Here is a 72089-nt window from a genome sequence, read left to right on the forward strand (position 1 = left end):
AACATGTATTTTAAAACCCCAACCCACCAATCAGATCCCCACTGAAAGTGGCCATCTGAAGTCACCACCAGGATTCAAAAGCCCATCTAACAAAATTACTTTCACCATCCTACAGAAAGCCAATAGTAAGCGGGGGGGGGGGGTAGGCTCCCTTCTGGGGGAAAAGCATTAGCATTTTTAAACTTTGTAGGAAAATAGTACAACATGTGGATATGTGGTTTATTCTGAGTGATGTAATTGCAGCGATCCATTGTCTCTCCATGCAGGCACCAGTGGGAAAAGCACTGTGAAGACCAAGAGCTGAGCAAGTGGGTAAAGGGGTGTAAGGTTTGAAAAGGTAGCTGGCTGCAGTCTGTTTGATCTCTCGTGTATCAAAGGTAACATTAAAAAAAAAAATTTCTTTGTTCTTTCATTGGTTCATTCAGTTTCCACTTCCTGAAGGAAAATGCTGATAACACATTCCTTTGCTTTGTCCTCATGCCGACTGCACCACCGACTCGGGCAGCAGATTCAACAGCGAAGCTCCTTTTGTGTAGTGGAAAGAGGCCTCACAAAGAGCCATATGCAACGTCCTTGGTACTAAGAATATTTGGGGGGTTCAAGATTTTAATTGAATTTTTTAAATGATTGAATGTGTTAAAGAAGGGATGAGTGTGAAGCTTACACCTTGTAACTGAAGGAGATGTAGGAGGCAGAAGAAAGCCACATTTTGGGCTACCCATTGCACTATAATTGGAGGCCACGGTTGCTACCATGTTGGTTTGCTTTAGTCCAGTCAGTCTGGCGACATGAGCAGATTTGAAATGTTCGTTCTTGGGATTTTGAGTTGATTTAAATCAGTGTTCCTCAAACTCAGCAACTTGAAGCTGTGTGGACTTCAACTCCCAGAATTCCCCAGCCAGCATGCTGGTTAGGGTATTCTGGGAGTTGAAGTCCACACATGTTAAAGTTGCTGAGGTTGAGAAACACTGATCTAGGGCAATGTCTAGTTGCTAATGTTAATTATATCATCTGTTAATTTTGTTAAGATGGAAAAACACTGGTTTAAAAGAAAAAAAATCCTTTTCTGATCACAAATTCCTTCAAGGAAGCTATTGCTCACTATTTCTATGACCCCTTTGCTTTTGCTCATCCTTTAGGCCATATCGGATCTTATCAGGCAGCCCAGTGGAGCAGAATCTTAACAGGAAGCCCTCCAGCTTTTTTTTTTTCCGACTTTTATAAATGGTATCCGTTTTTCCCTAGAAGCATTGCACAAGGGAATCCGATAATATGCAGCTCTGAATTACTTTGAAGAACCTGATAGTACGCAGCTTTGAATTACGGCATACAGAAGCTGTAATTTTTTGTGAGAGAAAACAGGAGGGTGGATTGAAGCAGGCAACAGGTATTCTGTGAGTCAGGCATTTTTCACTTTCACGGGCTGAAACAACCCAAGAGAAAAGTAATGGGATGTTACACACAACATGGGTGTGAGCTTATATCCAGGTCCCCCATCCCCAGTTGCCTAGCCTGCTAATAGTTTATGAAGATGTTTACATCAGGTGGAAACAGTGCAGTCCAGAAACCAATTTTTCGCCTCCGTGAGCCCTAATTCTTTAACAGTTGCTTATCTGGGCACTTAGAAGATGGGCACCTCAGTAAAGATGTTTACTTAGTTTACTAAGTAAGTTATTTACTGCTTGAGATGAAAGACCCAACAGCACCCCTCTGCTTATTTCAGAAGCTTAACCCAATTGTTAACTGAATTTTCCCTCAGTCCTGGCAATAGGACCACATTGCCCAACTAGGACTATCCCATCTGGGTGGAATAATCCAGATGGCCATTAGGTGGCAACAAAATCCCAACCTGGTAGCCCTAAGTGGCACACTGGAAGACAGTGAGCTAGCTTTCAGTTGGGAGGAGGGCAGGCACTATGGTACATGGAGCTCTGCCCTCAGTTGCCTCGCTGCCATTGCCTCCTTCCCAGCACCTCCTGCCTAAGGAAACCTCTGTGCTCTGCTAATATAAGGGTCAGTCCTTTATTGCTTTAATAATTCAGCCAGAGTATACTCCTGGAGAATATTTTGTGGGTCCAAGATTTTAACTGCATTTTTTAAATGACTGAATGTGTTAAAGAGGGGATGAAACTCAACGTAGGCTTCCTTTCCTTGCTGCTTATTGGCAAGCACGGCGCAGCTGATGTCCACATGCTTTTACACCAAAGGAGGCTGGTTCAGGGGAAAACAAAGCAACCTGTTCCAGTGTTTTGACATTAACTATACCAGGCCAGTTCCAAGAATGTGATGTCAGGTACCAAGAAATATTCCTCATAAGGTAGAGCAATGTGGCAGGCAAAACTGTCATTTGAGTGGGTTGAGAGCAACATTTGGGAAGGGGGTGACAAGGGAAAAACACGGATAAGCAAAAAGCCCATGGAAAGGATGAAGTCTCCTCCTGTCATCAAACCTAACAAAATGATAGACAATGCTGCTGAAATATACAGAGAATGCAACATGGGTGTGTTTGTGCAGCAGGCTTGATTAAGTTGTTCAGATACCGAATAGTTTCATTTCCATTTCATTTCCATGAGCAGGAGGGAGGAGGGAAAAGGGCAATGAAAAAATGTGCATTGCGACATTACTATGCAAATCATGAGGCTTATGTACTTGCATTCAACACGAAGGTGCAAGTCCGTAAGTTCGAAGATGGGATGCGCAGTTAGTAGCAACCTTGGCTCATGGGGGTGGAGTGGTGCACGTTCAGCTCATTTGATTAATTTCTGATCCAATGGATTGTGCCAACTCATGAAACTGGGTAAGCACAACAGGTTCATCAGGGATCCGTCTTTCAACGTGGAAGCTGCACCGGTTCAAGGCAGCATTCCTTTATAGGAAGCAGCTACTAATAAAGCCCCATTCAGATAACAAGAAACTGCCCAACTTCCTTCCATGCCCATGTTCATCCAATAATAATAATAATAATAATAATAATAATAATCAGACAACAGTAAGGAGTGAACGTAGCTTTACTGAGGGTGAAACAAAAGCAGGGAGCAGGTCATACGCTGCAGAGAGCTTTGAGGGGGAAGAGAAGTGGAAGAAGGAAGGTGTTGAGCTGAAAGCATTTCCTTCTACATGCACTCTTCCAGGGTCCGTTCAGTCTTGGCCCCAGAAGAGGGGTGACTCACAGAGCACTGAATAGGGATGCCAGAGCGGGAGGTATTCAGGACGCTGGTGGTGGTGTAGGTGCCATCATCATTCAGGGTCACTTGTCCAGGGATCACTCCCTCAGTTATATCTTTCCCAGATGCACTCCACTTGATCTCTACTATGCCTGGGTAGAATTTCTCAACTATACATAAGGCGTGGATATCAGGAGATTCTGATATCTGGGAAAGATCAGACAATAGGGTGACTGATGATGGTGCTTTCGCTGATTTTCCTGGGGAAAACAAGAATGATTGAGTCTTGCCAAACAGCCATTATATTGTTGATTAAGAAGCATACTCTCACAATTTAGTGTTCAGACCTGGTTTTGAAGGACCAGCCAAAAAGTTTGCCGGACTGGCTGATTAGTTGCAACAGCAGTCATAATGTAAATGTGATCTGTAAAGGTGTGAGTTGAGTAATGTGAAGTCTGGTATTTAGAGATAGCAATTGATCTTTAGATCCTGCCCAAGTGAACCTGGGCCTTTTCTTTCCATTTCTTCTATAGCTGTTCCTTGCTATTTATTAGCCCTCTTCTCACAACTTGCTTCTGGATCAAGGAGAGGTTAATGTATTGTGAGAACACAAAAAAAAGGATGTTTAACCCCAGACAGATCCAGTCAGTTGTATGGTGGAAACATCACAACTCTGTCAATTGACCTATTTGCTTACCTGATCTTCCGTTAAAAAGAGAGTCTGAAAAAGTACTGTAAGCCTTTCTACTACAGAGCTCACTGCTAAAGCTTAGCGACACCGAATATGCATCTTAGACACCAGTTAGCTGCAATGGTCAAGCTAAGCCTATTGCTCTCTTCCTGGCCACTTGAAACGGGACTGGTGATGCCATGTAGCCTTGCCAGTACCCTTTTGGTGCAAGGGCTTGTGGGATATCAGTTTCTGGAAAACCTGGAAGGACATTCTATTCTAGGTCTATCAGATCTGGCTGCAAAAATCCAGGTCTCATAGCTCTACTATGTTTTCCATTTTTTTTTTTTTCACTCAGTTAATAGGACAGGACTGAGTGCTATCAAACTCATTGGTAAGGAGATTTAACTAGGTTAATAGCTGACTGGGATTTATGTGTTGTGGCAACAGAATCATTGTGCACGTACAGCCTAATCCAATACTGTACAGCCCAGTGACTACTACCTGGCAACAAGCAGTATCAAAATGGACTTTGCTGCTATCTAAGGGTCCCCTGTAAATAAAGCTTTCCCCAGGCTGGCAGCCTCCAGTCACTTGGTTCCCAGGAGGCTTAGCCAAAGGCGGTTGTTCTCTCTAGACACCCTTTTTTCTATTCCCTAAAGCCGCAGGATAGCCCGGGTTTCCAAAACATTCTAGATGCAGCTATGCAGACTGTCCTCACCCACTACAGATGCAAAATACTCAATTCTTTTGCTTCGGCATTGAGACGGCTTCAGGGTATTCAGCTCAGAGGTTGGTGGGGAGGGTGGTTTCTCACCACTTTTTTTCCTGTTCCTAGCAGGGTTTATTCCCTCCCTCCCTCCCTCCCTCTTTCCTTGTAAAGACAGAAAGAAAGAAAGTGCCTTTGGTAATCTAATTTATTTTACTGTTATGCAATATTCCTGCTCACCTCCTTTGATGCTGAGCTGTGTTCCACTCCCTGAGACAGCTGTCTGGAAATAATTTGCCTCTGCTAAACAGAAATAGGTGGCACTTTCATCTGTTTGCACCTTCTGGATCTGCAAGATGTAGGCATTGGCCTGGGTATCCTGGATGGGCACAAAACGTGCATCAAATGAAGAGGATCGTTCTATCTGCCCATTGTTGTTATGCTTCAGGATGAAGGCTGGGCTTTTGCTGGGCTTTTGTTGGAACCAGAAGGCGTGGTAGTCCTGGATCCTGCCACTTTGCAGAGGGCACTGCAGGACAGCAGTAGACCCCTCAGCATATAAGGCCTGAGGAGGCTGGACAGGCACGGGTTGCAAGGCTCCACCTGAAGAAGGAAGGAGAGTATCAGAGATTTACCCTGCTGTTAGAGCTGAAGGTTGGAAAGACCAAGATTCGTTCTTCTTTTGCAAGATTCTGCTCAGCCCTGCTTGACGAGATCAGTAGGGAGGATCCTGTTCCACGTTCCAGAGAAGGAAAATTGGTTGTGCCCATAAGCAAAGCATTTTCATTCGGTTTGGGCAACACACTTAACCAAATTAGTTCAAGAAGGAGCAGTTCCATTTTGAAGAACATCTTAAGCTTGGTTTGTTTTAACTTTGGCTACTTAGTTGTCCAAATCCTGATCATTGGATTAGCTCAATGTTTAATATACTCTGCAACACCATTGACACTCCCTCCTCCCCCCCCGCAACAGGTGAATTCATAACCATATTAAGTATACGCTGCAACTGCAGCTTTTCCATCATGGCCCAAAAACTCTGGAAGAACATTTTTAAAGGCCTGTCAGTCTACAAAATCGAGTGAAGCTCATATTTTTGAAAGGGACTTTCAAGATTCACAGGTATGATGCCTTATTCTATGGCTGTTCTAAATGTATTACATGCCCTTTTGATTGGTAGTAATGTGAGGCTGTGCCTTTGGGAAAAAAACAATCTGTTTTTCTCCTTCGCAAACTGTGTTAGGATGGCCAAAAGAAAGAGAAATGCATTGCAATAAAATGATTAAGACAATCTTCCATTGTAAACCTGCAGGAAATGTTGTTGTTTAGAATGTAAACAATGATAGTCATGCTCTAAAAGACTTCACAGAAGCATAGGATAGTTGGCTGGATTGCATACTAAACTTATGTGTGCCTATTTAAACAGAGGTTTCAGTGAGAATCTGCCCAAGCATAGTTATGTTTGGATGTTCCAGAGAGGTAACAAAACAGTAATTTTGTGGGTGTACCACAAAAAGTAACATCATATCACTGTCAGCTTTTATCCAGTCACCGATAATACATTTAAACAGGTCATAACTTTAACAAGCCACAGTCCCACTTCAGTATTTGTGTATCCAAACTACTCTATGATAATGGAACTAAGAATATATCTGCTAAGAAAATTTCCATGCAGCTAGTTCATTATTGGCTAAAGAATGACAGATCCTAGCTTGGCGGCAGTATCTAGCCAACCTTAGTTGAATCAAAATACTCTATAAGAATAGGAATAAATTAGCAGTTAGATGAGAGACAACGAGAAAACCCAGAGCTGTAAGCTAGAATGAGAAATTAGACAGCCTCCTAGAAATAGTAACCCACTGCCATTTTGTGAAAAAAAAAAAAAGCTTGTATAGGTTTGTTCATAAGTCACTAGAAGTCAAGTGCAACTTGAAGGAGACTTTACTTAATGAATGAAAAGGTGGAAGTAAGGAAGAACAATGTTTTTTGTTCTAGTTTGGTTTATTTAAAAAAAAAACACAACTCAGTGAGAAGGATAACAATTTACAGCACATCTCAAAGCTGACATTTGGATCTGTAACAAAGGAGTAGAGGGCTTGGGATCCTTAGCCTTATCTACCATATGCACCACTGCACTAGCTTTGTGAATATTTCAAAGTGGAGATGTCTTGATTTTAGAAAGAGCCATGGTATCTTGGAGGCCACCAGAAAGGAGAGAGAAGGAATCCATTGTTGACTTTCCTTCTTTTCAGTTTGAAGAGGAAAGTTGGAGATCTTCCTCTAACTTCAGAGAAGAGAATCTGCCATATTCTGTGACTCCTGAGGTGCTGTCCCACAGACCATCAGATGGCACTGAGCATTATTTATTTATGGGACCAGTATGAAATAATTGTTTCTATCTAGTTGTCATTGACACTCCTGCCTATTCCATGCTCATGAAAAAAATGGAAATACTGTGTCTGTCCATAAATAGAAAGATATATTTGTTTTATCCTTCAGTTTCCTGGATGGGCATCAACATTTACATTCCCTCATATTTCTGCTGTGTTCATTAACTGTATTCCCATGAAAGACTAGAGATGTCTAGATTTTGCTAGCCCATCATGCTTGTTCTCTGTCCTAGCCCAAGTCCAAAATTTGCCCTTTCTCATTGCAAGTCATGTATACTCACCCTGGATGGAGAGAGCCAGTGAGAGGCAAAGCAAGATCTTAGAGGTCATCCTTCTTTGCTTAGGAAGGGGCTCTGGAGCAAAGCTGATTTTCACCATAGAGAACCCACATCACACACACGATGTTTTATGGGTCTCAAACTCATTTGCAAGTATTTGCTTACAAGCCAGCTTCTTTCCTGACTTTCAGGCAATATGGCCTGAAGTGATGAGCTTGAGGCAACAGAGCATAAAGTTGATTATAACGCTACTGGGGGACTTCCGTGGGGGATTTCTTCAACATTTTTTATGAATGTATGCATGTTCTGTTTCTTCCCAAACAGTGTGGCTCCACTGAATTGGGATAACCTGACACGATCCTAACAATTTGTTTTATTCTATTAAAAAAATTCTGCAATTCTTTGCATCCAAAGCAGAAAAAGCACAACCATACGTAAATGAGTCCTTAATCTAAAGCAGATTTACAAACTACAAAAGTAAAAAATTGTTGCTGCTCCTAATTGTCAGATTCTCCATGATTAAAAAAAAAGTCTCAAAAATTTTGTTAGTGTATTATTCTACCTAGTCAATTAAACCCCATGCATTCTTATGATCTTCTGAGAGTGATCTAGCTGGTCTCTACTGAAAATGTTGAATTAGCCTTCCCAATCTGGTGTCCTCCAGTACTTATCTTGTTATGTAGAAATCTGGATAACTACATATAACTATTTTTCCCCGTATGGCTTATATTCTAAATACTGAATGTTCTGATGGTTTTTTTTAAAGTCCCATCTGATTTAAAAGTACTCCAAGTTTGATTTCTAGCCCACATTAAAATTTGGGAGGTTCTATAACTCTAATCAGCAAGTAATTTTAAAAGAGGATACATTTTATTGTTGAGACTTCTATCTCAGATCAGTCTAACAACGCTGAGCAGAGTCTAACCAATAAATAAAAATATTCTACAAATACATAAAAAATCAGTAAGTAATAAAATATGCCTAAATATTTGTTAAATTCCTTTTCTACACAGCACCCTTCTCACTGTTCAAAATGTTTCGGGGAACAGAGCCAACCTCACTTCCAGGGACAAGCTTTCCAAAGGAAGGGAGCCCTAACAGAGGCTTCCTACTTCCAGGGCCCTTCCTCCTATGCAGGAGCATTCATAGTGGGGTAACATACATTTTTCGGGCTTGCAAAATCGTTGTTGTTTTCATTATGACCACCAACTAGATTCAAGTCCTAAAATGTATACTTTAGTGCCTTGTTGCTGCTAGAATTTTAAGAATTGCATCATTTGTTGGTAACGGTTGAACATTACAACTGTCTTAAGTTTTTAATCTAATGAACATTTGATTTCAATAAAGTTTGTAAAGATCTATTCTTTATAATAGAATATATGTGGAAGATCTAAATAATTTTGTAAATGGATAGCTATTAAGGACATGCTATATTTGTGCTTTAGTACACTTTGAAACTACTAAGAAGATGACTATGCATTACTGAAAAAGATCTTCCATTGAAACCATTTATTATTCTGATCAATGAGCTCGAGAAGTTTTCACAGTGTCTATTAAATTACATACCATCGAGCAAGGCAATGTTTATCTTCTTTTATTTTTCCCTGCAGACTGCGAGATTGCCTTCCCCCCCGGTTCCTTTGTTTCAGTGGCCTATAATTTCGGATAGCGGGGAAACCATTTTGTTGTGGCTGTTGTAGAAGCTGGAGTCAGAAATCCTTGTATATTATTCAGAGACCTTTCAGTAAATCTTCAATATATTTTCTGTCTATCCACCTTCTGAACCATTTGTCTCCATTTTAGCTTTTATGCAGGAGTGGTAACAGAGGAGCATAAGAATGAGACTTTGGAAGTGCTTGCAATGAACAACTGAGATGCTGAGCAGAAAGAACCTGGTGGCTTTTCCTGTGTGGTCACCCTGCATTATTCACAGCTACCTTACTTTTCCTAATGGTTGGCCAATCCATGCCTATATTGTGGATTAGGGGTTACTCCTCTTCCTGACTCTAGTCCCAAAACCATCAGAGAGTTGTGGAGACAAGCAAATTGTCTCCTTCATCCTCTGAGCCTAAGGTAAGCCCTTGTGGTGGGCACAGATCACTTGAGAGGGAGAATAAACTCATTCTACAGTCATAAACCCATCCTGGGAGCTTGGAAACAAGAGGTTTGCTTTCACGGTCTCAGAGCAAAGGAATATGATACTGGTCTCCTTAAGTTATCTTTGCTATTGTGCTTCACGTGTGGTTGGAAAAGTCCTGAATATGTGAATTACCACCTTTGGTCTGATCTAAAGGCAGACATTTCTAGTCTTGTTTGTTGGAGAATCATTATGTGTTATAACCAAAATTTGTTTTAAGTTGAAATATCTTAGGTTAAAGCATATTATCCTCTGGTTTCCAGGAGCATTATTATCCTGGCTAGAGGTGTTGATTTTAAATTGATGAATGAGAAATCACCGTGTCTTTGGAAATACCAGATGAACTTAAACGTTTTTATTGATAAGATTACTTTAGACTGTTAAGATGCTGCTCAACTCTTGAATTATATTTGATCCATGTGAATTGATCAAAGACTGCTTTGTCAGCAGAGGATTTATTGTGCAAGATGTGTATGTTTATCAGTTCTCTTGAACTGATAATTTTCTACAAGGTTATATGTGTATCATTTGTATCTTGAAAGTTGATTTTTGTGATTTTCATGGGACAAGAAAGAAGTGGGCAGCTATCATTCTCATAATTGAGAGGACCAGCCAGTCAAATAATGTTTCATCAAAAGGGGATTTTCACTAGATACTTTTATAGATAGGAAAATAATTCATGCATAATGAGGCTAAAAAAATGGCAGAGACTTTTGGTGAGACAAAGCTTTAAAAAGTACTGTATCTATTGATGAGCTGATTGAAAAAGTCTCATCTAACATACTGTATAATTATATTTATTTGAAATCGTACTGCCAATATCATAGAGAAGATAGCATTTAGCAAAATTCTATACAGCATATGTCTGCCATGTTTGGCAACAGATGACTGTGATTTTTCTAAAGGTAAAACTGCATAGGAAGCATAAAGGAAGTAACATATGGAATGTGGGATCCATATATAAAACAGAAGGTAATACTTTATCCATCATATTGCAGAGTGGATTCTTATGTTTGAGTTGACTCTGAAACATTTTGGTTTCATGGTCCTGGCTTTAAAAATAGTAAAAGAAAATGCTACGATATGAACATGGGTCCTTTCAGAACGCCATGATGAATATGCCAACTCCAAAACTAGAGATGATGACAGGAATGTGAGCAATAGTTTATGAAATGGGGACCCAGAATCATTCATAGCAGGCATAGCAGAACTATGGTGGGATCTCTGAGGACCTAGGTGTCAATAGATACATGAGCATCTAACAACTGACACGTCAGCACCTGACTGGTGAAGCAATGAACAACCTGTACGGACAAAGAGGCCTAGTCTTGCAAGTTCAGCTGCCTTTCGGTTCCATTAGTCAAATGACTTGAAATCAATCTGGAATACATCTGAGTTAATTATAGGCCAGAGATGGATGATTCTTGCACACCTGGTCACTGTTTTTCTCAACTTGTTTTCTTAAAAATCTTAAAAATACTTAACCGCAAACCACTAGTGCGCTCCAGAGCGTGTCCGCAAGGCTTCCAAAAACAGTGTGGGAGTCAACAGAAATGTATGAAATAGTTTCCGATCATTAAATACAGGGCTGGGTCTCCAGCTACTCTAGCATCTATTCCATTGGAGTGTATATGATAGGAACCCCAACTAGGGTTTCAGATCCGATTATGTCCCAAAGACTTCCCATATCTTGAAATCTGCCTCTGACTTCATGGATATGTCTCTCTAATCTGCTTCCCTGCATTACGTGTGCTCTTCACCTACCCCCCAACCCTCCATTCATCACTGCTTGCGAGGGAGGTGAATGGAAGAATATGAAACTAGAAGGACATAGAGAATATGAAAGAGAACCCAGAGCTACATTCACTTCAATTCAGCAGCATCTTTATAAATAAATCCATCAAAACTCTGTACATCGCAATCCTTTTCACTACTAAATCAGCTGCATTCCACTACGGATAGACTCCAATGCTTCATAAGATAACGTATAACGCTGATTTTTACATCATGCATCACCAGAGCTTAATTACCAGTAAGAGTAAGAGTAAAATAGGATCAGAATACTTGTTCACTTACTTTTTGATGGGAAGATTGTATCACTACCGATAACAATAGCTTTAACGCAATCATCTATTTAACCTGGTGCAATGAATTTCAAAACTTTTCATAGACAGCTCCAATGGTTTATTTAAACATTTTTAAAAAAAAGTGAAGTGACCAATGACCTAATGAATAAAACTGGGGAACACGGGGTTCAAATCTCACCTGAGTTTTATTTGGTATGGAAATTTTACACTAAAAAGATAATGCAAACTTACTGTTTCCCTTATGGAAGAAAAGTTCTCTAACAGAAATATACCGAATAACATTTATCCTGTGAAATAGAAGCTGTGTTTAAAAATGTAATGCCTAGTGCCATTTTTAGATTTAATGTATGAGGTGTATATTAATATACACACTAGTAAATTATGTGTTCACTTTTGCCTTATCAGGCCTGGATTAAAATATTAGCACTTTTTTAGTTGTTCTCCATCTTATTAGGCCATTTATTTAACCCGCTTATTTTGCTATCCCACTCTCACGTCTAAATAAGGCAAATCAAACATTTTTCACTTGTAATCCCAGCTCTCAGTGAGGGATTGTCATTTAACTCTACCCGTGGGTCTTACAGAAAGTTGCAGAACGGATTATTTTTTCACTGTAAGTTTACTTGCTGCCCATTGAAAAAAGGAAACAACAATCCAAATCATTTTTTTTTTTTAATTCATAGTGCTCATGGCCAGTAGCTACTGGGTGACTTGTTAGCTAGGTATTCACTATGAGATTCAGTTTAGAAATGACTGAAAAAAAGGATGCCTTTGTGGGAAGTTGCTGCTTCCTAAGAAACAAGGTAAGACAAACCTAAGTACAGTAATGTGAGAATAATACTGTGCTGCTTTATTGCTAATTCCCTAGTGTAATTTTAAGTCAAGAAGACCGGATGAAAACTCCTTAATCTCACAACATACCTTCAACCACCATTTCAGTTGGGAAACTGTAGACATCTTAGATCGGGCCAGATCCAAAAATGCAAGGGATTTCCTAGTTGCCCACCACTCTGATGAATCAGCCATTAAAAGACACATTCAGATAAGCTCAATCTACAAACCATTCAAGAAAAGAAGCAACCAAAGATCAAGAAAAGCGGCAAACAGACCTAGACACAGCCTCCTTTATCATACACCTATTAACCAATATCCAGATAAGCAGGGACCAGCAGGATAAGCAAGAACAATCAAAGAACAAAGACCTCCCCCCCCAAAAAAAAATCAAGGAAGAAACAAAACCCCAATCAAAGCTGGTAAGACAAGCTACCACAAATAAACAGCTAGTAAACTCCACTCTCCCATGCCCTGATAACGTTACCTAGCCTGGTAATGAAAGGTCTGCGGGAAAAGACACAAGCTCAAAGAACACCAACAACTCAACAATTAAAGCCTGAGTCACATAGGCTCTCCACTACTATATGGCAATTTTGGGTCACTAGAATTAAATGTTAGGGATATTTTAAAGAGCTTTTTGCACTCCAGCAAATAACGTTTAAGCTATTATTTTGTTGCCATTCCATCTGAATATTAGTTGTTGCCAGCTACATATATATCAACAATATACATTTTAGAGAAAATGCATTTAAAATATGTGTTCAAACTGGTACTGAGATTTTTGTGGATTAAACAAAAATGCTGACTATTTGCACTTCTGTTGCCTCCACAAAAGAAAACTGTGAAAATGGGTTGGGATGGACTTAAAACTGTACCCAGATGTAAAGTGAGATGAGCCAGAAAGTGGTGGATGTCCTCAACCCTCCAGTCAAAGCCAAACTTCTCCTTCTTGCCACCATCATGACGTTAGATACCGAATTGCTGGCAATGTAATGGAAATGGGAGGGAACCCTGAACAACTCAAGACACAGGCACCTCATGACAACATTTTCAAGAATTGTTCCAATAGTTTCCATACCAGAAAAAATAAGACCCAATAACAAGCAGCAGCTCACCAAGAAGAACAACTAGAAAAGGAGACTGCTGTTGAATCTGCTGGCATGAGTAAAGCAAGAATATGTTTCCCAGATTGTTGGCCCAACTCTTCTGGAGAAATAAAGCAAGAGTTAACACATTAGTCATGTGCTTTTCACATCACAGCAATCACCTCAGCTTCAAATTTAAATGTCAACTGACGGCACCACGGTTCACTAGACATGATTTACATCAGTTAGTGGAGAGTGGAGATAAACAAACTGATAATAATCACCCTTCTTTACTAATCCAGGTTGGCCCAACTAAATGTGATGTTAAAGTACTTTGGGTTATTGAAAGAGCAAATTATTATAGCTTCTTTATATAGACCATAATGCTCTGATGCTCACCAGGCCTTGAAAGGGACATTTTCTTGAGGTTTTTGGACTGATTGGTTGATTATTCAATACTTTTCCTCAGTTCCCCCTTTGCTCTTCATTATAAATGGGTGGGTTGATGGACTTTTTGTATTGTGGGTTTTAATTCTGTAAGTCGCCCAGAATCACCGTGTGTACGTTGGGCAGCCATATAAGTTTGTTTAATAAATAAATAAATAAATTGCCAACATTTTAAACCAAAATGTCAAGATTTTAAATGTAAAAAAAGAGAAACCTAAGAATTTAGGGATACTGTACTGATTAAATTAAAAGATTCCCTTTGTGTCCAAACAAATCTGTGAGTGGGTTCACATATTCTTTTCTGCCAAGCTAGGAGGATTTCTTCTCCATATTAGACTCCCTGCCAACAGACAGCTTGGACTTTCTTTCGACATGTAATCAGCATGCTTCTCTCATTATATGAGATCCAGCATCCCATATAATTAAAACTTCAGGACTACATTCATGAAATAAATGTGAATATCAGCTGAAAACATTGTGACTGATGACTGGTCAGGTCTGATAATTTCTGGAATGAGATTTCAGCTATTACTTGTGTCCTTATGTCCATCCATGATATTAGGGTTTAAGATTAGATTTCTATATTTCTGTCATCCACTTCAGCCTCTCTTCTCTGCTACCTCTCCTGCATGCGCTCCCAGCTGCTGTAGTAATTGTGAGCAGTGCTAGCCAGAGAACAGACTTTTTTTCTAACAATTTTAATTCAACTTGATATAATAGAATTTACTTTAGATTTTTGCAAGGGAAAATAGAATTTTGGAGAAATTCATATGGGTGCAGTATGGTGTTCTTTTGCTTATTTAGTTATAAGGTAGCCAAGGGACATGTGCCTTTTATCATACAACCAGTTCTCTTCCCTAGTAGGCAGCCTTCTGGTTGGACTTCTGGGGAAGCAATGGTGGACTGAAGTTGGACTTCTGGGGAAGCAATGGCGGACTGAAAGTGGAGCCAATGACTGAGGCAGAATGACGAGTTGGCGAACAGATTGGTGCCCCAAAATTCCTGGATAAAGGGGAGGACCTGGGATCACCCATAAGTGCTCCACACAGAGGCTCCTCACTAGGAGACCATAAAACAGTGGCCTCCAGCAGGTTTTAGAGCTCTGGGAGCCGAGGGAAAGCCCAAGCTGTGGTTTGGAGCCTGCAAATGGACACTGGATTTGCTCACTTCCTTTCTTAACCACTTCTGGAAATGGATTGTTAACTGCTTTTTGGATATTAAGAACCTTCAGAATGACAAGTTTCATCACACTGGGTGATTCTCCTTCAATTCTCAGTGAAAGAAATTTTATGCAAGCTTAAGAACTTAAAAAAATATTCTGAAATAAACAGCAAAAGGGTGATTAGAACGTTGATTCTGGAAAGTTATAAATGGACTAAGGGGCCAGATGGATTGGAAATAAGATTTTGAAATTAATTATAAGAATCCTTCCTGTGGGTTGTTTAAGATCCTATTAAAAATATATAAAATTTTTGAATCAAGTGTAAGAAATATCCCCATTGGAAAATGTCGTGGATTAGAGAACAACATGATAACAGGAGACTCTGAAGGCCAGACACTAGAGGCAATTAGAAAGAACTAAGATTATAATTAAAGGAGAAGAGACCCACGAATACAGGTTGGAGAAAAGTACTTTAAATTTGGAAGAATTTGAGGATATTTGGGAACAATGCACTCAGAAATTTCTCTCAAGTTTGTCTACTACTATAAGAATGCGTTTAAAAGAGGAGATAGAAGATACAACTGAGAATCAGGCTGTTTTGGATATGGATTTAAAAATGACAAGATACAAGAATGATATGGGAAAAGATGTTACACTGGATTTATAAATGAAACCGGTTGATGTCTTAATAACTAAAAGGGACACACAAATAATAAATCAGAAGAGTGACTGACAACTTTCTTATTCTGGACTTACAAAAGAGATGTGTTATACTCATGAAGAAGCTTCTGAGAAAAGACAGAGAGGAAATGAAAAGAAATCAGCTTTTGGGATACTATTTAAAGGGAATAAACATTAAGATTTTTAAAAGCAAAAAGAAGGAATATAAAGTTTGTTTATCTGATCAAGGTTAAAATATATATGATGTTCTTTCTAGTAGCTCTTAATGGGTTTTCCTCAACCAGGATTGAATGATGAGTCTTTAAAGATTTGTTTATAGATAAGATATGGGAAGAAGAGATTTTTTGTTGTATTTTCAGAGAAACTGATAAACTATGGTGTTAAAAGTAAAGGAAAGGATTACAAAGTTGGCTTATTTGATTAAAGTTAAAATATAGATGTAGTTATTTCTGGTACGTGTTAAACTTGTGAAAGAGTTTCTGAGAGGAGAAACAGAAAATGATAAGAAATTAATTTGAAGGGATTAAAGACCAAGCTTTTTAATATGTTGTTGTTTTTTGTAGCTCTTAATGGATTTTTAAAAATAGGTTCGAAGGATGAGGCTTTAAAGATTATAGGTAAGAGATAAGATATAAGAAGTAGAGTTTTTTTTGTTGTATTTTTAGAGAAAATGATAAGTTACTCTGTTAAAAGTAAAGGAATGTGAAACTGAATTATTTAAGATTAAAATATAGATGTCATTTCTGGTAACTCTTATTGGACTGTGCTGATTAAGACTGAATAACTAGACTTTATAATTTGTTTATAGATAACACATGAGATATGAGAAGAAGAGATCTTTGGTTGAAATGTTAGAGAAGGTGATAAGTTACTGAAATCGTTTGTACTTGTCTTGATGAAGGGGGAAGTCATTTCTTTATGTCTCTGTTTTCTTTTTTCTTTTTCTTTTTCCTCTTCCTCTTTTTTCTCTCTGCACTTTTCATTTTTTTCTTTTTATATTTTTCTTAGTGTGTATTAGTTTTTATCTTTGCATTTTTAAACTTTAATTAAAAATATTATTTTAACAAAACTAGTCTGTAGCCTTCCCAGGCTTCAGTTAAAGTCAAAGGGAAGACATGATGAGGAAAATCTATCCACTGGGTTTTTTCAGAAGCAGCACTAATAACTGATAAAAGGGAATCCTGCTGTTGCAAAATTGTTGGAGAATTTCTCATTTGGAGAAATGTGGAGAATCATCCACCATTTTTTTCTGACCAGAGGTCTGATAGAGAATTTCTTCTTCCTCTGGAGAAATTGAAGAAATTGTTCATCCAATTTTTTTGGACTGAGATTTGGTGGAGAATTTCAAAAGCTGTGAGCAGGATCCTACAATTCCTTTGTATCTCAACAAAAAAACCCAATCAGTTTGGTCATCCATGCTGTAAGTCATCCAGAGGTATTCTCACTTCTACTGCAAAATAAGTGTTGAGGAAATGACTCTGTAAAATAGAGTACTACTGTATCTTCTGGATTTCTTTCTGAGTTTGAATGGAAGTTTTTCTTTCCAGATAATCACTGAAAAGAAGCCCCGTTTCTAGAACCTCCAGGTGTTTCCCTAGAAGAATTTTCTTCTAACAATTCATGTCCTGAGCATGGCAATCATCCTGGCAAAAAAGAGCATCTTCCTTGTTCCTTTAGATACATCATTCATTTCACACTTGGCTTGTTCTATTTACGTGAAACAGTGTGATCTAAAGTCATTTTCTTAAAAATCATGTGTTAATCTCATTTAACAGATTATAAACGCTCTTGCAGAATAAAACAGCACATGGCTTCACAGAGATGGCATGAAGGATAAACAGATATTATTTGTCATGTGTTAGTAACATTTTCAGCTAATTCTGTGATGTGACATCAAGCCACTATGGATTTTCTGCTCATGAGTCCTTGCCTCGGCTCAGAGTAATAATGCTGTTTTTCCCTCGTACAACACCTTCCCCATTTGACTGCTTTTTAGATGTGTTGACTGGGGATTCTAGATGGGTTAAAGTAGATGGTAAGACTGTTAAATAAGGTAATGAAAACTAAATTAGACACAATTTATTATATATAAGTAGCTATTATGTGTTTAAAAATAGAGCTGGATCAGGACCTGGAGTGTGGGATATATAGCTGTGGTCTAAATCCAGATTGCCTTTTACCCCAACTATTGGTACTGGGGAGGAAAGCTCTCATTGGAACATAATCCAGCAAAATGTACACACTTATACCAACTTCATACCTAGCCTTCAGCAGCTTTTTTCTCATAATGGTAAATGTAGATATGGTTGGTTTTTGATTCACAGTTAGGCTTGCTTTATGTGTTGCCATTGCAACACGACACATCAGAGCTATCTTCCACTGCAATCTAGAATTTCTCCAGGTTGAAGAAGTGGAACATGGCTAGGAAAAGCACACTGAGATCAACCATCTGGCAAGATCTATCCAGCAGAGTTCACTTTCAGTTAAGAAATCAGCAGGCAGAGAAAGATCATTTTAAAAAATTCTCCATTAATTCTGCAAAGCGAGTTTGATTAGAAATATTCTCAGTATCAATCACAGGCTATTTTAAAAAATGTGATTATTCAAAACAATGTGACTAGCATACATGATCATCTCCTAAGCTCTCATTTGATCCTCTAGGTTAGAGACTTTTTCTTGAATCTGTTTAAAGGTGTTACTAGTTTCTGTAGTTACTATTTTTAAAGAAAAGAGATAGGCTCTTAGATTGGCTCCAAAATCTTTACTTGGCAAAGAATTTATTTTAATAAATATTTAGACACCTTTCTCTTCTGCCTTTTGATATACAGGGAGGTGACACAGCTCTTGCTGGAGCTGCAGCAGAAGCTTTCTTGGTTTTAGTTGACATATTTAGAGCAAAAGAATTATCTACAGTGAGATATTACAATGTGTTTGATGAAATATTGTCCATGCAGTGCAGGACTTCATGTGATTTAAGGAGAAAATAAACAAGACAACTGAGTGAGACATCAGCTCTCACCACCATCTCCAACTGGTAGCTTCCATTATGTTAAGATTGGGGCTGGGACAAGTTCAAACATTACTGTTGTTGAATTTCTGCATGTTACTACAAGATATGGGATATTGTATAGATTTAGACAAGAATCAGTACAAACTCAGTTGGAGTGGGATCTTAAGAAGAATAAAATATCTATCTACCCAAATGTTCAAAGGAGGTTGCAGACAAGAGAAGAAACTTTTCCAAGTCACAGAATCTTGCTAAATCTGCACAGCTGCAATATTTTATATATTTCTCTACTACATTTTGTATCAACTATCAGGGAGAAGTTTCAAACACCACCCTCAACTGAACCCTTTTAATGGGACTTGAAGCTAATACAGTAGATACTTCTGCTCTTTCAGTTGCTTATTTCTATCCTCAAATATTGAAACAATGATGAGTGACATTGCCTTTATTGTTATCAATATTACTATCAGTTTAAAAAATCCTCTTTTTGAATCACTTCAAGAGAAGACTTCCTAATGGGATTTAAAGCTGATACCTTCAGATTTCCCCCCTGAACACTTGAATTCATCTGAATAGTAAGGTATTAACTAGCTTATTTCCATTTCTTGTCTAGTGGTATATTGACAAGTTATGTCATGTCTGAATTTTTTCTTTCTTTCCTCTCTTTTCCACTCTTTTCCCGACCCTTACAGCTTTTTCTGTTTACTTTTTATTCCTTTTTTGTTTAAGGATGATGTTAAAAGACCTTGTTTTAACTGAAAGGGAGAAGCTGCAGAGCCACGTCAGCCAGAAGTGAAATATTCTCCACTCCTCCCTTGCTTATAGTTTTTTTTCTCAGTGTTTGATCCCATCCTATTTTTCTTTTATGTTTTATGGGTTTTTTAAATCACTCGCTACGCTTGTATTCTTTATCTAATTTGTATTTAGATAGCTACGAACTGTTAATGTGCAACTCTGGAAACAAGATTAACTTTTTTATTTTAAGAATTCTTTATATTAGGGGACCCCAAACTCTTCAGCTCATTGACCCCTTCATGAAGTTTCAGATTGCTCAGTGACCCCCAAACATGTATTATATGAAAATAATTTAATACTACTTTAATAGTACTACGAATAATAACAACAATATAAATAATAATTATTATAATAATAGAGATAACTGGGTTACCTGGGTAACACTGTCTCACCACTAGCCACCTCATCTTCAGGACTAGGGACTGGTGTGGAGCTCTACAGAGACCCCAAAAGACTGACTGATCCCAATTGACCTTCCATCATTTATCAACCATCTATTGACCCCCAGACACTTACTGACCCCCTTTTGATCTCCAGCCATTGATTGACCCCTTGGATAGTCTCATTGACCCTTGGGGATTGATATTGGCCACTTTGGGAAACCCTGCTTTGTATGATATACTTTATATTATATTTCAGGTCTTATAAAAGATTGGCCATTGAGCAATATATATTTATGGGCTAATAGAGTACTCTTAACTGAATTTAGTTAATCTTAATGTAAAAGGGTTGAGAGAATCTAGGAAACAAATTACAGGTTTCATCCATCTCAATTCTTTAAAGGCTGATGTTGCTTTTAAAAAAGAAAACAGGAGACACATCTAATAGAAGAAGCTAAAAACTCTTTGATTAAAGACTGGATTAGACAAGTATTTTTGACTAATGCTTCAGTCAGAACAAAGGGGGTGGCCATGCTAATTCATAAAAATTTCTCTCTACTGGTTCAACAAGTTATAACTGATACAAATGGAATTTTTAAACATTTTGTTGGTAACCTTTTTGATATAAGTATGTCTATGACCAATATTTATGGTCCTAACTTAGACTCTCTTGCCATGTTCCATGAATGTTTTCATTATTTAAATTATATTTGTTATGACTATATTATCATAGTGGGAGATTTTAACAAGACTTTAGACCCTGACTTAGATAGGAATACACCCACCATAAAAGACAATCATTAGTGGGATGATGCAATTAGATGATACATAGATGAATTAAAATTGATTGATGCCTGGTACTTGTTATATCCTAAACAACATGAATACAGTTTTTGCTCAGGTGTATCTGATTTCTTTTAGATTTGTTGTTTTTTCATTTCTTCAATATTACTTGAGCAAATTTAAATCTGTATGATCGACATCTCTTATATATGTTAGATCACAGCCCAATTAGCTTAAATTACAAGAATTTACTTAACCATCTAGAAACTAGTATTTCAATGTCTCTCTGCTGAATGACAATGAATGTATAAAGCAGATGAGTTCTGAGACATTAGAATATTTTGAATAATGCGGGATGGCTAGTTCCTTAATTTTGGAATAGGAGACTTTATAAGGCTTATATGCATCATCATATTATTGCATATGCCCTTTAGAAGATCTTTCCTTGGACATATGGTTGACCCCAACCCTACAGGATATAGGAAGGCATTTAAGACCTGGTTCTTCCCCCAGGCTTTGCAGTCAGGTTGAGGAGACTCCCCAGTGGATTAGTTGTATAAGTTTTTGGTTTTGTTTGCCATTTTATTACTTAGTATAATTTTATGCGTTATACTATTTTGTATCATTTATTTATTTATTTAGTCTTGAAAACTCTCTGGACGTAGACGGCCAGATGTCCCACTAACAGGCTATACAGGGAAATACAACAAAGTGTGAGTTGAATAATATCTCATCACAGTAAACTGAATTTGTGTTAACATGTTTACGTCAAAAATATCAGGAAAATGGTGAAAGACCTGGCAGGATCTTGGTGAACATCTGAAGTTAAAAAAAAAAGATGGAAGAATTGTTACAGTCAGTAATGATGAGAATGATAAGGTGTAGCCATTCAATTTTCAATTTTAAAATTTTATTCAGATTTATATAGTAAACCTGAAATCTGATGAAGATTTAGAGGCATTTATAGCTAAAATTGACCTTTCACAGTTGGATTCCTCAAAACAACAATTCCTTGTCCCTTTGGTTGTCGATGAGATCAAAAACATTTTGAATATATGTAATGCTAAAGCATCAGGACTGGATAGCTTTCCTGTGGAATGGTATGAAACATTTATTGATATTCTTGCTCCTAAATTCTATCAATTATATAATCAGATCTTTAAGAATGGAATTTTATCTTCATTTAATAAAGCATGTATACCAAAACCTGGTAAAGATTATTTGTTATGTGTGTTAATTGCCGACCTATGTCATCGATCTTAGTCATATGTGGATTTCCGAAAGAATTTATAAAATAGGTCCAGATTCTCTATGTGGCTCCAAATCCAAGAGAAGATGGTATTTTTTCACCTACTTTTTCAGATAAGATTGCCCACTTTCCCCCTTCATCTTTGGTATTTGTTTAGAATCCTTAGCTTGTACTATTAGACAAGATTATCATATCTATGGGTATTTGTATAATTCCTTAGAATATACACTAGTATTATATGCTGATGATATTTTATTATCTCTGAACTCCATATTTTGATTTTGGGATCTAGTAAACGCTTTTGCCCAAATTGCAAGGTACTCTGTTAACTGGTTGTAAATTGGAACCAATGTTTATAGGTAAAGACTTCTTTATTCATATATTAAGTGATTAATATTTTCTCACAGGTACTGATTTTATCAATTATTTAGGTATTCTTATCCCTTATCTCTCCAATAATTACACTGAATAAAAAGGTTTATTTGGACATTGATAGAGGGGATGGATAAATGCTCTTATTCCAGGGATACTTTATATTTTGAATGGAATTCCTATACGCATACCTGGAAAACATTTGTAAATTGTATGAGTTACTTTAATTCTGAGGATAACTTTGAAAAAATACAATTGTCAATTCAATAGGAGTTTCTGTTTCTGAATTTTGAATTATACTTTCAAGTACAATTCAAGTATCACCACGCATACTTTTTGACTCGTGCCAAATTCTGGATGTCTTCCCTTAGTGCAAATTCTTCTTCTTGAGCCCTTATAGGTATATGCTCAGCATGGTTAATACCTCAGACAAAAGACTGGGGGCGGGGGTATACAGTTCCAAAAAGGGCAATTACTATTTGACCACTATAAGTCAGAAGTGATATGGAATATGGTGTGCCCAGACCAATGGTAGCAGTGTAATCCCCTTGGACCCATTTGCCTATGGATACGTCCCTTGGCATTCAGGATTATTGGACCCATGGTTCCTGTCCCGTTTCATTCGAATTATTTGAAAATTCTTTTACTTACTGGAATTAGATTTACTTTCTTTTCTTTTTTTCTTTTATGAAGGTTTTAATAAGTTTACCAATTTATCACCTTTACAAAGGATATTAAAATTTCCACATACCCTGTGAGCTGACTGACAAAGACCTTTTATAAAACAATTATAATTAGATCCTGTAGAATGAAGATTTGCCTTTGTCACCCAGTTTCTTCATCTTGATCTGATGCTTTTTTGAGTAGAACTACTGACCAAATGTTAGTATGCCAGTGTAACTGATAAATTATCTAACTATTTCCAACGTTGAACAGTTAACAATTTAACTGCCCCTAGTACAAATTAATATGCTTCTTACTATTTAACTCTCTGTTCCTCCATCAAACATTAAAGAAATTAGATGACAACCTGGCATGCTGCTAAGAGAAGTGCCTTTGCTAGCATCAGCTTTAATTAAAAGAACAGCTCTGGGTTGGTCACGGGCCCTTTAGACATTCTTATAAAAACTGTGGGTTTTTAGCATTCTGTTTTTTTTTTTTAAGTATACCCACCTGTCCTCACCCAAGAGATCAAAGTATGTTGGGTTAGTGGAGAGCATTCTGAGGTGCTAGATTGATGGAAAACAGCTGTCTACCTCCCTGCCCCCGGTGTTTCCTCTAGTAAAAAGGTACATTTTTGTGGCTGGACATGCCAACCATGGCAGCCATTTTGCAAACAGACCTCACAGCAGCCATTTTGTGAGGGTCTCTGTGAAGTGGTGTCAAAGTTCCAGCCCTGATACCAGCTAAGAGATACATGCAACTTAATGAATGCTTGCTGGAAACTTCCAGTAAATTCTAATAATCCCTTGCTTTAGATTCCGATATGCTGAATTCAGTTATGTTAGATATGTCAAAGGAAGATCAGAGAGGAAGGAACATTTTAATTAATTAGAGAAAAGCAAAAGATCCACCAAATGCAGAAAACTAGGGCTAGACATGCTTTGATGGAGAGGTGGATTCTTTGTTATTTATTCATACCATACTCAAACCACAAGATATTTTTTCAAATGTAAGATATGGAAGCAAATCTCTTTTTTTAGAGAACGCTTGCCTCTACTGCACATAGAGAGGGAGCTCAGAAGTGCAGACCTGGGACCATACAACGTTCAGCAATACAGGGCTACGGGGTCACCCAATGACTTTGCAATCCTTATTGTATCCCCTGTCTCAGTGACACTGGCCTTGCCTCATCCTCAGGCCAAAGTTTAGGCAGACGCATCCTGTTCTTTTCGCACTGCAAAACACAAAGGACAGCGCAAAATGAGGGGTCATGATATCAATGGTTGTGTCTAATGCCCTAGCTGAGCATCACTAGTGAGGAAAGGCTGTCAGAGGGCGTGAATCGCAGCAGGAGGCCAGGGCAGAAGTAAGGGAACGTTCTAGAAGTCAACACGGTGCGATGTCACAGAAGCCTGGTTGGGTTCTAAAAGCACCTGTAACCTAGAATCCTCTGCCTCCAATCCCAGAGGGAATTGGAGTGCTCTTCTAACTCATTCAGTGATTGTTCAGTAAGTGGGTCTCCAGGAGGGTGGTACAAGTCCCAGGTTGGGTGTGAATTCTTGAGACAAACCCTTATCTGCTGCTCTGGGATGGCCATGTGGTTTCCTGAGATAGACAGAGGGGAAGAGGTGCATGAAGCTAGATGCCTAAATTGTAGTTTTTCTGCAAGAGAAGTAGAGCCTAGGCCTTTTGCATGTGTTTAAGGTGCTGGAATGGTAGGGGTGTGTCCCCAACTCTCTAAGAAAATTTCACTGTAGTATACTGTTTCCCAAACTTCTGAAAGGTGAGGAACATTTGGGGGAGGAATTTGTTTTCCTTTTGGGGTGAGAAATTGGAGGCAAGTTTCATCTGGCAGCACTCTGGAGTGATGGTGGCTGGGGCAGAATCGAAAGAGTGGGAGATTTTAGGCAGTTGTCTTTTTATTTGCCTTTTAATGAATTGGAGATGGTGTCACAGCTGCCAATTGGGGGGATTAATTGAGCAATACATGGCTAAGATGGGCCTGACATAGGTGCCTCTTCATTTTGTGGTCTTTAGCCTGAGTTACAGCCTGAGGGACCCCCAATAATCAGTCAGAGAGTGGCAGGGAATGAAAATAGCAGCTATCACGGAATGCTAGTGTTCACTGATAAAGTACATTGTGATATGTCTTTTCCTTATTTTTAAAACATTTTATATTTAGGGGTTTTTTTACTTGTTCAAACGCATACATGTTTGTAATTGTTCATTTTAGTATGTTTATGTTAAAGGCTACAACAGAAAAGTAATCATTGCTGTAAATGCATCAGGGCAGCAGAAACAAATGCCTATTATTCAGTAGTCAGGAAACAATATGATATAATGAACTGAAGTCGTTTTAAATAAGAAACTGCATTTGATCTCAGCCTCCCTCCCTCCCAACATAGACCTTTTTGCTCTAGGGCAGTGTTTCTCAACCTCAGCAACTTTAGGGTGTGGACTTCAGCTCCCAGAATTCCCCAGCATGCTGGCTGGGGAATTCTGGGAGCTGAGGTCCACCTAGCTTAAAGTTGCTAAGCTTGAGAAACACTGCTCTAAGTTAACAGGAACATAGAAGCAATTGTATAGAGGAACTTTGGGCAGGGAAGAAGAGAAATGTTAGTTGTGCAGATTGCAACTGAAATAATATGTTCAGCTAGCTAAAGAGGATCCCCATAAGGGCAATTAGGGCCAGTAGTGACCTGTCTGCACCGCTGGACATCAGGGCTGGAGCTAAGTTTCTTTTGAATAAATGGGACCTAGGACTAATATTGGGTAGGAAATCTGTGACCTGTAGATGTAGCTGAACTACAACTCCTAACATTCCCAACTAATATGGCCTAATGAAAGATGCCAAGAATGGCAGTTTGGCAAAATATTGGGGTGGGGGATGTCCCCAAGGGTCCTTCTCTGGTACAGGGGGGAGGGGAATAGATTTCCATCTGTGAACTGGAGAAATAAAATGCTATTCACCAAGATTTTGGGTTGCCAGAAATCTTGACCATGTTTGATGTCCTTCACATATCATGGGTGAGCAAGTAAGGGTAGAATGACAATGCTCTTTGAATTGGTCTGTAAGATCTTAGGAGTATGTAATCCTATAGAATGAGTGATTGTATGGAAAACTGCAAGTTTTCTACAGCCAATTGCACTTTCTAAAAATAAATAAATAAATAAATGAAATAAAAAGGTGGAAAGAGTCAAATTACAGCATGAACCTAGATTTTTGCTGTCTATCACATTTAAAGTATTAATTGCCAGATGATTTCCTTTGAAGGCAAGCACTGAGGCATCAGAATAAAACATGTACTTTGTGAAGTTGGCCCACAGGTGACAGTCACAGCAGTTAGGCATAAAGCAAGGGAAAGGAAAAAAAATGGTCTGGCTGCTTGAATCTCTAACCTGTGAAGGTCCATAATGCATTTTTCTTTTCCCATAGGCCATCTTGGAACCTCCTGCCTTCACTTTACCTGCCCTTCACTTGGGATCGTGTTTCTTCCACTCAATGTTTTTTTAGGGATGAAGGATCTTTTGCTTCTGTCTCTCCTTACATGCCTTTCATTTAGTGTTGGGGGAAAGATCTTTGGACGCTGTGAATTGGCCCAGGTGTTGAAGAAAGCTGGCTTGGAGGGATATCGTGGGTACAGTCTGGCTGACTGTGAGTCCTTCATCCTTTCCTCTCCATTTTCCCACCTCTAGGTGAGGGCTATCCTTGTATACAGAGCTGAACCTGTTATTTAGAAATGTCATTCTGTCTGTTAGACTGATACATTTCCACAGTTGTATGTGAGCAGAAAAAAATCACAGTCCAAACTAGTCAACCTTAATCTTCCAAAGGATAACAAACAGACTCTTATGTCACCCTTCAGATATTGGGATTCCATCAGCCCCAGCGAGCATGGGCAATGAGTAAGATGATGGAAGTCATCGTCTAAGACAGTGTTTCTCAACCTTGGCAACTTGAAGACGTGTGGGCTTCAACTCCCAGAATGGCTGGGGGAATTCTGGGAGTTGAAGTCCACCCGTCTTCAAGTTGCCAAGGTTGAGAAACACTGGTCTAAGAACAGCTGGTGACTTACTTATCCACATGAGTAGTTGAACCAAAACAAATTATAATAAGCAAAGATCTATATTCAGAGGTGCTTAATGAATTAGTATGCCTCTTCCAAGTGCCAACATCAAGTTTTTCTTACAGCAAAATTTGTGTTAACTTGGAAAGAAAGTCCCTGTGCCCTTTTTCTTCTGTACAGGGGTCTGCTTAGCCTTCTATGAGAGCCACTTTGACACAGCGGTTGTGGACCATGAAGCCGATGGCAGCACCAGTAATGGCATCTTTCAGATTAACAGCCGCATTTGGTGTGAAGATTACAAACACTATAAACCAAACATCTGCCAAATGCATTGCAGTGGTGAGCTCTAAAGTGGGTTGGCTTCAGTTCTATACTGTGACATTAAACTGTGCTGCCCTGCGGCCATGTAAGAAAAGGTCACTACAAGGCAGGATTGTGCCATCTAGCTCAGCCCTCATTTTTAATATTAAGTGTAAGAATTACCACCCAGTGGGGAATTCTGCCCTTGTTTTATGCCCAGTTATGAAGTCACTGACCTGTGTACACCTGCCAGTGGGCAGACGGAATGGCTCAAGTATGCTACGTGAAAAGACCTAATGGAATGATCTCCCATTATTAGAAGATGCTTGGATAGAAGCAACACCAGTTGATTATACAGAGAACATACAAGCAAGCTTTGCAAACACATTTCAATTGCATGCTGGCATTCTCTGGCACATAGTTGGGGAGCTGCTGTAAGGGTGAGATGTGCTGAACTTCAGACCAAGCTAGAAGGCCTGCTAAACAGTGTCCTAAGCAGGGGGTTGAGGAAGCCCACTAGGAACTCTGTAGTTCATGGGCCGCTTCTGGAGGAACAGGAGTCTACAGTTCGGCACCTTATACCGTCTTCTCTGTTATTACAGATCTGCTGACTAGTAATATCAACGATGATATCGTCTGTGCCATGCGGATTGCACAAGGACCCAGAGGCCTGGGATCCTGGTAAAGAAATCTTTTGGGGCAGGGGCAATGATCCCTCTAAGACAGGCAACCAGATGCACAAATCATGATCTCTTCTGAGCAGCAGTTGGGTTGGCCTGGGCAATCCTGGGCCAGGAGACAAAGCACACAACATGCTTCACATATATCCCCACATTATTTTTTTTTAATGAGAAGTCAATGTTTTTATTCAACTGAAAACACAGTTGTACATAAAATATACATATGCATATCAAAACAATTTAAAAAGTAACTTAAATAGGAACACTTGAATTTAATATTATTTGTGAATCCATTTCATCCCTGATTCATTATTTTTATTATTAGCATTAGCAACTGTTGGTTCTTCTCAGTTCTTGTCACTTTTCCAGAAGGACTAAACAAAGTCAAGGTCAATTTTGAATCCGTCAGCTAGATATGATTTCACATATATATTGGCATTTCTAAATGAAAAACCTCCCATTTATTATGAGACTTCGTCTTAAGATGGTACCTTAAACTGAAACCTCACTCAGCATCTGCACTGAATGCCTAAAATGGGGCACCTGCATCTAGTAATTGGAAAAGAAATGTGAACTGCACATCCTTCATGGTATAGGTCACAATATTAACCAATGTTCTCAGTGTACCCATTTTCATCTTTTCCAGTACAACAAACTTAAATTTGCTGTGCTCTGCAGTCGTTGACTTTTTCACTATATGTATTTTCACTTCTGATAAGTCTTTCTCGTCCGCAGAAATTTGATTATGAGTCTGACTCACTGATGACAAGTTCAGAATCTTTGCATGCTTACACACCAGACTCTGAGTGTCTTCATTACCAAAAATGTAACCTTGTTCTTGTAATGTTCGTATTTCAAATGCAACACACGCTTTCAGTTTGCCATCCAGATGGTTACACGCTCACTTGACAAATCACAGAACAGAATCATTATTCTGATGCTGGTTATAATTGTTTTCAGTTTGGGGCTAAAGTAAAGAGTGCTTTCAGAGTTTTTATCTTGGCCTTAGCAAACGCCAAAGCCTCAACTGGCATAATGCAGCTCCTCTGAAAAGCACAGCATATTTCGGCTAATTCAACCAAAACATTATTTTCGACTGCAGTAGAAATGTAGTGTTATGGGTTCTGCAGTACTTGGCCATTCCATTCTCAACCTCCTTTGAGAAATTTGCACTAGGGCTTTAGGAACTAACCCTTGGATTGGAAAATGTCTCATTTAATGATCTGCATGAGACTACCTCATATTCTGCAGTTGGGACCATTTCCCCAAATTGTTATTTCTTTACTGACGTCACGTTGAATATCATATATGCTATGCAAACAAGTATTTCTATATCTTTCACCAAAGACACATTTTTCCATGCATCTTTGATGCCTAGAACTGTCCAGTGAGCTATGCAAATGTTGTTCTGTGAGATGTGGAATTTCCTTCTTCAGTAACGCTGTGACACCTCTGTATTTTCCCAATATGACTGTAGCACGATGTGAGGTAAACATTACCATCTTTTGCAGATTCAATTGGTTATCAATATAGAATTGTTTAAAGAGCCAGTGTGGTGCAGTGGTTAAGGCACCAGGCTAGAAATTGGGAGACTGTGAGTCCTAGTCCTGCCTTAGGCACAAAGCCAGCTGGGTGACCTTGAGCCAGTCACTTACTCTCAGCTCTAGGAAGAAGGCAAGGGCAAACCACGTCCAAAAAACCTTGCCAAGCAAACTGCAGGGACTAGTCCAGACAGTCGCCAGGAGTCAACACTGACTCGAAGGGACAAAAAAAAAAAAAAAAAAAACTTGTTTAATCACTATGAAAATTGACTTACTATTACATGCTATCAGCTGCATCATTCCAGCAAATACAGTACTGTTTTGTAACAGTATTAGAGGAGCAAAATGTGATATATAAAATCAACATTTTACTAATTGAAATGTTGTTACTTTCATCCACAATTAATGTGTGATAAGAGGCATTCAATATCATTCATCACATTTTAGAAAACAACACGGTTTATAAATTCAAAAAATTCAAAAGCATAACTTTTACTGCCCCATCTTTTTGGAAGTGTAGTGTAATTTGCCATGTGATCATGAATATTTTGAAGAGATCACTGAAGCGTTCATGGAAATGGCAAGCTGTACATTATCAATCAATAATTTCACTTGTTCCCCTTGACTTTGTGGCTGCTCACTAAACTCTAATTTAGACTTTCTATTAGTATTTGATTCCATTACTAAATGTTTTATTCTACTGCCTGAATTCTTCAAAACTTGCACACTCCCTCCAGAAGGACTTTTTGACTGAGATGTCTCCTTAGGTACTCAGCCTTCCATGAATTCCATGACTTTCTATCAGCAAAATCACAACTAACTTTGGCTTCTGCACATCACAGTTATACCATGCCTCTATCTTCAGTGTAAGAAAATGTTTTACTTAGCTGATGTGCTACAGGCTTCCTTAGTACTTTAGTCTTAGTTTCAATTATTTAGTTATGATCATTTAAAATTTCCTGCAGTTCTAAGTTTCTTAAGATCATCGTGACACTTGTAGCAACATTGGCTTCAGCCTAGCTCGCAGGTGTGAAGCCTCCCTCCCTTTCTCTCTCCTTAATGTTCACCTTTGCTTTGACTGTCTTTCCCACTGGTTCATTCCTTCTTCAGCCTGGAGCCCAGCAGAAGATGCCCAGGCTTCAGCCTAGCTCCTGGAGGAGAAACTTCTCCCTTTCTCCCACTTTTTTCTCTCCCTTTGCTTACCCATTTGCAAAGACACACTTCCTTAGTGCATCATCTTTGACCGTGAGTGGGAGACTGATCTCAAGGGTGGGTGTGTGATGGCTGCTGTGCTGCCACACGTGTGCACCATAGACATTGGGCAGGGCATAGACATCATGATTTTTGTTCTGTTTTTTAGAAAAGCCATTGATGGCCATGGGGGTTGTTTGGGGCAGAGGGCTGAAGTCTGAACTTAAAAAAAACAAAAACAAAAACAAAATAGGAGCATACAACCTATTGGCTATTGTCTCATAGAAGATTTTTTTAACAGAGCACAGTCCTGATATCCAATCTCTGATGCTACTTCCATCTTCTGGACCAGTCTTCTCCAGCTCAGTGCCTTTCAGATAGGCCAGTCCATGTTGTCTGGATTTGGGAGTCAAAATCAAACACATCTGGAGGGTAATGGGTTGAAGAAGGCTATACTGAACATTAATTAATGAAGCTTACTTTTTTTCTGGATAGTAACCAAGGAATAAGTGAAAATACCAAAAGCATAATCCAACAGAAAGAAAATGAACTATATGTATATTTTACTAAAATAACACCATGCAGTAACTTGAAGCAGAGGACAATTTTTTTAAAAAAAGAGTCTGAAAATATCAAAATGAAAATCCCTTGTTAACTGAATATGCTTCTGAATAACAGCCTTGGAATTTCATGCTAATGAAAACAGAACACAATAATTGCTTAAAATCACTGGATTTTTTTTTCCTGCAGTTTTTTCAAAGTTATCTCAGCAATCTAAATTAATCTTCCATCCATTTGATTAAATAAATGTATTAACAGTCTTACTAGTTCTCGGTACTGGTAACAGTACTAAACACTTTAGCTAGAAAACATCTATAATCTATAAATTGCTTACCTGTAGGGTTATCATCTGTATGAGAGAGAGAGAGAATAGAATTTTCCCTGTCTCTTGGCTGCCATCTAGTGGTTGTATGGATTTTTTGCAGGCTAGATATGGCAGCCCCCTCTACTATTGTTTTAAGAGCTCCAACCCAGTAGTTGATGAACAGAATGTCCTATGCGCCCTATCTGCAAGATTCAAGCAATGTAATTTGATGCAACAGTTTCACCTTTCATATCAATTGCAAAAATGCTGCAGGTGACATATGATGGACATGATCTTCTCCTATTCTATTTGAAAAGCTTCTTCCTTTGGGGATTTACTGAATGTTAATTAATTAGTAATCACATGACTATATCAGTATCCATACAGTTGGCTTTCATATGTGCTGCCATCTAGTGGCTATTTTGAAAGTGTGTAGCATTCACACTTCCAACACCTTGATAACGCTTTGGATGTTGTTAATTACTTATTATCCCATGGGTTATTTATCCATTTTATTTTATTCCTCCAAAGAGACTGGAATAGTAAGCATGATTCCCCTCTTGTTGTATCTTCCCAACTACCATAACCACCCTATGAGATATACGAAATGGAGCTATGAATACCAGGCACGTTACATAGCAAAGTAGGAATTCAAAGCGTGGACTAGCCCTATGTTGGAGCATTTAACTGACACAATTACAACCACACACAGCAAGGAAATAGGGCACTACTGACTCGCCCCCATCATATTTCACTGGGCATGGAAAGATGTCTGCCAAGGAGTTTCTTTTCCCTAACAAAACCTCTCTTCCACTGTGTGGAGTTCCAGGCAATTTGGGTGCACATTATAAGAATTTCCTCAATGTGTGGGGCAGGGCAATAGTGACATGAATGTTGGCAGAGATGAGCAATTCCCTCTGAATTGTGAATGGAATACTCAAAAGGAAGTTGGTTGACAATCCAGAGCAACATTGTCACTCTGTTCCACACACTGATCATTCCACCCATCCTTCTTCCAATCCCTGAAGCTCATCTGCGAAAGAAAACTCGTATCTAGAATCCCGGTGTTGCATTTCTCAAGTTAAAATATATTGGTAGCAGTATATTAGATCACAGTCCAATTATTATGTTCTGGTATATTGTTCCCTGTTTGTAGTAGTATTCCACGCCATTTGGATTTCTCACCTCAAACACCAATGTGATTGAGGTTAGTTCTGGTAACTAAATGGGTCCTTTCATCTAACCTGTCAGAAGAGTTTTATTTCTGGGGCAGACAATCTCAGCATTTCTAGCTTGACATTTCCATTATACATTCCCAAGCTAATCACATTCTCACAATCAGTATACAGGTAGTCCTCGTTTAGTAACTGGCTGGTTTAGTGACTGTTCAGTTACAACAGTGATGAAAAAGTAACTTTGCAACCAATCCTTGCATTTATTTGCAGGTCTGTAAAGCAAAGGTAAGCTGAAGTAAGATCATAAGCACAGTCGCGGTTTCACTTAGCAACTGCTTCACCGGTCCCAATTGTGGTCACTAAATGAGTACTACCTGTAATGGTTAACATTAGTCTTCCTTCCAGCAAAACTGCTTGTTTCTCACCATGGGAATCCAGGCATCTGTAAGCAAGTTGCTGGCGAATGGAAGATTCACTGCTTCCTTGTTCTTCCCAGTGTTCCTGCTAGATTGAGGGGGTATCTGGGATGAGAGAGTGCTATATATATGGCATGTGTGACTGCATGCATAAGCGTGAACACATGTGCAGTTCCTGATACCTGGCCCAGCAATAATTGTGAAGCTGCAGATTGAAAGACTTGCCCACCTTGCACTTCTTGGGTTGAGCAACTAAGTATTCTCCAAGAAGCCATTTGTTTAGCTCTGCTACTGCACTGTTCTTGTTTTTAGAGATTATACAAAGGTAACTGTACTCTTTCCATGTGTATTATTTACTTAGGTTGAATTTGCTAATAAGATTCTCCTCTCCCCTCCTTCACTGTCAGGATGGGTTGGAGAGAAAATTGTGAAGGTCTAAAATTGTCTGTCTGGTTGAAAGGATGCAATCTATGAGACAGAGAGACTAAGGGGAAAAAAAGAAGGTACTGAAGGCCATGAAAATGCTTTAAGAGCCCTGGGACTGTTGCCTTCCTGAAGCCAAGCCACCCTACTTGGATACATTTTTTAAAAAACTCTGGACTGTCCCTTACAAGAAGAGTGATTGTCGCTTGGACTGAGAAACAGATCTTGTGTAAAAAAAGCTTATTCAAACAACATGATTGAAATGACATCTATTAAAAACTCATGTAAATTTGGGCTGAGATTTGTAATGTTCCAGTTTTCAAACTATGAAAATCACCAAACTTAATGACTAGCCTTCTCCCAAAAAAGTGCATTATAAATTTCTAGAGGGGTAGCCATGGTTATCTCTTGCAAGAAATTAAAGGTGGCAAGAGATATCAGAATGGGCCAGTGGTGAACGGGAGGTGAGCGTACGCCCTGGAAGCCCAAGCTATGTGTAGGGAGTTCCATGCATGAACATGTATAATCCCATCATGAAGCAAGTCAGTATAGTGTTGCAAGTAGAGGTTTGAAGCAATTATGATCGATCCAGGTCAGAATTTTGCTTTCAAGGCCTTCATCAATTAGCATTCATAAATTGTCTCTAAACTGTTTAGTATTGTGGTTCTAATGGCCGGTGTTAAATCACCTCCAATTAATTTGCCTAATCCCTGTACAAGATTATCTAAGGCAGTGATTCATCTCCACAAATGGCAAATCCGAAGCCCACCATATGTATCCCATTTAATTTGATGTCACCCAATATTGGGATTGTTGGAACCGCAGCAGTTTCTTGTAAAGGTTATTGCTCAGGATGGATTTGTTATCTCAGCCTTTTGCAACTTAGATCTTTTGCAATTTAGATCTAGATCTTACTAGATCTTTTGGAATTAAATCCTCTTATCATAAATTGTGTTGGCTAGGAGTTATAAGTTGCCAAAGATGGTTAAACCCAGTATGCCATTTTGCCCCACAATATTTCTCACTCCTGAAATTTATCCAGATTATGCTTCATATAACCTTGCATGTGCAGTGTGAAGGTTTTCCTTTGAATCTTAAACTCAGTACAAAGACCTTGTCAGTATTGAGCTAGCTAGTCCACTCTTCCCTAATCTGCAGACCTCTACAGGTCTCCCCAGGGAACATGGCCTGGGGAGTTATAATGCATACCTAGAGTTTTGAGATTATAAAGCCAATACAGTACTGCTATTCAATGATTTGCAGTTTGACTTTTTAAAAAGTCCCACCCTAGCCTACTGCCTTGGGATTTCCAGATAATCCCTCAATTTGAATCCCAAGCAGGCAGGGGTTGCTTAATGGGCTAAGACTTATTGGAAAAAACTGACTCACTGTATTGCCAGATTATAAAGCAGTTGGAAGATGGGTAACCAACCAAGAGAACCCCCCCCCCCAAGAGTCCAGTTGAAAGAGCCCCCCCAGCTCCAACCAGAGGTACCAAAGAAAAGCTTAAAAAGTCCCTGGAAGCTGAAAAAAGAAAAAAGCAAGCTAGGTGGACTTACGCTGCATTTCAAAGTGAATGCCCCAAATTGCCTGGATTTACTTGCTCCTTGCCCAAAAGGATTACACAAAACATGACATATCCATCTTGATCCTACAAGTATAGCCCAGATGGAAAAATTGGTAGGAACCTCTTCCTGCCAGAATTGGGTAGTGGCACCTTAGAAAGCTAATTATGGAATGCGCTTTTGTAAATTAAAATTTGATACAGGGCAAAATCATAAGGCCATGTTGCCATTATCAAATGAAATCTCTGAGTGCATCCCTAGTGCATTTAAATTGAAGGCAAGAAGCATATTAAGGAGTCTTAAAAACAAATAAGGATCCTTCACTGTTCCCCTTGCTACAGTGATGAGCAACCTTGCTTTCCAAAATCATACAAGAAACACATTGCAATATATCATTTTATTTATAGCTTGCAACAGTACTAATATTGAAAGTTTTGACTCCAGATTTAAGTTACATTTTTACCATTTTACATGCAATTCAAGCCAATATACTATTGATAATCTGCTGCTCAGTCAGAAGCTAACATACATATACAGGTTTGGTTGAAAAAGTATTCTTTAAAAGTCCATATATAAAAATGTGCAAAAAGGGAGGTTTTACTGGAGTTGAGATCTTGCCCATAAAACACTTGGAAAGCCTGGCTGGGAGCTACCCAAACAGTGTAGCACTTACCCTAAGTGGCTGAACAGGAAAGTGCTAAAGTTTGAGCAGTGCCCACCTAGGAAGGTTGTGCAGCAAAATATGCCCAAAATGGATGTCTGAGCCTCCCAGAAACACTTCATCACGGAGCACTTAGGAGCACACGTTATGACACAGAAGAACTCCTGGTGAAGTTGCCTCCAGGAACTGTGGACACTGGAAAAAAATTTAAGCATAGTCCAATTTAGAGGGAACCTGAACCAGAGCCTCACCCAAACAATGAAGCACTTTCCAGATTAGAAAAAAAGAAAAGTGCCCATGTCTGGGCAAGGCTCAGTCAGTGAGAGATGGAAGCTCCACTGGATCATTTAGACTCTTGTAGGGTAGACTCTTGGCCGGGAGTTCTGCAGACAGAAAAATGGAGGAAAGGACTATTAGAGCGTAACGCAGATTTAAATACACCTCCTCTTCTCCCGTCCCTTTTAGAGTTAAGGGAAGCAAGGCAAGAAAACACAGGCTTTTCTACACAGCTCCCTCAACAACTCAAAACCACTCTTCCTACAATGTGTAAAAAAGTTAGGAGGCTCAAAGACTTGTTGCTCCGCCAGGCCCAAATCCCACACAAACAATATAGCACTTAATTGAATTTATTACTACAAGAAAGTGCCACTGTCTGCGTGGGCTTCAGGAGGCCGCTTTTGGTCAAGATTTTCTGGACTTGGAAAATGGCAACCTCTATATTCACCTCCTGAAAGGAAGAAGTCTGCGAAACTACCTACTAAATAAAGCGAGGATTCAAAACGATACTGGGCGCGGCGCTTCCCCACAGGCCTCCTGTTTGGGAGTTGAGATTCCGTGCAAACAGCCGGTCCGTGGTTGAGCTCACCGCTCGGCCCAGGTTAGTTTGTTGGGCCAATGGCGGCACGGCGGCAGAAAGTCTCAGGATGCCCCAAACAAACACGGTCCTACCATCGACTCAAAAGGAGCGCCTACACGGGACGGTCTAAGACGAAACACGTGCGCATCCGCCGCCGGTAAATATGGATGCGGATAAGTACGCGCGACTTGGCCCTCTTAAAAAAAGTTGCGTAAGGCCGCCGTTTGCTACCACTTGGGGCGCTACACCGAAACGGGCCGCGCTACCTAGTGCCTGTATGGTTAATGGACGGCGGACGGCTCAGGGTACCTGGTTAGATAAGGGGAAAGTTTAAAGTTTTAACTCATCGTCGGAAAGGCCCTTTCCTGCACTATGGCGAAGACCGGTCTCTCACACACGCACCGGCCCGCAGTGGAGACAATCTGACCAAGACGTCGCCAATACAAGGAAGCACTTTCTCAGGTTCTTAAGATTACAAGGCAGTGCCACTATATTGGTGGCGTCGAGGCAGCGGAAAGCAGCGTCTCAAATGCGCAGGACCGCGCCGCGCCCTCCTCCGCCTGGAATGCCTCTAGGGTTCCTTTAGTTGCAGATCCGCAGGTTCCCCTTGATGCCCGGCCGCCGCCCCCCAAAAAACCCTCCCGCCCCTGTAGCACCGATCCAAGACACTTCCCCCGCCCCACAAAGACCTCGAAGCTCATCTTTGACCATTCCAGCCACGTGGTCCCCAACCCAACTCCAGAGGGGCTCCTTCACAGCTTTCCCCTTTCCCAGATCCCCCCTCCCCCAATGGCCCGCGTATCACCTTCGCATCCCTCCTGCCGTCGAGAAACCCACCATTTGGAGCAATCGGGCGTCTGCCGTTTTGTCTTGTCAACATCCAAGCGCGGGCGGCAGCTACGTTGACGGGGTCTTGAGGATGAGTTGTCGGGGCTGGAAAGAGAAAAAGTAAGTGTCATCTCCATGGGCCCGACTCTCCTCCCACTCACCAAAAAACTCTACAGGGTACCAATTTCCGCTTCCAGCTCGCCTCCCCTCCACCCGGTCCCATAAATAGTTTTGGAAGGTCAAAAGATAGGTAACCTGGAAGGTCTCACGTGCTTTGGGAGATCAGAGATAACAAGCCTAGCAGCTCTGTCGGGCTGCCCCTGCAAATCTCCCACCCCTCCCGCCCCACCGCCAGAACTCTTTTAAGAATCCCAGGAATTTAAATCTCCCGCGTGCCCCCCCAGATCCAGCCTACCCTTTCCAATTGGAAGAGTCTTCCAAGGCAGCGCCCCCCAGAGCCCGCTTCTCCGCTCACGCTTAACAGCCGCCGCAACCCTAACAGTGATCTCTCTCCTCTGGGATCCTGTGCTGTCCACCCAGTGCGCTGCGCTTTATAAAGCCTGGGACTTCTGGGGTGCCATTGGCTCATAACTTCCCTCCATTGGCTTTCCTCCTCCAATCAAGTTCAAGAGCTGTGATCCCTTCCCCACCCACATTTTCCCCTCCCCTGACCAAGCCCTTGCCTGATCAAGGAGTGGATTAGGGGAAGGAGGTAAAACAATCAAAGAGTTGATGGAGGGCAGATAGCTCAATCCATTGCTAGAGACAATGGGTCAAGCCGGCCCCCACCCCATCCAGGAAGGTGGATGATACAGGAAGCCTCAGGCATTAATATGCCCGCCCATTCCATTCCAATGGGCCAGTCTTTCTTTAGCCTGGTGGTTGAGGAATGCTTTTGTTTTACAAATGTTTAGGTGATCATGCCAAATCTCATGATTTTGTAGCACTTGAAAAGGCCAGGCAAAAGTATTGGGGCAAAGTTAAGGGGGGAGGGCAAGAGCAGGACTCAACCTTTGGGGCTCATTCATGACCCTTAAGACATTTTAACCTTCTAGGGCCAAAACGGTTGTCCCTCCCCAGCTACTCATGCCTATTTTGGCAATGTAGGGATATATTCTTCCCAGACTGGCTTTACAAATACCTCATAAAAAACAATTTGAAAAGACCAAGAATATAGAAATTTAGCTCAAATAATAACACTGTATGTATTAACATGCTCATTTCATTCATCTTTAAGCTATTCTACTGCATTCTCCTGATGTAGGCTCTTGGTAGTAAAAGCTGAAGCCCAAATAATTTATATTAGTCTGCCAGATGTCATAGCAAAGTGACATAGATTCTTTTCTAGTGAGTTCTACTACAGAATCCATGTGAAGTATTCTATCCTTGAATTAATGGATGTTTTCCTTGTTCCTAGGAATATAAATTGATTAAAGCAGCATTAAACAAGGAAAATTAAATGAATTAAAATTTCTTCCAATTGTGATCACTAAGATAGAGGCCTTTTAGAAACTACAAAACTCTTCTGTAGCCAGGGCCTTCGGTTTATAATGAGATTTTGTTGCTGTGGGAATTTATCCAACCAGCTCAACAACAGCATCTTTGCTATTTCTTTGTTTACCTGCAAAAAAAGTCAGACAAACTTTCTCAGGAATGACTCTATGGGTTAATGAGGAATAGTGAGCACCCCTTTATTACTGCTTTCTACTCTATTTCCAGTCTTTGCTTTCAGTTACAGTCAGTTTATAGCATATCTCCAAACCTTGGCTTCTCTCAAAATTGTTTTTTGAGAGTCTGGCAATTTTTACAGAATGATACAATCTTTCGCACTGTTATCATGAGCTTTTGATAGTCCTTTTGAATGAAGTGGGACTGAGAAACCATCTTTAGTATTGGAATGTAGAAAAAAAATATGAAGACTGCTGCTTGTTTCTTGCCACTGCTTAAACCTTACACCAGAAAGTAGATGCATTGAGATTCCTGGAGAGTGGTAAGTTTTAAAATTTATAACAGTTTTCCTCACTCCAGTTTTATAACAGTCTTCCTCACACATGCCCTCCAGATGTCAACTCTCATCTTTCCTAGCCAACTTAACATATCCGAACAACTCAAAGTTGGAAAATACTGTTTTACGGATTCAATTGTTTTCTATAGTTTATATGGGGCATAGATGATTTCATTCCTGTTTGGTCTATGAGCTCCTGGAGGTCTACCTTATAATAAGGGGTGGGGGGATTCCTTGTTCTATGGCAGTGACCTTGTGACCCAAATGTGTTGGAATTAGGAATTCCAGAACTGGGCCTTGTAGTTCTGCTGTAGGAGGCTCAGGATCAGCATGAAATTCAGTTGCTGTTTTGGGCAATGTACAGCTGAGAAACCTTGACCTGATGGGTTCTACATCCATGCCCCCTAATTCCTTTCCCCGCCAAGGAAATTCATCAGTACAATTATGCCTTCAGTGATTCAGGGATCATTGCCTGATCTGAAGTCTTTCTTCCAGCCTCATAATGCAAGGTAATCTTTGCCATTTCAGTGGGGTCTTGATGATGTGGTATATTAGAAGATGAGTGACAGTTGTCATCTATTTCCTCCCTTATCAGAATATGCAGGTTTTGAGAAGTCAGAACAAATGCTCTGTATCAGGATTTTTATTCCTTCATGTTAAAAAGAATAAGATATATCCTGATTTTCTTTCTATAGTTTGAGAATTACATAACACCAGACTAAGGACGTGTTCTGGAAGTTCAGAAATTCAGCTACCCATAACCCAAACAGGGGGGTGAAGATGGAAGCAGAGGACTATTTTGTCTTGAAAAAAAAATCCTAACTAGTTTATTTTAACACAGTCCATGATCAACAAAAGATTGTTTACAGCACAAACCATGCCTACTTAAAAATACATCCACTGAATTCCAAAGACCTCCTAGTTAGTTAAGTGTATAGAACTGTAATCTTAAAGTATCACAGTCCTTTCTTTCTCCCTTTATATTGGAGTCATCTAGTGGGTTTTCTTCTCCTGCTGGCTTTATTTGAGCCTATTCTTGAGCAACTGGAGGGGGTGGGGGTGTAAGGAAGGGGAAATGAAAGTGCAATGAAATCAACATACATTATACTGTAAAAGCAAATTCCCTGGGTTTTGTCTAAATTTTCTTCACATTTTTATTCCAACTTACACCCTACAATCCAAGATTGAGGGTGGCATTTATGATTCTCTTGCTGCTGGTGTTTTATCCTAATAGCAACCTTGTGAGGTTGGTTCGGCTGAGACACAGTGCGTGGTCTAACATCTCCCAGTGCATTTCCTGGTTGAGTGAGAATTTGAACTCAGTCTCCCTGTTTTAGTCTAGCTTTGTCCTCAATACACAAACGGGCCAAGCAGGCAAGATTGCTAAAACGGTGGCTGGTCAACCCCTCACCCCCCTCTCAGTAAGGAAAGGACTTCTTCAGTGCATAATTGACTTATAGAATGTATTGCCATAAGATGTGGTAATTGTTTTAAAAGGGTATTAAATACATTATGAAAGATAAGCTTATCAGTGATGACATATAGGGGCTATATGTAAGCTCCAGGTCCAGAGTTAGTGTTTCACTATGTTTTAATTTTTTTTTTTTTAAATAATTGGGGGCCATCATGCCTGTTTTTTTTTTTTTTTGGAAAGATCATATTGGGAACTTTGGGAAACATAAAATTACTGGGTAGACTTTTGACCTGATTTAGTATGTTTCTGATGTTCAACATACCGGCAGATGGGTGAGGAGTAGAGTTGCTTTTGAATGTGTGCAGACTGCCTTTTCCCCCAACAAACCACAACTTCCCTGCATCTTGAATGAAATAGTATGAATGCCAGATCAGTCAGGTGAGATTTGAACTAGGAAGGGGGGTAGAGAAAAAGCATTCCTGTAGAATGAAATGCTTGGTTGAATGCCAATGGGATAAGGCAGATAGTAAGATTAATATGGAATTTCATATAAGTTGAACACATTGGTTCTGATGTCAGTAGAACCATGCTTCAGTCTTGAAGAAATACATGAGACCTAAGTTAGCCACGACTTCACACTGAGGTAAATGGGAATCAAATGTAACTAAGATTGGATCCAATCCAACCCAATCTCCCTTGATACTGTAACCTTTTGCTCCCTTTGAGTAGACAAAGAATGTGGAATGTTTCGCTCATCTTTATAACTGCCCTAGAAGTAACTTCCAGCGCTGTATTTCCTAGATCAACCATCTGGGGCTGTGGTCAGCTTGCCTGAGGGCACCTTTGGAGGCAATGAGATCTCACACACCGGATCTTCCTTTTCCCCAACGTAATATTGGAGTGCCAAGCAAAATTGCCCAACTGCATCCTCCAGAAATTCTCTTTTGCAACCTTAGTGCAAGTGAGCAAGACTATTGCACATCTCCTGTTAGTTTCACTGGCTCTTGTGCAGGAGTTTCCTAGTGCGTTGTAGTCTTCTTCGAGAGGAGTCTCCAGCTGATAAAACAGCTAGGCTATATACATTCCCAAATATCTCTATCTGTGGGTCTGTATGTGTGTGAGTGTATGTGTGCATCCCCAAATATCTGTGTGTGTGTGTTTGTATGCTTGTATACACGTGTGAGGGCACTTGCTTTTTTTTCCCTCCATTTTTCACTTCTGGAATTACCGAGCTAACCTATTACCTGAAAATGGCTGGATTCCCCTTGAAAGGAATGCAGTTCACCTATATGCACCAAGAGTTCATGAGAAGATTTAAAGTTCCCAGGACAGAATTTGCGGGAAGAAGCCTAGGATTCCCCTCAACAAAATGACCACAGCTAGTTTACCACATTGTGAAGGAAGTGAGGTAACATTCATTGCTATCTAAAGAGGAAGAGAAGCTTCGGACCATTGCATTCAGAATTGCCAGATGGCACCGCTGGCTTTAAGGCAGTGGTTTTCAACTGGGGGGGGGGGCTAGGATATTTCAAGGGGGCCACAGGTGAAAAGCATGCAATGGGAGCCACAACATGTACCAAGGAGGCCACAGGAAAGCAAAGTGTATTATACTGCAAATACTGTCTCGTTGATGCCAGAAAATGCACCAATGACTGTCCCAAGCATCACCTTAATTGACTAATAAATTACATTAACAGTAAAATTTTGTATGTAATTGTGTATTGTAAACTGCATTCCTAATTTTTTTTAATAAATAAAAACATATATTCTATTTACAAACCAAGGGTGTAAGTGGCAATCTTTTTCACCAGCAATGGGATGTGGACGGGGGGGCCACAGGAGAAAAGCAGGGTCAGAAGGGGGCCAGGGGCAAAAAAAAAAAAAAAAAAAAGGTTGAGAAACGCTGCTTTAAGGAATGAAAATCCCGACGGACAAAGATGTATCACAGATGCGTGTAAGGAACTGTTCACGGTAACATGGCTTCCCCTCACATCCCCAAACGTGTCTTCCTCGCCACAAGGTTTGAAAGGGGCTGTTCTAGGTTTTGAGATGAGGACTCTAATTCATCAGAGGATTTTACTCACATCCTATTGAATACAGATCTTCCTGCTCATCTTTAGGAGGGTGAGGATTGAATGCCCAGGTCAGTTTTTTCAGAGTTGTGGAATGAAGGTGAAGGGCCTGATCATTTGTTCCTGACACACATAGACGTTCTGGGCTGAAATCAAACTTCAATGCTACTCCTAGCTGGCATCAAATGAAAAGTTATGTCTTAGAGCTAAGAACAGCAGCTACAAAAGTTATTTTGTTAAGGCAAAGCTCCGCACTCCATACAGAAATCTGGTAGCTTGCAAATTCTGTTTCTGAGTGACACGGTTTGATCCCAAAAGCAGTAAGACAGAAATGGATTATAGCTAACATGTTCCATTTTATCTGAACAAACCTTTGCCTGCATCTAACTAGGGACTTTTTCTAGGTAACCATGTATAAGATCAGAGCAGATCATAAAAAACAGTCTCACAGTCTAAATATTGATTTGGAAATCAACACATCCAACTAGAAGTAAAAGGGATCCAGGCAAGCTGGAAGAGAACTTGCCACTCCATTTGTAATCAGTTGGAACATTTTGGGTATTCCTTGAGCAAGGCCCAGCTTCGCATTCTTGTTAAGTCTTTACCTTTCTAAGCAGATTTATTCTGAAATCAGCCCTTCTCTCCCAACAGTATCTGTGCCCCAATATTCCTGCATAGGATTGCTGAATTGCAGCCAGAGATACGGATTTGCTTGAACCGCTCCGAGATGGCAGTTCAAGTAATGCTGATATTTCTAGAGAATCAGTTGGAAGATTTGCAGTTCCTGTTTCTCTTTGGGTTTTCCCTAAATTTCCAGAGGTTGCTTATTTGCCAGGGGCAGATCCCCACAATATGCTGCCCTAACTGTTCAACCGAGCATCTCACTTTGTGCTAAAATAGGTTGAAATATACTAAACTTTGTTGCATTTTATCCCAGGGAGTTTGGTGCAACTCACAACGGTCCTGTTAGGCTGATCAGGTGGAAAGATGGTGAGGACTAAGGTCACACTTTGCTTCCTAGCTAAACGGAATTTTGATCCCTGAGGCTCCCAAGTCCTAACTAAGCAGGCTCCCTGCTAACGACATATATATCCTAAATATAGGATATATTTATATCCTAAAACGCGACCTGCATGCACATTTGGTAAGGCAAGAAATTCAGATCCAAGGTGGGACTGATTTTCCCTGCCAAAATGTCTTTAAATGTTTACAGCAAAAGTCTAATCTAGCTGATAGTCTGGAATAGCTGATGTGCTGCAGTGTTGTTTATTTTCTCACTGTTTGTGAAAACTGGGTTCTGACCAGTAATAAAAGTGGGGAAAAAAGGGCAACTGTATCATTAGAAACTGAGCAAACCCAATTTCTTACTCAGTCAGTGGAAAAAAGGTTAGGCCTGGGTTGTCCCACCTCAATAAACCACAATGGAGGGAACACACTAAACCACAAAGGATTTATAAAATATATTTTATATTTTAAAAAAAAATGCTGATTTTTATTTATATGATGCATTTCCTTCAGGAGCTTGAGGTAATGTACATAGCCCTCCCTTCTGCAATTTTCCCCAGAACAACAACCCTGTGAGGTAGGTAGAGCTGGGAGAAAAAGATTTACCCACAGCCACCCAGTGAGCTTCTGTGGCTGCAGTGGGACAAGCATCAGGGTCTTCCTGCTCTTAGCCTAACCACTATATCACTGGGGCTGTGCAAAGAAAGCTGAGCATGTGATGGTGTGAGGGAAATGTAAACCTGGCCTGGAGGTCTGTGTGCACGTGGGTTTGCATGAGTACATGTGGAAGCATGTATAGTGGTTTGCAATCCAAAATATGCAGGTAATTGAATCGACTGATCTATTTTACAAGGTTGTTGTATGGATCACAGAGGACTAATTTTAGAAATTAAAAACCTAGATGTCAAGTATCAATAATTGTTGCTCTCTGTTGTATACTATTTATCGCTGGCTGTTGCTGGAAGTGAGGTCTGCCATCTATATCCCTCAGTAATCCAATAGACTGTATAAATCAATTGGGAATCACTAGAAAATCAGGGAAAATTCTTTCTATCCTTCAGTCAGGAATATTTGACCCTGTTTTTTCTTTATACCCTTTTACAAGGATGAGACAGCCCCATGTTTCTCCTCCTCTTACTCATTCTGTTTCATTCAGTTCCCTTTACTGTGTTTCAATTCATTCATTTCCTCTGAGGGGGAAAACCCCCAAATGAACAATACAGTATTGTTAATATGCTAATATTTTAATCCCTTTAGGTTTTGTAGGTTTGCTGGAGAAATTTGCATGGAAATTAGTAAAGGAGATGCTTAGATCTGAAAAAAAGATTAGGTGCTGCTAACTGGAAATCTCTTTCAGGTGGATGAGTGGTTTAGTAAATTCTGACCCCTAGTAAATTCTGAGATGATATAATTTTGGGTTTTTGTAAATTATGAGCTAAAATGTTGACAGGCTTATGGACATCATATATGATGAACAAAGAAGGAAATATCTATTCAAAATTACTTTTTGAGGAAGCCACAGATACAATTTGAGTACTTCTAGTACTAATATCTAATTAGATACTGTATCTGACCTTATGGCTGTAATGAACAATTTGATTTGAATACTTCCAGCTATATTTTTGTTAACTGCATTCACTATGAATCTTCACTTAGATATTTTGGATATAATCCAGTCCTTGAATGAATATTTTAGGCTGCAGCCCTGGAGCCTCCAAAACAGCCCCACTGAATTCAATGGGATTTATTTTTGGATAGAAATGGGTAAGATACCACCCACAAATCTCTTCTAGCTCTTATCCCTTGTTCCTCTTGAATTTTTTCTTTTTTCTTTTTGTTTGCATTTAGACACTGTAAATAAAATTATCTTATTTATAAAAAATGAAAAACAAGCTGACACATCCCTGCTCATTAAACCCATGGCAATATCACAAGACAGTTTTCGTTTGTTTCTTTTTGATGGGGCCGAAAGTGGGGTGAGTATTTTTAAAGGGTGGATCTTTGGGGAAGGAGAAAAGTTCAGCTTCACCATTTTGATGGTGGAGGATGACTTGAAGCGATGGATGGAGAGGATGAAAACTGAGGAGGCTGGGCTAGCTCTACCTTAGTGTAGATTCCTGCATATCAATAGTTTTCGGGAAGAGTCTCAGAAGGAGGGAAGAGGCAGGAAATCTCTGTCCCATGGGGAGTGGGTTGGGGGTGAAATCTCTGCATTTGAATGGAGATTGAATAGACAGAAGGGCTTTGTGATGAGAAGATTAAGTGCCCTGTCACCAACTATCTCAACAACCTCCCCCAACACCTCCTTCTCTGCTTCCCCATCATAAATGTTTTCCTGGTCTTGTTTCAGAAGCCCTGGAGCCAAGGTTGACTTGCAAAGATACTTTATAATCAACCTTCCATTAGAGGTGGAATGAACCTAAGGCAAAGAGAGAGATAGAAAATCCTTCTTGGGACATGTTCTATTTTGGGTGGGGGGATAATGCTACATGAACTCCAATAAACTACATGCCCATCTGTATTCTCATGCCTCCATAATCTGTAACCCATCTTTTCTGAACCTGGTGCCTTCCAGGTGCATTATGACCATAACTCTCAGAATTCAAAGCTAAGATGGTCCGTGGTGATCACAGTTGTTGAAGGGCACCTGATTATGGAAGGGTGCTCTAGAGAATGGCACATCTATGTATTCTTTATTCAGCCATGTGAGTTTCTTGATGACCTTGAGAAGAACATTTCTTTCAGCCTATAAGGCACTTGGGGGCATGAAATGTAGGGAACAAGGAGGAGAAAGTGAGATGGGGAGAACTTAGCATGTTGTTTGAGAACCTTGGAGGAAAGATGGGAAGTAACTGAATGAATCGGTGAAATAATTCTGTTTCTCGCCTAGAAGCCACAATTCCTGAGAGCTGAACCTGGCTCTCTGATGAATATTGAATGGCCCCCCCAGTTACCAACTGAGATGTAAGGAAGAAACAATGAGTGGATCAGCAGAACTTGCTCTTGGAGGGTTCCATGGCAAATGGGCAGTCCTGCCCTTCCCCAATGCCCTTTGTCTGTAAGCTTCCTTCCATTGCTTGCTGAATTCAAGCTGGAGGACAGTGGTGTCTGTATGGAAATTGCCTTTTTTCTCCTTTCTGTAAGGGAGTTGCAAATGCTGTGCTTCTGGGAGCAGCCCATTGCTGCTGAAGACATTGCAGGGAACTTTCAGGTGCAATGTTTACTTATCTCCCACCCTCACCTCACTCTTTGCTTCTAATATTTCCCTCCTGGAGAAGTGGAATATGCATTATTATTTGGGAAATGCACCCACAAAAAAAAAATAATTGGCAAAAGATTCCAGCACTGTTGCTGACATAAAAATTGAAATGTCAGTCTAAGAAAAGATGAGCTGGATCAAACCAAAGGCCTGTCTCAATCACCATCCTGCTTCTCATGCCTATGGGAAGCTGAAGAGCAGAGGAGTGTGCTATCCACCCTGCTATTTATGAAACTGGCATGTTGCATCTGATCTTGGGGGTAAAATACAGCCTCACAGCTTCAGTTCTTAGCTTTCCCCTCATCCCCCCCATCAACATTCAAGTGCCATTACTGCAAAAAGCAACTGTTCAGAAGAAGCCAATAATACACTGACATTCTGAATTAATGGAAGTCAGGTCCTGGACAGCATCCAGCCAAGTCACCTTTGGAAGCACCAAGCACAACAAATCCCAGTTGAGATGTAAGATGAAAATTAATCTTAATAATAAATTGAGCTAAAATCTCTGAGTTCCAGAATCCCACTAACCCATAGCCTGGTTCATTTGATATTGGCTTAGCATGATGTGTGAACTTAACCACTGTAGTTTGTTCACCATGCTTCATGGCTTACCATGGCATATACACCAGGCTACCACAGCAATGCTGATTTAATCTAGTGCATGAAACTAGTCTTGCAAGACTCAAGGGCTTCCTATACATGATGCCCCATTGATGGATCCTGGATGTCCATATTTGTGAGAGTTGAAAGCAGGAGGTTTCTTCCAGATAGGTAGGAGTACAATTCCCATCAATTCTCAGTTGGGGATGATAGGAGTTATACTCCAATGTATCTGGACTGCATTAGATATAAAGTCATCACCATCTAAAGGTGGGCTCCAAAAGCTTTTGATTTCACAAGCCACAGGTCTCAAACTCTGTAGTTTTTCCAAGTCAGAAGAAGAAGAAGAAGAGCACTGAAGATGTTACCTAGCTGAGTAATGAAACATTTGCAAGAAAACAACCAAGCTCAGAGAACCCCCAAGGACTCCACAGTTCAACCCTGAGCTACATATATTCTCTTCTACAAGTCAGAAGATGCTAGATACAAGAGCTTTCTACTAATTAAAGAGACAATATATTAAGTAAACTGGCATTTATTTCCACAATGCTGAGGTAAATATAACTTTGTCCAGACCCTTCCTATCAACCTTTAGAAGAATTCTTTACCCTGGAAGCCTAGAGGGGCTGTTCACATTCCCTAGGGATTTCCTGAGTTTTCTGATGAGAGAACATTACTTAAGCTATTGGCCAAGGATGGTACCTAAGGTGCTCTAGGGAGTGACTCAATCTTTTATCATCCACCCTTTGTGTAAATGCTATCACAATTTAGGCAAAGGTGACTCACACCCAGCCCAAATCCAATCATCTTTTGGGAGGAGAGGGGGTTGTTTTCTTCCTTAGCTTGATAGCTGGCTTTAGCCAAAATCAAGAAAGGCAAAGGGTCCAAGATTCAGCCCTGCTGCATTCTCAACCAGTCTTGGCAGTTCTTGTGTTTGAGGTTGTGAACCATTCATAGTAAATTCCCCAATCTGGATTCATCCATATGCTTTGGATTTGAGGACTCCTAATTCCCCAGCCAGTATGTGAACAGAATTTGGGGAAGTGAAACCCAGCAGATGCGGAAGGGTTGCTCTAGAGTTTGGGGTCTTAGACATGTGAAAAAGTGGTTTCTTGTGAATTCTTTTCTCTCAGCAGACTAAAACCCTGACCTGGATCAAGGCACATTGATCTTGATACTTCTATTCCCATGCAATACTCTCTCTCTCTCTCTCTCTCTCTCTCTCTCTGTGTGTGTGTGTGTGTGTGTCTGGTACATGAGAGCCAGTTTAATGTAGTGGTTAAGGCACCAGGCTAGAAACCAAGAGACCGTGAGCTCTAGTCTTACCTAGGCACAAAGCCTTCTGAAAAACCTTGCCAAGAAAACTGCAGGGACTTGTCCAGGTAGTCTCTGAGAATTGGACATGATTGAATGGATAAAAAAAAAAGTATGTGCATTCTATTAACTTTCAAATGAAAATTAATTTGAGATTTGGAGAGATGAGGGTCCCCAGCAGAACAATTGTCTTCTCTTTCTCTCTCTGTAGATTTTCTTTCACAACCTGAGAAGAAACTATAGAAGCTATAGATCTGCACATATGCATTTCAATTGCTAAGCAATGTAATGCATTTAGCACATCTTTAGCCCTACATTTCCTCCAAGTTGCTCAAGGCAGCATGCTGGATTCCCTCCTTTCACCCTCACAACAATCATCTATTGGCTGATTATGAATGATTGGCTGGTCCAAGGTCACCAAGTGAGTTTCATTGGGGGTGGGGTGGGGTGTAGGAATCTGTTTTTTTTCTGCTCCTAATCCAATATTCACCCAGTTCTCTCTAATCTGGTGCTCTTTAGATATGCTGGACTACATCACCATCACCTGGGACAACATGTGGGAAGCATATCTGAAAGGTCAGTTTGGAAAAGAATGTCCTAAAGGATGCTACATGAATTACTCCAATATTCCTGGGCGTCCCCTTAACTGTTATAAGAATGGATGAATTATTAGTCACATGAACGAGGATGCCAGCTAGTTCAGCTTATGGTTGGGTTTACACAGTGTGCTTACATAATCATGGCTTGTTTAACCATGATTTACTGAATGAAGGGCAATTGGCTGAGATTGCACAATGCAGTATAGACCACCATGGCTAAGTTCACACAACTCATTAAGCCAAAACCAAACATCCACCCACTCTTTTTTTGTGGCTTTGTGCTATCCAGGACTGCTGGATAGGATTGTGGGTGAGGCTGTAAGAGATCTGAAATCCAGGCCTTGTCTCCTCTTGTAATTATTGTTTGGCCTTGGACCATTCACTCTCTCTCAACTTCGAGGTCTTCCTTTGAACTACATCTTCCACCTTTGTGTGATCTAAGATTCATATATATGTACCTGTATGCGCATAGCATTTTGTATCTTGCTGCAGAAAAGATCCCAGGAACTGTGAAGCTTTCTACTGTTATGCTGAGGCAATAGAAAGTCAGTGTGACATGGTCTGGATAGCAGAACTGATGAGTTTTACTTTCTGAAGCCAATATAGATGAACTGTTATGGTAGGAAATTAGGAATCCTTAACTAATGCTCAAAGACCACTGAATTAAAATTCTATCTCCTCCCATCCCATCCCATGATTCTGAGTAACTGTTACAACATAAGCCTAAGAATGCTTACCTGAGAGTAATCCCCCTAAATTATTTTCTGTTGAGTATATTTAGCATTCCCCAGTTCATATTTGATTGAACTCAACAGAAAATGAATTTCTGAGAAAAGAATGGAACATTTCATCTAAGCCAGGGTTCCTCAACTTTGGCAACTTTAAGACAGGTGGACTTCAACTCCCAGAATTCCCCAGCCAGCCTTGCTGACTGGGGAATTCTGGGAGTTGAAGTCCACCCATGTTAAAGTTGCCAAGGTTGAGGAACCCCGATCTAAGCAACTTCCCTGATGTCTGAAAAAAGATATTTTTCTCAGTAGTGAAGGGTGCTGCCTGGATGAATTTTTTGCATCCCTAAGTGGGAGTAAATGCCATTGTGCTGATTGGGCTTCAGTTTTGAGTAAACGTGCTTACGGTTGCCCTTTCCACAAGTATATTGCCGTGGTACTTTTACAGCGTTCCATTTCGTATCTCACACTGTAACTGTATTGACACATACACTCTAAGGGAGACCTGAATAATGTTTGAAGTTACTTAGCATTACTACTAGAGGGCTAAAGCAGAGTGGGAGAGCACACGCATGCACCATATGCAGAAGGTCTCAGGTTCAATCTCTGGCACATCCAAGACAATCTTGAGAAGCTCCTGCTTGAATGTCTGGAGAATAGCTGCCACTCAGCTCAGTTCACACATAGTGCTCCATCGTGTTTGTTTTAACCAGGGTGTTTGGAGAAGGTCATAATGGCCCAGTTCATGTTTATAATGCTAGGGTAGGAGAACCAATGTTCTGACTCTGTCTGAGGCCAGCAGCTTCTGCAGGGTTGTATGCGTGTCAAAATCTGCAAGATGGGCATTGTAAACATATACAAAAGAGATAGGGCTTTGACTATGTCACTGTGCTTACCATCTTGCAGATCTGGATCCCCTGGCAGGCGCTCATATCTGAGGCAGCTTCTGATAGTCCTTATTCCATAGAAATAAAGGCAGCTACACAAGGTCCTGCCATATTGTATTTAATAATTGTATTTTATATTTGTATTATTTATGTTTTTACTGATTTTAAATTGTTTTGTTGTGAACTGCCCAGAGTCCCTCCTTGTGGGGGAGTTGGGCCGTGATATAAATTTGACAAATAAATACATAAATAAATATAGAATGAGCTTGGTTGGGAACGGGCTGGGCCATTTCTCCTTCCTTCCTTCCTTCCTTCCTTCCTTCCTTCCTTCCTTCCTTCCTTCCTTCCTTCCTTCCTTCCTTCCTTCCTTCCTTCCTTCCTTCCTTCCTCCATCTATCTTATAGTTTACAGAGTTTAGATAATTAGGATTAAAACCAGGAAAGACAAATCAAACCAGTAACAGTAGAATTGCTGAAACCCACCCTGGAGAAGCAACAAAACCTGTACCAATAGAAGGGAATATGTGTAGCTCAGGGTTGAACTGTGGAGTCCTTGGGGTTCTCTGAGCTTGGTTGTTTTCTTGCAAACATTTCGTTACCCGGCTAGGTAACATCTTCAGTGCTACACCCTATAAAAAACATACATTATGCCCTATAAAAAACATACATTTAAAAAAACATGGGGTCCAAACCATCCACCCCAGCTTCTGCTGAAAAGGGGGGTTGGGAAGAACATGGGGGGACAACTGAACTCTGATTACTACCGCCTTGTGGGGACTTAAAATGGCCACTGAGGTAGAACGCTCACCAGTAAAGTCCACCAATGGAGGAAGAGGCCCATTAGACAGGGCCTTGGCTATAGCCAGCCCTCCTCCTCCTCTTAAATTTATACCCTCTGTTTGTGTAAATACTCATGGCAGCTTATATTAATTCATTAATTACCGGTCTTTCTACACTGCTGTAAACCAACTCGGAGTGTAGCCATGAAACACTGAAATCCAAGATTAGAATAACATTAGCAATGAAAAGTTTGGCAAAAGAAAAGCGTGCTTGCCATTTTTGGGAGAGCTTTAGGCTATGAAATGCTTCTGCTTCACTTGCTTGCTGCTGGTCTAAAGAAGCCACATAAAAATTCCAGCGCTTGAAGTACAGTAAAAAAGTCACAACTGAAGTATTTGTGAGTTCTCCATTTCTGGAGATTTTTAAGAAGAGGCTGGACAACCACCTCTCAAGAATGGTTTAATGAATATTCCTGCACACTGCAGATAGTTGGACTAGATGACCTTTGTGATCATTTCCAACTCCACAATGCTATGATTTGATGATTTTACAGCTTCTATAGCAGATCACCACAGAGAATGAGTGTAGGGGAACTGCCATAGTCTTCATTAACAGAATATGGGGTTTATGGACTATTACACAAGATATGCAAATTCTGCATTCTGTGAGGCTTACGCCTTGATAATTGTGAATTTTGACTTTTCAGCCTTTGACAAAGGAATGTCATGCAACCACTGTGTGTATGATTTAGGATTCAGTCCTGGAAATACCAGTTTTATTCTGAAGTCCTGGCATTTCTCTTCTACCCATTTTCCAAAACAAACAAACAAACAAACAAAAAACCTAGGGTCTGTTTCAGATCGTTTTTATTGATGCTGTGAGCCATTTTGGGGAAAGAGCACAATCCAAGAGGTGGGGCTGAAAACATGGAAACCAAAGCAGTGTGTGTGTGTGTGTTAAAAATAATTATGCAATATTCCTAGGAGAGACTCCTAGTCTAGAATTAGGTGCCAGTGGCCTACCTCACAAGATATTTTATAAGCACAGAGTAGGTTGCATTGCATACGTGCTCAGTTTTAATCTTGGGATTTACTACTCTGATAAGAAGGGTGCAATTACTGATCTCCTTTTGAATTCTAGCACACTACCCAGGCCCTTGCTATGGAATGTGTCACCATTTTCTTGTGTGTACAGTAGCTAAGTCATTACATCCTTTTTAGTGTGTGAACACAATCAAACCCTCCTGAGAGCATTTTGATTGTGTGCAAATGTTCGTGTGAGCCAACAGTCATTATTAGCAAGGAGTTAATCTCTGTGGCGCCAATGTAGAAAGTTCAAGCATGTGACAGCTGTGGCAAGGAAACAATACAATATACACCACTGTTTACCACCAGCTTTATTTTATTGCTGATTAGGTTCCCCCTCACCCTTGGACAGAGAGTCTGTGCCTTTAAGACTCTACAATAGGCAGACGTTTTTCAGGTTGAGATGCTTCTCCTGCTTTTGGGAAAAGATTGTATGTGGATGTTTAATTTCTGCCTGACTTGTAGGGTATGCAGGAGAGAAGGTAGCAGCTTTGCCCAAGTGACCTGTGCTCACAGTGCGTTCTTTTGATCAGGAACTCTCCTTGTAAGAATTTGAGCACCAGGCATAACACATTCAGCCTGGAAGATACTTGGCATGTTTCTCAAAAGGAAGCCCAAGAGAGCTCACTGGACATGATTTCAGACCAAATTGCTTTCCATTAAACAGGGGCATCTAATGAATGTTCTTTTAAAGGATAAGCCTGCAATCCTAAACAAAATTGCTAATTACTTAGTCCCAAAGCTGAATTGGGCAAGATTTGCTTCCAAGAAACCTGGATGAGTCTGCCCAGAAATCACCCATTTTACACTGGGTTCTGACTGATAAATTTTGAATCCAACATAAAGTAGTTCCTTTAAATCTGAACTCTTGTTAAGGTCCACCCATTTTTTTTAACATTGCAGGATAAAGTGAGGTAAGGGTAGCTCAATTGTGGACACCTTATACATTCATGAATTAGCCACTTTGTGCAATGTAGTAGCAAGATGTGGTAGGAAGGTCTGGAGATACCCAGTAAAACTTTGAATCTTCAGGTGCTGGGTTTCCTACATATAGAGCAACTACTTTAATGAGTTTTTGGAAGTGAAATGGCATCTGATCCTCTGATAGCTTAATCCCTAGCATGTTTATTCAGAAGGAAGACCCTCTAGAATCAGTTGGGTGGTCTATCAAATAAATATAGATGGGATTGCAGCATTAAGTGCAGGGCCCAAAAGACACAGTCGTTGCCTTATTTCCATCCCCAGAGATAGAACTGGAGCAATCAGTTACAGCAGGGGGAGGAGGAGGAGAGGGGAGGAATGTTGTTTGTAGGCAAGAAGATACTTTCTTTCTCACATCTCTCAGCCTCCCCCCTCTGATATGCAGGAATTTGGCCTTCAAGGCTAAAATTCATTTGCAAATTGAGGAAGGGTGGGAAGGCGGGAAGCAAACAGAGAAAACAGGGCGATCCATAAAAACAGTTGGGATCCACTCTGAACCAGACACTTGAGCCACCTCATGACCAGATATGCTTGCTTTTAATGGTATGAGGGTTTTGCCTACAACACCTCCCAAGGTGAACGGAAGCACAGTCATGGCAATAGAATGGAGAGCCGCAGTAGCTTATAGGGGTGGTGCAAGAAAAGGTTGCAAATGATTTACAGCTGGAGTCTCTGCATGTTTACTCTGAAGTAACTCCTAAGAAAATGGGGTGGGGGAATATATCAGATTTCCCCAACCTACTGTCCTTTAGATGGGTTGACTGTCAACTCCCAAGATGGAGGTGCACCTCGTGAAGGCACCAGAATGAGAATGAGCACCTTACATCTAACTTGCCAGCACTCCAATTGTAATTACATTAATTCAGAAACTAAGTTTGTTTATCCCATCTGGAGTCTAGACAGATTCTAAAACAGCAAAGGGCAAGACAGGATTTGATAAAGGCTTTGCCCAAATCACATGTAAGTGAATGCAGATGAATTTATTTGATGGGATGGGACACAAATCTTCAATGGCTCTCTTATAGCCGGGCTCATGTACTTGTTTTTAATGGTTTGAGGGTTTTGCCTACAATGCCTCCCAAGGTGAAAAGAAGCACAGTCATGGCAATATAAATATGATAGATAGATAGATAGATAGATAGATAGATAGATAGATAGATAGATAGATAAATAAGATAGATAGATAGATAGATAGATAGATAGATAGATAGATAGATAGATAGATAGATAGATAGATAGAATGGAGAGCTACAGTAGCTCCAACCCAATATCCTAGATCTAGAAGTTCCCATGATAATCCCAAGGAAGCCTAATAAATTCATGGTTTTCCCAGAAGGTCTAAATCTTGCATCTGAGGCTTTATATAAACACATCTGATACTTGCAGGGATTCATTGCAAGTGAATCATGTGGAAGCATCTAGCCAACTTTGGCTGATCTAAAAAAGATAACTAGGATTGGATCCGATTAGTTTTTTGATAGGAGAATGCCAGAAAATCCTAGGGTGTAGGCTAGACAGGAAGGTTGCAAAAAATATGCTGGAAGAAGGCAATGTCAAACCACTAATGTGTTGTGGACAAAATCCCTGCCTGGATGTGTCCCTGAAATCACTAGGAACTGACTTCAACTTGAAGGAGATGTTACCTTCCTTGGTGAATTAGGCTGGATTTACACATTGTGCTAAGCCAGGAATTTGGTTGATAAGCCCCATGGCTTAACATTATGTGTAAAGCAGCCATTGATTTGTCTCAACAAATAGAGCAAGTTTCTTAGCTAAACTAAAATGTGAACCTAGATTTCCTACACTCAGGCTTAACATCAGATCATAGGAGCTAACATGGATGACTATTTCTGTAGTTTTAAAAGAGGCATGGCCACAAAATGAACCCAAATATTACATTTATTGGAAAGGGGTGAAGGTCTGAGACATGGAGCCCATTACTTCAAAAAAATAGCAAAGCCATATGTGTATACATATATCACTAGTTTAAGGTAGTAGCAGAGAATACTATCTCAGGTGGGGAACAAGGGAGGGTTAAAAGACCCTGGGGCCAATCTCTCATCAGTCATAAACTCATTAACTATATAGAGAACCTCCAAGATTATCCATCCAAAAGGTGGGATATTTTTATTTAAATATTTATCTCTTGCCTTTTAGTTTTCTAAGCAACCCAGCTGCAAGCAGGATTTTCTGAATCTTGGTATATTCATTGTTTTGAGGACTATCTGCTCTACTTTGAGAACATTTGAAACTTTCAACCTGCTTTTGATATTAGAGTAACATAGATACATATATTTATGTTGCTTCTATACTGCTTCAGTCAGCCAAATGACTGTAAATCAATTTGAATTGTGATATTGAAGCCTTCCAAGAATACATCAAGTTCATTCCTGGGTCTGCTGACAATTGGTGGACCAGCAGCATCTAGGAGACAATGATGGAATGATCTTCCCCTCCTGTTCTCCCCCTGAATTTGGGTTTCACAAGTTTCCCTCTTTTCTGGGTTTTTGCCAGTTTTCAGTCCAGGTGCATCAGCTTATATTGTTCCTGAATGTTAAGGGGAAGATGGGAGAATGTCTTATCTATTGCCTAAAATATTCATTCATTCATTCATTCATTCATTCATTCATTCATTTTTTACTGTCGTGTATTTTTTAAAAAAAAGAAATGACTAAATACTATGAACTGTTGCAACTATTGTTCTTTCCAAGAGAATATGGATGTTTGAATAAACAATAGCTAGCATATCAATTGTGCTTATTGCCAGAAAACAAACAAACTGGCAATTTCAAGATAAAAGCAAACCCTTTTTCAATTTTGTTCATGATTAAGAATGTAAGAAAAGCTCTGATGGATCAGATCCATGGGATTCTGTCTTTTGGTGTTCCTTTTCCATGCTGCTTTGCCAAATGCTTTTGGAAAGTGTACAGACATAGCAAAATGGATAATAATTCAGTGCTTTTTGTCTCCAATATCTGACACAAAGTGATACTAACACAAGCATTTTGATTCAGCTGTCGTTGCTAATATTCTCTCTCCTCTATGGATTTGTATTGAATGAACATGCCATTGTGTTAAAAGGTAAGATAGCCTTGAAACTCTTGGTGACTCCAGGACCCAACCATACAATTTGCTTGACAATAGGAAGGAAGTGGTTTTTCCATTGCTTTCTTCCGGGATGTTTTCCACTTCCCAGTCTAATTAGCTATCTCCATTTTTCTGCCAGAGTGATTCCAAAGCACGTGGTTTACTTCCATAGCATTCACATCTTCTGGATAGACATTCTCTGCCTTTCTTAAAATTTCCTCCCCTCTCATCAAAGGCCACCAAATCAATTGTTCTCTCTCTCCCATCCCCTCCTCCCCTTTCACACCTCTCAAAGTTGAGGTAGACAGTTCTCTACTGTCTGTCTTCAACATCTCAGTGGAAAAAACAACAATGAGTTTTGTGGTTCCTTAAAGTGAAATTAATTTATCAAAGCATAGGTTTTAATGCACACATAGGTATGGAAGGAAAAACTCTACATAATGGTCCAAATGAACATGAAATGCTCTCTCTCATACACATACACACACATGCATACGAGGACAATTTTGGTTACTTTCCATTGAATATTTGCATTAAAAAAAAATACATGTGCACTTGGGCCATCATTGTTTCCTAGTCTTTCATCTTTTTTCTCTAGATAGAGACTTGCCAATTGTGGATAATTATTAATGCTTCTGACGGTGTACTCTATTACTCCATAAAATCAGTACCATCATAAACCAGTTAAGCCTTCAGGATGTCACAAGGCTCTTAATTTGAATCCATGAGGATCTCCTTATAGAAGGGTGTTCAATTCACCCTACTCATCTCTCCCCCACACAGCTCATTTTAGGGCTGCATGTTTGTGTGTGTTGTGAAGATTGAAGAGGGTGCCATTTCTGTTTCTGGGTGGGTAGGAGTTGTGAAAGTCTTCTTGGAGGGGCCGCAGGCAAGTCTGCCCATCACTGTCTCACACCGCCTGTGGTTCTCTGTGGGAATTGGGCTCCTACAGCCATGAATATCAAAGGGCAATGGGAGGGGAAGGAGGTAGACCATTGTGTAGGGAGGGGGAAGCGGGAGCTTTCAAACCCCTGCTTGCTTCTCATTAACATTCAGACTAGATTAGATCAGAAGAGCCAATTAGTGTTGATGAAAGGCTGGGCGGGGGGCAGGGGAAAGAGGATGCAAGGAGGGGGCAGAATTCCTGCCACATCTTGCTTTCCACCCAACCAACTCCAATTGGATACAGTCTGGGTTCCTTCATTTCATTCAAGGGAGCTTCTTGAAAATCCCATCTTAGAAGTTTCACAGCCTGGTGACCAATGTTAGAAGGGTTGGTCTGTGGCAGCAAAAATCAGAGACCCTTAGAAGAGTCCCTGTAGCAGAGGTAACACCATGTATCAAGAGAAGGAAACTTACTCTCTGCTGCCACAGGCATAAAGTTTTGGGGTCTGGACAATGTGACTAAATCTCCTTCCATATTTCTGAGGGAGCTATTATACGTTCTCTTGCTTACCGTTACCAACCCGGTGACATGGATGAGTCCGTATCAGTTAAAAAGAGAGGTTTCTCTTATGCAGGGTTACAATCTCCAGGATTTGGGGGGCCATTGTTTTGTCTTTCCCCTATCTTTGGGAGATAATCCTTAAAGATAGGAGAGGGGCAGAATGTACTATTCCTTGATATATTAATAATTTCCAACTCTCATTTGTTCCAAGTCTCTAGAGTCTTATGAGGAAGCAGAATACAAATATTTAGAAACTATTATTATTATTATTATTATTATTATTATTATTATTATATTTTTATCCCACCTTTTTCATACACACACACACACACACACACACACCTCAAAGCAGCAAACATACCTAATACTCCTGCCTCCTATTTCCCCACAACAACAACAACCCTGTGAGGAGGGTTGGGCTGAGAGAGAGAGAGACTGGCCCAAAGTCACCCGCCTGGCTTTCATGCCTAATGGAGGCCTAGAGCTCACAGCCTCCTGGTTTCTAGGCCAGCACTTTAACCAGTACACCAAACTGGCTCACCTTACCCAGCATGGTCAAAGCTTAGGTATGCTGCAGATTACTGACCAACATCTGGAACGATATGCTACTCTCTTTAAAAACTTGTCCCAGGAGGGCTAAATCCTTGTAACCCAGGCTTTTCAGGATCCTGTATGATATTTCAGTATGGTATAATCCTTAGATTACTAGATTAAGAAACTCAATGGGTGGTGGTACAGTTGCATATCTGGGCTGCAAAACTCCAGCGTGCCACTAGATGGAGGCAAAGAGATACATCTAAGTGTTTGCTACCATGTAGTGACTTTCTGGAGATTTGCAGCCCTGATACGGCAACTCTAGTGATGGTCCAATCATTATGTCCAATGTAACCCACTTGGTTGTTGTGAGGATGAAGTTGGAGAGGAGTATCATGTGTTCCACCTCGGGTTATAGAAGGAAATGAGAATTATATGTGCAGCAGACAAATACAAACGGAGATTCTTTACAGGCGTGTGTATGTGTGTGTGTGTGTGTGTGTAAATGACCGCTTCCCTTAAATAGTGTGAAAAATAGTATATATTTCTTTATTTTCATCAAAAGCCAGAGAAGGGTTGACTACAGGAATTAAATTGGTAGGAGGAGATACTGAAGTCTCTTCTATACTGTACATTCTGAAATTAAACATTTGGATTTATTTATTCATTTATTGTATATGCAGAAAGAGAAAAGAAAGACAAAATCCAGAAAATCATACATTTTTCATGAAACGTTAGAATTATTTTATAAACTCTTGCTTATACAAATCAACTGTATCAATAGAAAACTAATTTAATTTAACTCCTATGGGCAGTCCAGAAATCTAAATAGTTCTCTAGTTGGAACTCCTAGCAATAATGTGTTTGTTTAAATATTGAAAATGATGAGGTCTTCATTCCATCATATGTGATGGAGAATGGATATCCTTCCAAAATTATAAAGTTTTTTTCCCCTGTATGTGCATGCCCTTAAAAAAACAAACAAACATATCCATTCCTATTTCCTTCCTAACAGATCCCAAACTCTTGATCTATGCTTGAAAAAAACAAATGTCAAGGTATATTCCAGAACAAAATTAGTATCTGAAATAACTTTTATCCCAAAGATAAAGACCCCAAGATTGCATGATATGAACCAGTGTTACATTTTGAGGGAAAAAATTGAATTTATATATGTGAATAGTTACCAGAGTTTTTGAAAATACGAATCAGCACCCTAGGAATAGTTTCATCTTTTGAAACTCCATAGGTTTTATTGGTAAGATTAGGGTTTAATCAAGAGAGAATTAATGGAACTAACAGGAATAGCTGAAGATGATGCTGAGAACTTTGAGTAAGTACATACAGCTTTTGGGAAGGAGATGTGTATTTTGAATGGAGTGAGCCATTTAACTAGAGTTTAATTAATCTACCATGGGAATTATGGAATCAACTCTTTTGTGAAGGAATGGTGAGGGTAGTTTTAATGCAGACATTCAGGGGAAAGCAAGTAAGTGAAGTTGAAAGATGAGAGTGAGTCTTGGGTAATATCTTTTAGAGAAGTTGAATGAGACAAGATCTCAGCTGATCTTCCTGAGAACCTCAAAGACTGTAAGTCCTATAGAACTGCTCCTGTAGGTGAATCCCTACAAATAGAATATCTCTCTCTTAATTTTAAAAAAAAAAAAAAAGGCAGATTGGCCCATTTCAGGGCCCTCAGAAGTTGGAAAGGTTTTCTGCCGGACATTTGTTCCTTTCAAAACCTTTCTTCTCTCAATTATAGCATCAATTGAAGAAATCAACGAACCAGAGTTTATGTCATACTAATCCTATGGTTGCTGGGGCTCTGCTCCCAGTTACCACTATTAGAGGTGTCCATCATTTATATCACAGTGAGGATCTTTGAAGAAAGCTTGTATCATGTGGCTGGACTTCTGGAAATATTAGATCCACACCAGCTCTTGCAGAGGTAGTGTCTCAGAGGCTTTTCTGAGACGACACACCTCCTCTGTCAGGCTCACAGACTGCACAGCTTTACAGATTTTAGCTAGGTAAAAGAACAAAGTCTTCACACAAACTGAAGAATGGCAGATAAAGTAATAATATATTGATACTACTATGTGTTTGGTGTATGTGTATGTCTGTATATAGTGAAATACATGGATTTTCAGCAGCAATGTTCTAAGGAGAAAATTCTAATGTAGACTAAGGAGTCTACATTAACTCTTCTGGTATAACAAGAAACATAAATAAAACATTAATAATATTTCCCAGGATAATCACTAATTTGATGGACATGATGATATATAGTCTGCAAAGCTACCAGTCACCACAATTATACTCTCTCTCTGTGTAGATAGATGCACACACATCTACTTCAAATACTGTATGCTGTGGGTTCGTATGGATTGTCAATTTCAGTATTGGAAGCCTTCACCTTCTTAAGCTTAAAGAGAGAGTACAGCCTTGGCCCTACATTCTTCACAAACAAGAATGTTTGTTGTCAGCAACCTTTCTCTGAGTTTCCTTTTTTAACCCCCAGTCTCTGTTTATTCATATTTTATCTTCTTTCTTCTCATTTTTCTTACTTTTATGAAAAACTCTGGGTGTGGTTGCTCTACTGCTTGCTAGTGCAATACGGAGAAAAAGAGAAAGAAAACAAAGCTTGGATGAAACCTTAGAAGGTGAACAATGAAAGAAGAGAGAGAAATGAAAAACAGAAGGTGGAGAAGGGATCTATGTAGTGACAATTTACAAGAATGATATGTACGTGTGTGTGTGTGTGTGTGTGTGTGTGTGTGTACAGTTAGTTTAGCTTAAGGAAGGCCATCTTGAAGTCAGTGATACAGAGTTCTGGGGAGTTCAAATGTTCCCCCACTGGTTTAAAAATCCATACTCCTCTCTCAAGATAATTACCCATCTGATGAAACAGATTGTACCCCATTAAAATTTATGTTATCCCAAAAACTTTGATCTTTTGGCTAACAATGAAGCTACCATTCTGGAATCTTTCTAGTCATTCTATTTTTTTCTTGTTCTATTTCTTTCATTTATGGAAAAACTGTGATCCATTCATGTTTCTTACTATAAGGTGTATTGACTTGGTGGATTGCAAGACAGATGGCTTTTCTTTCCCCACATACTGCTTGTCTGTCCATTTTTCAAATCTCTGTCTCTCCCAGCATCCCCACTGCTCCTATTGCCCTTTCTTGGAGGACCTTCATCTCACAACTGGGGAAACCTTCAAAGGAAAGCCCCAAAGGGAGATTATATGGGCCTGAGTGTAGAGGGAGTCATATTCAAGCAAGTAGTTATCCCTGTTAACTGCTGTTGTGCAGTTATGCATAAAGCTTCTATTTCTATTTGTAAGATAGCCCCAATAAAAGGAATTCCCTCTCTTCTTACACGATCCTGATATTTGGGTTCTGGTACCACACTATCACCAAAATTTGCCATGGAAATATTTCTTAGAAAATGGAAAATCCAAACTCAGATTTATCCATCCAGGTTTACTTCGTTCTTGAGAATTATTTTCTTGATAGGAAATTATTCTGAAGGTACATGGCAGGTGTTTGGGAAGCAAAAAGAAGTCAATGCAAGAGGCTAGAAAAGCACTGGTAATTATTTTATCTTGGTACCTTGACTATCAGAGTATGACAGATTGTGGTGATCGCACTGGTGAAGAAAGAAACCTGAGTTGGCTGCTTTTGCAATGTTGTTGCTAGTCCATCGATCTAGGTGGGATAAAAATCAAACAACATCAACAACATAGATGGAAGGGATCCATCGCTGCAACCTGAAAGTGTGTTTTCCGTTATAGCGGCTGCCTTATACTTCTCACTCATCTTCGATTTTGCCATGAATGCTACTGTCAAACCATGTATCCTGCATTCAGCATGTGGGCAGAGAAGAATCGTCCATTTCGAAACATTCTTGCAATCAAGTTAGGCTGCAGCAATGCGAGAGGACCTTGCACCCTTAATTTGGATACTTTCAAGCAATCAAGATATTATGAGCAGTCTTCGCTTTAAAGGAGAATATCCAATACCGTTAGGCCATTTCAATAATCTGCCTGAACAACCAGAAATTTCTATTTGCGCCCATCGAGTGGTCATCCAGCTTTTTGCAGACGAGGCCTGACAGCCCTACCCATGCACAGTAGCAAGAAAGCATCTGTTTACTGTAGATAAGACAGTTCTGCAGTGTTGATGAGATACTTCTGCACTGCTGCAGAATATATTTTTGAGGAAATCATTTTTACCTTTATTATGTATTGCACCGTTACTGAAACTTTTTCTTCTATTTTCAGTTTTTTTTCCCGCTACTTCAGTTTCCTTTGGGCCAGAACTGTGGCCAGTGCTATGATGGAGCTTCAGTGTTGCTACTTGGTTTTGTAAAGAAAAAGGCACATGAGCCCCAGTGTTCACTGTATCGCATATGTTTTGAACTCAGTGGCAGAATGTGTCAGAAAATGTATTTATGTGAAGATATTTTCTGAGTGGAATAGGTAGGTGATCTTACCATCATTATGAGAACTTTGTCAAGGCGTCTTGCCTTTTCAACACTTCCAACAGGAAGAGGAAAGCATAAATCTGACACAATTTTGCATTACAAAGTGGACAATTAGAGCAGCTTCCTTACAATCACTTGCTTTTAATTATAGGGAGTTGATTGAATTCTTTGAGCACATGCCATTTGAGGAGAGGAGAGATCTTGGCAGAAGCAGAGGGATATGAGCAAAACGTGCACATTTTTTTCCTCCGCTTCAGTTATTGCTGTTTGGTAAATTGTCACAAAATACAGCTCTAAAAAAAAAAATCGTCTATAGTTCCATCAAGCAGAAGTTCATTTTGGTAAGAGGTTGATGCGATTGCAGAATGTCTTTGAAGAGTTTGGTCAAAGTTTGCCATTACAGCAAAAGATTTAGAGGATCCCATTCTTCTTAAGTACAGAAAGTCTTAGAACACTGAATCAACTAAAGAATCTTACAGGATTTTTAAAAGGAAATGATTGAGAATAGCAACACTAGGTTACGCAATCTGTTTCCTATGAGGTATGCCAACATTTGAGCTAAACTGAAATGTTTGCTATCAAAGATGATTTTACATGCATTTTCAGCTTTTAAAACTGATTTGGATGCTTCTTGGTGATAGGCTATGAGATATGGCAAAGAAGTAAAGAGCAAAAGTTGCAGGGCCTTAGAATATAGCTGAATTTGTCAGTATGCAACAAGTAAAGCTTTTATGACAGCTTCCACAGAATTAACAAAATTTATCAAAATAAATCGCTGTATCCTATTTCATCCCCAATGACAGGAAGATCATTTTTTTGTCTGCCCGGGATAAAGTTTTCTGCTGTCCAGTGTGGGAAAGATAGACTCAATCACACAATTCATTTGCAAGCAGAAGAGCCAGAGAAGGATTCTAATGATACAGCTAATGAATTAATCGAGAGCATAAATTAGAAGAAATAATTCAACTCTGAAGAATTTTATAAATATAAAAAATATAAACATAGGACTGCTATTTTAAAGAAAAAACAACAATCAGTTTTAACCTACAGTAATGTTTTTGTTCGTCCAGAAGCAAAAATAACGGTCATATTTCTACCATGATTAAAAGTAAGATGGATTTGGTTTCTCCTTGATTTTTTTTTTAAACATCAGCAAGAGCGGGGAGCATAGAAGTACGACTTGAACAATTTTCCGAATAATGCTAGCAAAACTTTCAAGTTTTACAATTATTTTGACAGATAGAGTAAAGCTGAGAATGAGAAGAAAAAAAATCAAGCCAAGGCAGGATCCATCTTTTCTTCTCTTTGACAGAATTTCTACTTGTAATTGTAATTGATAAAATAGCACTTATCTGAAACATTTTTGCATTTTTAATTAAAAGCTCAAGCTTTTATTTCAACTAGCTGGAGGTCTTTTGTTAAGGCTCAGTGTTCTTTACAAACTGATGCTATGCAATCGGAAGTAATCACCCATGAGTTCAGCACCACTTTTTCCTACCTATGCAGAGGATTGCAATAGCAATAGCCCATAAATTTAATTGTGACATTAGTTTTTTTTTTTTGTTCTTTTTGAATGCTGTTTTTCAAGGTGGAGCTCTTTCAAATGCTTGCATTTCATGATGAACTTTCAGCCAAGGTGTTATCTTCCATGGGTGTATAACAGAAAAGTGGATACATATCCTGGGGGCATGAATGTTATGAGTGCTGTTTGGTCCTGATCTCCCATCCCCAGAAGTGAATGGGAGCTCCTGTGATCAATAAGGCTGCCTAGAATGGATGGGGAGGCACTGGCTTAACTTTCCTGCTTTGTAATGGATATTACTGTTACCCACCTTGACTTGAGGCACTGGGCAATGTAAGTTTAGTTCATGAAAGCTGGTAAGTCTGAATAAGCAGAGCGAGCTCTAGAAGGCTCCTTTCCAAATATGTGGGTTGCAAGCCTATCTGGGAGTGTGTCTCATTAAGCTCAAATGGGGCTTACCTCTGAATAAAATTAAAAAATAGGACTGAATTGTTAATCTTTAAGGGTTTGCAAGGATAAGCTACAATGAATTTATCTGGACTAAGCTACCCTTCCTTTCTCCAAGTGATGCAATCCTTGCAAGCTTTTCAACATTGTTTTCCAGGCTGGAGCCAAAGTTCTGATCACATTTGCATAATACTTTGAGTTTTGGGGTTGGTCTTAATAAAGTTGCTTTTCAAATGTGTAAGTGTTCTCAGGGATCAATAAGGACATACATGTCTGTCATTTTTCAGCCTGAACTCCCCCAAATAATAATAAAGTATCTGATCTTTATTTTACTGCATGTCAGCTACTTTGCAACAACAATATAAATACATTATTAAAATAATAATAATAATAATAGGAAACAACACAGATAAGCAGTATAAAATAGCAGTAATTTTATGCTGGGTCTTAGAAGTTTAAAAGTAGTGCAATCCCTGGAGAAGAGAGTGAAGTACAGAACAATGTTTGGCTTACCAGTTTGGGATTAATGTAAGAATATAAGATGGTAAAAAATATTTTTTTTTGTTGCCAATGTTTCTATTTTTGAGGTTGATTATAATGATGGGTTGGATCCAAACTTAATCTTACTAAGAAATTCACAAGAGTCAATGATTATTTTAGTAGGTCTGATCTACTCTTAAATATTATCAAGTTTGAATAAAATAACAGCAAGTTCTTGTACACGAGGTGGGCAAATAAATAATAAATACGTACTTACTAGGTTTAGATGATTACCGCAATCAGATTTTTAAAATATCCATGCTCACCTGTTTGTCTTCAAAAGCAGAATGACTGAAGATTGATCATTATTACTGTATTTCCCTTCCACATGTCTCTTTTAGAAGAAATGTATGTGGGCAGTGGGAGTTCGGATTATTGTCCTCCTCCCCACTCCTCTTTTATTTTAATTTATTATTTCACTTTTGAGGCTGCCTGACTCCATAGTGACTCTGAGTCATCACCAAGAAGGCATGCTTCCTAAGTCCTGTAAGGTGACACTGCTTAATTGACAGGACCTGGAGTGTGCCCACTCTAGCTGACTTGACCAGATAGGTGGAAACTTAAAAACAAGTGGTCCTTCAAGTAACCAGGCTCTATGCCATGCAGGGCTTTATAGGTGGTAACCAGCACCTTGAATTGTATCCAGAAGCCAACTGGCAACCAGAGGAGGTTGTGAAGCAATGGGAACATCTGCACATACTGCAACATGCCCATCACTGCCTGCACTGCTGCATTCTGGACCAGCTGTAGCTCCCGAGTGGTCTTCAAGGGCAGCCCTACGTAGAGGCCATTATGGTAATCCAACTGAGGGGTGACCAACTGGCTCCTAATTGGCGAGGTAGTCTGGGGAAAGAGTCTCCGGCCCAAAGTCATCTAGGGAACTTCATAGCTGAGTGAAGATCTTTCTAGTCCTAGTCTGACTGTTTAGCCATTACACCATGCTGCCTCTTACAGTGGTCCGTTCTGTTAATTCTGGAACCAAAAGCATGATTAACTGTCATCTAATCACTAGGAGTATTTATTTTGGATTAGCAAATTTTACAGCTCATAACAAAAATGGGACTGGTTTTTACGCAGACCACCATGTATACCTGTTTCTTTATATCAAGCTTCCTGAGCTAGGTAGCCACTACAAGGCTTGGACCACAGCCCTCATCACCCATATGCACCATAGATAGGCTGACTGTTTGATGGGAGTTGTAGTTCAACATTCTGGTGAGCACTGAGCTGGGGAAGATGAACATAAACCCTGTATGTTCATTTAAAAAACAAAATATGAAGACTCGCATACTGTGTTAAAAATAAAAATGTCCTTTAGGAATCAAAAAGCACCCTAAATGTGTAAGGCACTGCATCAAATGAGATAGGTCCCTTCCTATCAGGTTTTGATAGCCTGTGGCCTCTCCAAAGAGTTTCTTAGTTTAGCCAGTGCTCTCTGGAGGGCAGCTTTCATGTCTGCATTCCTTAGGCTATATATGAAGGGGTTGAGCATGGGGGTCACCACAGCGTACATGACAGTGGCCACCTTGTCCTTGTCCCCAGAGTAGGAAGAGAGGGGCCGGAAATAGACCCCAATTGCAGAGCCATAGAAGAGGGTCACAACAATCAGGTGAGAAGCACAGGTTTGGAAGGCCTTGCTTCGACCTTGGCCGGAAGGCACCTGAAGCACAACTCGGACAATGCGAATGTAGGAGACAAGAATGAGGATGACGTTGCCAATAGTAATTGTGCCTCCTGCAAAGAAACTCAGCATTTCACTGAGGCTCTTATTAGAGCAGGCCATCACCACTAAAGGCTGGAAATCACAAAAGAAATGAGGTATCTCATGATGACCACAGAAGGAAAGCCGGGACATCAATATAGTTTGCAAGAGGGAGTGAAGGTGGGCCAGCAACCATGCCACCAATACCATGAGACCACACTGCAGTGGTTTCATCAGCACAGGATAGTGTAGTGGATGGCAGATGGCCATAAAGCGGTCCAAAGCCATTGCACCCAGCAGGAGGTTTTCAGAGATAGCAAAGGCCACGAAGAGATACATCTGGATCATGCAGTTGGTGAAAGCAATGGTCTTGCAGCCTGTGCGAAGATTGTGCAGCATCTTGGGAATAGTAGTTGAGGTGAAGCAAATATCTACAAAGGAGAGGTGACTGAGAAAGAAATACATGGGTGCATGGAGGAGCCGGGCATCAGAGTGGATCAAAAGGATGATCAGCAGGTTCCCAATCACATTCAGCAGGTACAGAATGAGGAAGATAACAAAAAGGAAGGGCTCCTGTTCTGGCCGAGTGGACAAGCCAAGTAGGAGAAAGTCCGTGTGGCTGGTGGTGTAATTTTCACTATCCATGGATCTGAGCTTGGTACAGAAAAGATCAGTTGAATGCTAGGAGAAGCATGGCTGTCAGTAGAGTATCCCTCTCCAGGCTTCCTTGTTGCATTTGTAACCACCATGGGGTATTTGGCTGGTGAACTTTCTGTTCATTTTTACATTCCAGCCAAGATATGCCCAAAGTGTAGCACAACAGCAATCACAGGCAAACAGATGTGGGCTGCAAAAATCCAGAAGGCCATCAGATGGCAGAAAGAGATGCAGAAAGTCTTTGACACCATTTCATGATGGTCCAGATTTTTGTAGCTCAGATTTGGTAACCCTAAGCAGTACATTGCATATGTAACACCTTGGAGCTGTTATGTAGGACGTTCTGTATTGAGGATTAATTCAGATATTAACTGTCCTAACTGACTAGCTTTCAGAATTCACCTTGGTATAATAACGTCTTCCTGCACTGCGATCTCTGTGGTCCTGACTTTAAGTCTGTTGCTTTTTTCTCAAACCCATAAACGTATCAATGAACAACTGTTTACAAAAGACAACATTACATTAAAAATCTATGCATCTATTATAAATTTAAAGTGTTAAGGTTTAATTCATATTACCCATTTACATAATCAGTTTTACAGCTCTTTAACCAGTTATCTGAATGTTATAGAATTCCGTCTATCGACTGACGGATAGCTAAATACTGCATCTGGTTGTCCTAGGTTTTTCTAATTCCAATTACTATTTCTAATTCCAATAACTGTCACACCACTGGAAAAGGGCAACTGAGGCTGCAGTTCTATATATCAGGACTGTATATCAATAGAAGCGAATATGTGTAACTCAGGGTTGAACTGTGGAGTCCTTGGGGTTCTCTGAGGTCGGTTGTTTTCTTGCAAACGTTTCGTTACCCGGCTAGGTAAGATCTTCAGTGCTAGAATGGAGTGGAGTTTGCTCTCTGTTCATATACTGTATATGCTTTCTAGACGCTTGGTCTGCCATTCCTATCAGTTCCAGACAGCAGTACCAATGGCCAATAATTATGGAGTTGCATTTGCTGATCTCTGGCAGAAATAATTTCTATTCAGATCAGTGGGGCTTAGAATACCTTTCTATAGAATTTCACTATAATGCTGTACTCCTCCAAGACATGCACGAAATTGCTCTATTTTATGATCAAGGAGTGCTTTATCTGGAAGAGTTGAATTCTTAGATCTTACTTTTTTTATTTTCAAAAAAGGTAGGGAGGAACAAAGGAGATTTATCCATATTCTTATCTTTTTAAACTTTGCCTGGAAAGGTATCTGGGAGTGGGTAAAAATAACTTTTAAGAGGAAAATGGCTGGAATGTGTTAAACAATCAATTTCTTTTGATAGTGTTCTGCTCTGCTCTGACTTTCAGCTTTCTTAAAGGCAAAAGGAGAAAATTTCTGTGATTTAGTAACAATTTGGTTCTTCAACAAGTTTATTGTCTTCTAATCTTTCATGGATCATTGTTTTCATGGATAAAGCTTATGTGATAATAGATTAAAGCTTAAGTGATAATAGATTAGTTCAGACTTTAAAGGGATCCATTCTGCTGCCGGAGAATAGAAGAGCTTCCTTCTTTGGATCTTACAGAGGCTTTTAAAAAAAATCATTAGACAAAATTATCACATGTGCTAGTTCAGTGGCAGTCATGATCACTTCAGATATGAAAAACCTTGGTTCTGAATATTAGATGGGAGGAACAAAGAAATAAGTTATGTGATAAAGACTTGGAGGTTTTTGACCAGCTGAAGTGCCCAGCTGGAGTACCTCAAGTAGGGAGGGAATTGGGTGAGATAATGAGAATATTGATGAAACATATCAGTTTGATAGCAAACTATGTGCTGATTGGAGAGATGAAGAAAGAAAGGACTATCAGGACAATGGGGAAAACCTCAGATGGTCTACAGTAATGAAAATGTAACCTGGTTAAATTCCTCATATTGATTCAGTTTGTAGACTGTCAGCTGCTTTTACCTATTGTGAGGCTGAGATTTTATTCCTTTCATGTGAATTTTATTGTTAATCACTTCTGAAGTTTTGGCTGACAGGCAGCCAGTAAGTCTTGAAAGAAAGGAAGGAAGGAAGGAAGGAAGGAAGGAAGGAAGGAAGGAAGGAAGGAAGGAAGGAAGGAAGGAAGGAAGGAAGGAAGGAAGGAAGGAAGGAATCTGAATATCTTCTAATCCCAGAATAAGTATTCTTCAAACAAAATTACAGAAATGTGCTCATATATTTACAAACAAACATTTCAAAGGATTCACTCATCATCAGGATAATGAATTACCGGGTGTTAACAGTGTCAAAAGAGGGTTAGTAAATTTAGAAGTGCCCTCTTCCAATAATTTGAGAAAGCGAAAAGATCCCACACTTTCTTTTTAATTTCCCTGAGACCCTTGTCTTTGTGTTCCTGTGCAGAGGAAGGGCAACTGCGGCCACAGCTGTTATGTCCAGCTTTATGCCAAAGTTATAGGACGTATGGAAGCCTCCATAGAAAACAGAGCGAGTGTGAGAAGGAGGGTTATATGTAGAAGCTCATTACTGTAGACACGTAGAATTAAGGCAGAGGCACAGACCCCAACAGGCACTTTGGAAGTTACATCATCTGGGGACTTGTTAACAAAATAAGCTAGCCTGGGTGGAATCTTGCTTCTCCAATCCTTCGCTAGCTAATTCTCACTGGACTATAGAGTAGATTTCATGCATTTAATTATTTTCTTTACACAAAACTTTGTAAAAGGTGAATGGCATTGTTAGCATGAATATAAAATCTTTATTAGGTCAGTACTCTAACCAAACCCACTGAAGATCACAAAAGAATATGTCTTTTCTTATGAGATTGAGTTTATTTAGTTATTATTAAATTTATATGCCATTTTGTTAATAAAAGAGTTTCCTTTATACAGTTTTTGGACTTGGACATTTTTTACGGCCAGCACTATTACAGCTGAGTTTTTTGGCCTCCTTAGACTGCAACTTCGATATCTAATGGAAGAAGCCAGGAGGTTACATTGCTGTTCTGGAATTGCTTGCTGACATTTTTTTCTAATTTATATTCCATAATTTCTTTCCCAGGACAGGACAATCCTGGAGGCCTCCCTTATTGCAAGGAATTCATCCATGTGATCCCAAGAATTCACATGATGAAGAAGAATTAAAGAGATATGTAATTTACAGAAGTTTTGGAGCAATGAGAAAAATCAGTTTTTTCCGCCAAACAAAAATAAAGTTTAGGGAAAATTGCAATTCATGCAGTATTAAATTTTCAACACCTTTACAAATATTAAGTCATTGTTACTTTAAAAAAGTTACGCGTAACTTGTCTTCTTGTAAAAGTGTAACATAGTTTTATACTTAACAAAAAGTATAAAGGTATGTTGTTATATGTTTATCTATTTTGTGCTCTATTTTTCCTTTTTTTGCATCTTTTCCCTCATTTTTCTTTTGCCAGACGTTTTTCTTTTCCTTTTCTTAACAACGCTTAATACAAC

General features: G+C 39.7%; 4 protein-coding genes across 4 annotated transcripts in view; 2 read left to right on the plus strand and 2 right to left on the minus strand.

Annotated features, from left to right (window-relative positions):
- Nucleotides 1-361, plus strand: part of LOC103053687 (lysozyme C-like) — an 8711-nt gene extending 8350 nt beyond the window's left edge. The window contains exon 4 of the mRNA XM_007430814.3: nucleotides 267-361. Within this exon, the coding sequence (XP_007430876.2) occupies nucleotides 267-333 (67 nt within the window). The 3' untranslated portion in view covers nucleotides 334-361. The remainder of the gene's footprint in view (nucleotides 1-266) is intronic.
- A 2629-nt stretch (nucleotides 362-2990) lies between these two features.
- LOC107326190 (Ig heavy chain Mem5-like) lies at nucleotides 2991-7322 on the minus strand. The gene is made up of 3 exons (XM_025168328.2): nucleotides 7212-7322; nucleotides 4784-5146; nucleotides 2991-3424 (listed from the first exon to the last, which is right to left on the minus strand). Exons 1-3 carry the CDS (start codon nucleotides 7306-7308, stop codon nucleotides 3114-3116), a joined length of 771 nt encoding a protein of 256 aa, XP_025024096.1. The 5' UTR covers nucleotides 7309-7322; the 3' UTR covers nucleotides 2991-3113.
- Nucleotides 7323-26406: 19084 nt separating this feature from the next.
- Nucleotides 26407-33599, plus strand: LOC103053453 (sperm acrosome membrane-associated protein 3-like). Its single transcript, XM_007430813.1, has 4 exons — nucleotides 26407-26545; nucleotides 27138-27296; nucleotides 27860-27938; nucleotides 33533-33599. Exons 1-4 carry the CDS (start codon nucleotides 26407-26409, stop codon nucleotides 33597-33599), a joined length of 444 nt encoding a protein of 147 aa, XP_007430875.1.
- A 34033-nt stretch (nucleotides 33600-67632) lies between these two features.
- On the minus strand, nucleotides 67633-68601 carry LOC148216256 (olfactory receptor 1L4-like). Its single transcript, XM_088138475.1, has one exon. The coding sequence runs from the start codon at nucleotides 68599-68601 to the stop codon at nucleotides 67633-67635; it is 969 nt and encodes a 322-aa protein (XP_087994601.1).
- Nucleotides 68602-72089: the final 3488 nt, after the last annotated feature.

Source organism: Python bivittatus, unplaced genomic scaffold, assembly GCF_059951505.1.
Source record: "Python bivittatus isolate LINGU-HERP-01145 unplaced genomic scaffold, Pbiv_v1 ctg000220_np1212, whole genome shotgun sequence".
In the NCBI taxonomy this organism is placed as follows: domain Eukaryota; kingdom Metazoa; phylum Chordata; class Lepidosauria; order Squamata; family Pythonidae; genus Python; species Python bivittatus.

Excerpts from the sequence above, each read along its gene's own strand:
- LOC107326190 (XM_025168328.2), bottom strand. The coding sequence starts at position 7,308 with ATGGTGAAAATCAGCTTTGCTCCAGAGCCCCTTCCTAAGCAAAGAAGG. Across the intron at positions 5,147-7,211 it reads ACTGGCTCTCTCCATCCAGG|GTGGAGCCTTGCAACCCGTG; the intron begins GTGAGTATACAT and ends TTCCTTCTTCAG. Across the intron at positions 3,425-4,783 it reads ACAGCTCAGCATCAAAGGAG|GAAAATCAGCGAAAGCACCA; the intron begins GTGAGCAGGAAT and ends TGTTTTCCCCAG.
- LOC103053453 (XM_007430813.1), top strand. The coding sequence starts at position 26,407 with ATGAAGGATCTTTTGCTTCTGTCTCTCCTTACATGCCTTTCATTTAGT. Across the intron at positions 26,546-27,137 it reads TGGGTACAGTCTGGCTGACT|GGGTCTGCTTAGCCTTCTAT; the intron begins GTGAGTCCTTCA and ends TCTTCTGTACAG. Across the intron at positions 27,297-27,859 it reads CTGCCAAATGCATTGCAGTG|ATCTGCTGACTAGTAATATC; the intron begins GTGAGCTCTAAA and ends CTGTTATTACAG.
- LOC148216256 (XM_088138475.1), bottom strand. The coding sequence starts at position 68,601 with ATGGATAGTGAAAATTACACCACCAGCCACACGGACTTTCTCCTACTT.